The 66,194-nt window shown below is 53.9% G+C and overlaps 15 protein-coding genes across 15 annotated transcripts; 11 read left to right on the top strand and 4 right to left on the bottom strand.

Moving 5' to 3' along the window:
- Positions 1 to 863: 863 nt before the first annotated feature.
- Positions 864 to 2,552, top strand: BDP55DRAFT_645972 (uncharacterized protein). Its single transcript, XM_060573674.1, has one exon. It carries the CDS (start codon positions 1,177 to 1,179, stop codon positions 2,416 to 2,418), a length of 1,242 nt encoding a protein of 413 aa, XP_060435883.1. The 5' UTR covers positions 864 to 1,176; the 3' UTR covers positions 2,419 to 2,552.
- A 970-nt stretch (positions 2,553 to 3,522) lies between these two features.
- On the bottom strand, positions 3,523 to 7,044 carry BDP55DRAFT_540571 (ribosome biogenesis protein Urb1; the record flags this gene model as incomplete). The annotated part of the gene is made up of 2 exons (XM_060568135.1): positions 3,523 to 6,812; positions 6,885 to 7,044. The coding sequence occupies 2 exons, from the start codon at positions 7,042 to 7,044 to the stop codon at positions 3,523 to 3,525; spliced, it is 3,450 nt and encodes a 1,149-aa protein (XP_060435882.1).
- A 426-nt stretch (positions 7,045 to 7,470) lies between these two features.
- On the top strand, positions 7,471 to 8,260 carry BDP55DRAFT_540746 (mitosis protein DIM1; the record flags this gene model as incomplete). The annotated part of the gene is made up of 5 exons (XM_060568151.1): positions 7,471 to 7,554; positions 7,635 to 7,767; positions 7,871 to 7,959; positions 8,029 to 8,128; positions 8,235 to 8,260. The coding sequence occupies 5 exons, from the start codon at positions 7,471 to 7,473 to the stop codon at positions 8,258 to 8,260; spliced, it is 432 nt and encodes a 143-aa protein (XP_060435881.1).
- Positions 8,261 to 8,721: 461 nt separating this feature from the next.
- On the bottom strand, positions 8,722 to 16,082 carry BDP55DRAFT_540388 (cell morphogenesis protein PAG1; the record flags this gene model as incomplete). Its single annotated transcript, XM_060568118.1, has 3 exons — positions 8,722 to 9,193; positions 9,287 to 15,738; positions 15,807 to 16,082. The coding sequence occupies 3 exons, from the start codon at positions 16,080 to 16,082 to the stop codon at positions 8,722 to 8,724; spliced, it is 7,200 nt and encodes a 2,399-aa protein (XP_060435880.1).
- Positions 16,083 to 23,037: 6,955 nt separating this feature from the next.
- Positions 23,038 to 24,657, top strand: BDP55DRAFT_217190 (uncharacterized protein). Its single transcript, XM_060566046.1, has 3 exons — positions 23,038 to 23,966; positions 24,135 to 24,568; positions 24,619 to 24,657. Exons 1-2 carry the CDS (start codon positions 23,415 to 23,417, stop codon positions 24,510 to 24,512), a joined length of 930 nt encoding a protein of 309 aa, XP_060435879.1. The 5' UTR covers positions 23,038 to 23,414; the 3' UTR covers positions 24,513 to 24,568; positions 24,619 to 24,657.
- Positions 24,658 to 24,752: 95 nt separating this feature from the next.
- Positions 24,753 to 27,095, top strand: BDP55DRAFT_626775 (NADPH-cytochrome P450 reductase; the record flags this gene model as incomplete). Its single annotated transcript, XM_060571670.1, has 2 exons — positions 24,753 to 26,534; positions 26,598 to 27,095. 2 exons carry the CDS (start codon positions 24,753 to 24,755, stop codon positions 27,093 to 27,095), a joined length of 2,280 nt encoding a protein of 759 aa, XP_060435878.1.
- Positions 27,096 to 32,657: 5,562 nt separating this feature from the next.
- On the top strand, positions 32,658 to 33,852 carry BDP55DRAFT_541134 (uncharacterized protein; the record flags this gene model as incomplete). The annotated part of the gene is made up of 3 exons (XM_060568186.1): positions 32,658 to 33,544; positions 33,598 to 33,688; positions 33,748 to 33,852. The coding sequence occupies 3 exons, from the start codon at positions 32,658 to 32,660 to the stop codon at positions 33,850 to 33,852; spliced, it is 1,083 nt and encodes a 360-aa protein (XP_060435877.1).
- Positions 33,853 to 33,907: 55 nt separating this feature from the next.
- BDP55DRAFT_217044 (uncharacterized protein) lies at positions 33,908 to 34,411 on the top strand. The gene has a single exon (XM_060566045.1). The coding sequence runs from the start codon at positions 33,941 to 33,943 to the stop codon at positions 34,307 to 34,309; it is 369 nt and encodes a 122-aa protein (XP_060435876.1). The 5' UTR covers positions 33,908 to 33,940; the 3' UTR covers positions 34,310 to 34,411.
- Positions 34,412 to 35,042: 631 nt separating this feature from the next.
- BDP55DRAFT_541418 (RIO1 family protein) lies at positions 35,043 to 36,371 on the bottom strand (the record flags this gene model as incomplete). Its single annotated transcript, XM_060568215.1, has 2 exons — positions 35,043 to 36,245; positions 36,309 to 36,371. 2 exons carry the CDS (start codon positions 36,369 to 36,371, stop codon positions 35,043 to 35,045), a joined length of 1,266 nt encoding a protein of 421 aa, XP_060435875.1.
- Positions 36,372 to 36,714: 343 nt separating this feature from the next.
- On the top strand, positions 36,715 to 39,894 carry BDP55DRAFT_645937 (proteasome/cyclosome). Its single transcript, XM_060573673.1, has 4 exons — positions 36,715 to 36,977; positions 37,030 to 37,100; positions 37,159 to 39,636; positions 39,693 to 39,894. Exons 1-4 carry the CDS (start codon positions 36,857 to 36,859, stop codon positions 39,717 to 39,719), a joined length of 2,697 nt encoding a protein of 898 aa, XP_060435874.1. The 5' UTR covers positions 36,715 to 36,856; the 3' UTR covers positions 39,720 to 39,894.
- A 2,601-nt stretch (positions 39,895 to 42,495) lies between these two features.
- Positions 42,496 to 44,666, top strand: BDP55DRAFT_626771 (MATE efflux family protein; the record flags this gene model as incomplete). Its single annotated transcript, XM_060571669.1, has 3 exons — positions 42,496 to 44,025; positions 44,101 to 44,429; positions 44,579 to 44,666. 3 exons carry the CDS (start codon positions 42,496 to 42,498, stop codon positions 44,664 to 44,666), a joined length of 1,947 nt encoding a protein of 648 aa, XP_060435873.1.
- Positions 44,667 to 45,999: 1,333 nt separating this feature from the next.
- On the top strand, positions 46,000 to 47,396 carry BDP55DRAFT_216894 (isopentenyl-diphosphate delta-isomerase). The gene is made up of 3 exons (XM_060566044.1): positions 46,000 to 46,290; positions 46,495 to 46,836; positions 46,938 to 47,396. The coding sequence occupies exons 1-3, from the start codon at positions 46,092 to 46,094 to the stop codon at positions 47,168 to 47,170; spliced, it is 774 nt and encodes a 257-aa protein (XP_060435872.1). The 5' UTR covers positions 46,000 to 46,091; the 3' UTR covers positions 47,171 to 47,396.
- Positions 47,397 to 51,486: 4,090 nt separating this feature from the next.
- On the top strand, positions 51,487 to 53,389 carry BDP55DRAFT_216763 (acetyltransferase). Its single transcript, XM_060566043.1, has 4 exons — positions 51,487 to 51,850; positions 51,932 to 52,281; positions 52,433 to 52,685; positions 52,807 to 53,389. Exons 2-4 carry the CDS (start codon positions 51,977 to 51,979, stop codon positions 53,056 to 53,058), a joined length of 810 nt encoding a protein of 269 aa, XP_060435871.1. The 5' UTR covers positions 51,487 to 51,850; positions 51,932 to 51,976; the 3' UTR covers positions 53,059 to 53,389.
- A 330-nt stretch (positions 53,390 to 53,719) lies between these two features.
- On the bottom strand, positions 53,720 to 55,267 carry BDP55DRAFT_723713 (uncharacterized protein; the record flags this gene model as incomplete). The annotated part of the gene is made up of 2 exons (XM_060578784.1): positions 53,720 to 54,603; positions 55,261 to 55,267. The coding sequence occupies 2 exons, from the start codon at positions 55,265 to 55,267 to the stop codon at positions 53,720 to 53,722; spliced, it is 891 nt and encodes a 296-aa protein (XP_060435870.1).
- A 726-nt stretch (positions 55,268 to 55,993) lies between these two features.
- Positions 55,994 to 59,168, top strand: BDP55DRAFT_626767 (lon protease 2; the record flags this gene model as incomplete). The annotated part of the gene is made up of 4 exons (XM_060571668.1): positions 55,994 to 56,462; positions 56,528 to 58,626; positions 58,701 to 58,870; positions 59,081 to 59,168. 4 exons carry the CDS (start codon positions 55,994 to 55,996, stop codon positions 59,166 to 59,168), a joined length of 2,826 nt encoding a protein of 941 aa, XP_060435869.1.
- Positions 59,169 to 66,194: the final 7,026 nt, after the last annotated feature.

Genomic DNA, 66,194 nt, shown 5'->3' with positions numbered 1-66,194 from the left:
CCTTAAAAAAGCCCGGACCAGGAGACTGCCCAAGTTGCAGGTACGTACCTCTTCCTCGCTGAGGGATGGGGAAACAAATCGCACACTTCCGCCCCACCATCTCCTTCTTGGAGCTTAACCGAGATCTGAATGCTGCTTACCTTACCTCAACACTCAGCGTTACATCCTCCCTCTTGGAACTTGGAACACGTCCTTCATCTCATTGAAGCCATGGCCTGCTCTATATCAAGGCCGTCAATTCTGAAAATCTGCCTGTGGTATGCATTGGTCTCAGGAGATGGCAACTTACGACGATCAAGAGCCAAGCAAGATCCGACCTATCAGCATCTACACGATTGATTTCACAGGAAGTTGGGCCAGCAAAAAAAAAAATGGGACAACTGACATGGTTTCACGGCTGTCTGGAACTCATTCCCTCTCGATCCTTCTTTCCGAGCCTAGTCCCAATCTTATTTCATCCTTTTCATCTGGTTTCAAGCTTTTTACGAGAATCCCATCCTCGCCTGTCTGTTGTGGCATTAGTGGTTCTTGTAAGACACACATAATCTCGCAAGTTTGCGGCTGCTTTTTTTGTGTTCACTTACACTACAACAACTTCACCGCCTCTTGTGTTCCTCACTGTAGTTTGAACTTCATCCAAGCAAAACCCTCGAAAAAGGCAGGAGATTTGTTCTCCCCCGTCCGCATGCAACACGTTCTCGCTGTCATTCGCTTATCTTTAGATTAAATCGCCTCACACTAGTCCGAACTTGTCAATCTAGGGGTCTAAGGGTCGGGTCCACCCACGACATTTAAAAGCTTCACCCCTCTGCCACCTACCTCATGGTTTTTTCTTTGGTTGTTTTTTTTCTGTTTATTTTTTTCCGATCTCATAGTAAACCTCCTTGACATCGAAACTTACCTACTTCAGAAACCCAAACTACAGCATGGCTATTACTGAAAATCATAATTCCATCAGTAGTATACGCTCTTTACAAAGTTGAACACCGTCGTCCGGTTCAACAACCTGTTATCACTCCATAAACTCCTCCGAGGAGCCTTGATTGCTTACCACCACTCACTTTTCTAAGCTCAAAGCGACAGACGATTCTGAAAAGAGAACAAGAAGATCACCATACAGAGCTCATAGCCATAAACTGACCTCCACTACGATTCACACGAAGAACTCAGCTCACCATGAACATGCAACCGCTCACCATGAACCATGTCGACAGCGACACGGAAACTCTACTGACGAGTTATCCAGCATCGAGCCTCTCGAGACCGTCCTCCATCTCTTCTGCTCCCTCGTCCCTGGCAGTCAAGGCTTCTGACGCCGACAAGCCCTTCGTCTCAGGCTGCCCCGTCTCCTCCCTCTTTGAGATTCGTGACACGCCCACCGCGGGCCGCGCCGTCTTCGCGACCCGTGACGTTGCCGCTGGCTCCTTACTCTGGCGCTCCGACGACCTCACACTCTCAGTCCTCCTGCGGGAGTACAGGCGCGAGGTCTGCGGGCAGTGTTTTGCGTACGACTACGGCAGAGACCTGCCCATCCGTGACCAGACTGTCGGATTCGCCTTTTGCTCCGGTGACTGTCGGGAAACGTGGCGGCGGGAGACTGGCGAGGTAGGTGTCCAGGCTTGGACCGAGGTGAGTACGCTGGTCAACAAGAAGAAGGGCGGTAGCAACAACAACAACGCTGGCGGTGGTGGTAAGGCGAGGGACGAGATGGTGGACATCACCATACCAAAACCCGCGGCGGAGGAGATCACACAAGCGTGGCAGACGACCAAGGACCAGGCGGAGCTGATTCGCACACTCCGGACGGCCGAATCCTCGACAGACGACAGCAAGGGCGGCGTGCCAATCACAAAGCAACACCGCAAAGCCCTTCAAAAAGCCCTCCAGCAGCCCATCGAACCAGACGTCATGAACTTTTGCGTCGGCAGCCTCGTGGCGCTATATAACCACCCGAAAAGATGGGAACACGTCCTCTCCCTCGCCGTGGACTCGACGCCCTACATCAACACGGCCGACCTGCACGCCTTCACCGCCACTTACCTACAGCTGCTCGCGGTCCTGCCTCTGCCTCTGCTCTCCCTCGTCACGCCCGAGTCTTTGTTTCTCATCTCCTCGCGCGATAATCACAATGCTTTCGGGATCCGGTCCCTCGAGGACGAAGGGTCCGAGTTGTTTGGGTACGGGTGCTGGCCTGCGGCGAGTTACTGGAACCACTCGTGTGGGCCGAACATCGAGAAGAAGAGAGAGGGCAGGGTGTGGGAGTTTCGGGCGGGAAGAGACGTTGGTAGGGGAGAGGAGATGTGTATCACGTATTTGGGAGGAGAGGAGAAGAAGTGGTCGAGGGAGAAGAGGGTTTCCACGTTGAAGAGGAATTGGGGGTTCGAGTGTGGGTGTAGACGGTGTGAGGAGGAGTTGTAGTGAATCCAAGAAGAGTGGCTGGACTGCATGCCACCTGCAGCAGAATGATGGAATAGGTTCGTTCTGGTATTGCGTGAACGGGTATTCGCTAGAGACGAGGTTATAGATATAGAAAATAGACCTACGTATCCACATCAACTCCGTTTTATGTGTCTACTCGTATATTACATCTGATAAGCTCTACCAAGAGTTTCAGTCATGGAACATGTTGTTAAGACAATAGTCTCGGGCTAAGCACCTTGACACTCCATAGACCAAGGTAGTATTGTCTTCCTATTTTTCCAATCCAGTGGTTACATAATAACTGGGTGACTAGATCGACTAACACCTGTCTCTTAGATTGAGCCATGTAAGCACTACCTACTATTGGTTGTGACCCGACCCCAAGGACTACGGCGACTAAAGCATAAGCCAAGTAGAGTTGATGTTCCAGAAAGCCCGTTCATCAATAAGCCCTAGTCCTATATAAACTTGTATATCCAATGTACATATCAAGATCCAGCTTATTTAGAAGGAAGAACCCCGGCTGGATCCCACAAAGTCGCGACACAAATCAACTTCAGTTCTACTACTCCCAATTTCCAAACCTGGCCTCGTATTCAAATGTTATCTGACTCTCAACACATTCATTTCCTTGTGAGTCAGTACATCAAATCTGCCCAAGGTAGGTAGGCGATGGAACATGATCCCTCGCGATTTGCCTCTGAAGATATGCCATGTTCAACGGGTTGGTTTACGGTCATATCCCCCCCGTACGAATTATCAACAATCATTGCTTACCGTACTATGCTACACAGCTTTGTTTCCTGGACCTTATTCCCCTTTTCCTCGTGGTGCAGGACTGCTTGTCGTTCAATACGTAGCCGATTTCGGAAGATGAGCTCAACTTCATCCGAATCCCGATGTCAATCAAAATCCCATAATCGAGTATCACCATAATTCAGCTAGAAAGTCATTTGAAAATGCGTCGTAGTATGTACACATATTGAGGACGAGTATATTCTAAATGTCCCTGCCCTGGCTCCCATTTTCCCCTTTTTCGATTTGTACATTACGTGGTACTTACCAGCACCATACTTTTTACTTTTTCAATCCTCTTCATCTTCAACCCTCCAAACCCAAAGGGACGCCCTTCCGACTCCATTCCCCAACCCTCTCCTGATCACAAGTCTCCCAAACCCGCCTCCTCAGCGCACGATACAACCGTCTCGTCTCCCTCGTATCCGCATCAACCTTTTCAACACCACCACCACCGCTGCCACCACCACACCGGGCCTCCTGCACCTCCAACCAACTCACAATCCCAAACCTCGTCGCCAGCGTCGTGCTCCCGCCCTCAATACACGTCGCCCGCCACAAAACCCTCAAGATCCTCGTCCGCAGGTTCGCCCGCATATACGGGTTCCCCGCCAGCGCGAAGATCTTCTCGAACCACTTCTTCTGGTGATACACGGCCAAGTCCGCCGGCGTCCGCAGGCCGTCCAGCAGATACGCCAGCAGCCAGCTCACCTCGGTGTAATACCGATCGTCCTCGGACGGGGAACCATGCAAGATATCGTGCGCGAGAGGGACCTTGTCGTGTTGCCACACGGGGCCGCGAGTGAGGAAGCTGTTCACCTTTGCGTAGAGGCAGTGTAGCGGGTTCTTAAGGACCTCGAGGGAGGCGATGGCGAAGGCGACGAGGGGCGAGGCGACGGGGCCGCGGGTTACAAGGGGCCGGGACGATTCTGCTAGCTCCGAGAGGAGGAGCCAGATTTGGTCCTTTTCTTCGTAGTTTGACTCCTTGAACTTGGCTGCCATCTTCATGATGTTAGTGAGGGCTTCTTGGCGGATGCTGCCGTGCTCGGACCAGAGCAAGCGGATGAGCGCCGCGGCGTAGCCCTCGTCGACGAGGTCTTCTGCGGACTTGGAGTTCCATTTTAGGAGGGCAGAGTTGTCGTCGTCAAGTGCGTAGGGGACATCGAGGATAGCCTCTAGCGAAGCCACGTCCATTTCCTCGTCATTGACGCTCGAATTTGGTCTTTGTGATTTGGAAGCAGTGTCATCCGCTACGGTAGCCTCATCTCCAGGTTCACCGTTGAGCAAAGCCTTGTCAGTCTTGGGGATAATCGCTGAAGCACGATCTCCCAAGACCTCGGTCATCTTCTTGGCAAACGCGCCGATGACGGCCTTGGTCTCTCCCTTGGTCTGCGCGCAGCTCAGGAGCACCGTAATGAACTTGGACAGAAGCTCTAGGTCCTTCTTGTCGGTAGCCTTGTCGGCAACAAAAGACAGCTGCTCAACCATCGTAGCCAAGAGCAAGCTAGCTAAGACTTCATCCTCGCCCTGGGTCACGCTCTCCTGCATCAGGTCCACGTACTTCAGGGGCGAGGCGGCGCATCGTCCAGCACAGTTATCGACAAATTCCCAGATGAGGTCCAGGTTCCTCGACTTGCCGCTCTTCTTCAGCTCCCGCGCGGCGCAGAGAAGAGGGACGAGTCCAGTCTTTTGCAACACAAGCTGGTGCTGCACTGCAACGGACTCAAGCACCTCCTTCAACTTTGGTCGTCCCTGGGCAGCCTCGACGTAGAACTTCAGCAGCGCGACAAACGGCGACGCCGCGAGACCCTCCGTCTTGGCGAACCACCTCATACCGGGCGAATATCCGGCAATGGCAATCAAGTTCTCCAGCTCCATGAGGGCAAGCGCCTGGTTTTGCGGCTCGTCTGCACGGCTATCGAGGCGCGTAAGGGAGTTGACCAGGAACGGCGAGACGTCAAAGTTGGCACGCAGCGCGACCTGCGGGATGACTTCGTAATACAGCAGCAGCAACCTGCTGGCTGCCTCGCGCTGGAGGACATTCTCCTCCGCCATGGCCTTGTAGCACTTTGTCACCTCCTTCATATCGGGAATCTTTTGGCAAAACTCGTCAATGAGCTTGCGGCTCGCCGTCTCCCAGGTCGACTTTGACGACTCGGCCGCCTCGCGGTGCATCTTCAACGCAACCTCGAGCTTCTGCAGAGCGAGGACGAGGATCCGGACGGCAAAGAAGGAGACCAGAGTCGACTTTGACGAGAGACACCGCACCAGGTCACGCTGCTTGAGCGGGAGTGGCAGGATGTTATCGAGGAGGATAGACGTCGGCGGGGGCACACGGCGGTAGCCCGTCGTGGGGCCGTAGTGCGGCGGTAGCGGGAGGTTGACCGTGTTGAAGAGGAACGCGGCGTATCCAATCCACGTCATGGACAGCTTCGGCTCGAAAGTGAATGACTTGTTGTTGATAAAGTAACTGGCGACCAACTCGGGTGCCGACTGGAAGATGGCGACGATCAGCTCGCTGTGCTTCAGACTCGACCACGGACGCAGTTTCTGGATAAATTCGGAGAGCACAAAGTTTGCGACGGCGATGTCATCCTTGTACTTGTCCATCCACGCAACGCGCTCCAGGGCGTAGTCGTCCAAGCTCTTGACATCCTGCGCCGCCTCGTCCTCGAGCTCCTTGGGGTACAACCCCGTTCCGGAGTACAGCACGCCTGCTCCCGGAGTCGTGCAGGTGTAGAGCAGAAACTCATGAACGGATTCCCTGACCGAAGGCTGGTCATGTCCCTCGACATCGTGTCTGTACGTGTACAGTCCCGCCAGTCGATCCAGCGTCTTTGTGTTGAACGTCCTAAACTTGACCTCGCGAGGCAGCTTCTCGTCCAGCAGCACGCTCTTCTTCAGCGCGGCCAGCATCTCGACGATCAAGAACGGCGGATCATCCTTGATCAAGAAAGTCAGATGTGAAAACACCTCCTTGAGCATCAGCATCTCCTTCTTGGCCTCGGATGGCAAGAACTTGAGGCAGCTCAAGAACAGCTTAATCGCATTCGTTCGCACCGACGGCTTAGATGGGTCCTCCACCACGCCGCCCCCCCTCTCGCCGTCCGCGCCGAGGTGTCGGATCTCCAGGTTCCTCGCAAAGCTCGCAAACGTATGGTCTCGCGCACGAAAGACCCGCCTTGCGAGCGTGCCACCATCCAGCATCACGAGCTCGCGTACCAATCGCAGCGTTGGAGAAATGACGTAGCCGCTGCCCTTGGGTGCCGAGAGACACTTTGCGAGGAGCTTCAGCTGGCGCTCCTGCAACAAGGTACGCGCGATGTCGAGAGCGTGGGGCAGGAGCTGGAGGGACTGCGAGACGACCTGAAGGAGAAGGGCCAGGACGGCGGGTACGGCGGACATCATGGCCTCGTTGTTGACCTGCGCGCCGTAGGACCAGGTTTCCATCACGTCGGAGAGGTAGACGGCGTCGTCGCCGGTGCTGTCGCGCGGCCGGGAGGCTTCAAGGTACTCTCTGAGGAGGGCGAAGCGAGCTTCGTTGTCGCCATGGCCGGAATTGAAGCCGTCGAGGAAGACTTTGAGGGATTGGATACCTGGATGAGAGATATACAAGTCAGTCTTGGGCCCCAATTGACTAGTATGTCAGTCAATGAGAGTGCGCTTACCATGCCGCGCTCGCTTCTGGTCCTGCTCAAAGGTCAAAAGCTGCTGCAGGTGCCGCGCAGAAGCAACCTCTTCGAAAGTCGGCGCCTCATGCACGACCTTTTGCCTCTTTCGGGACGCATCTGCGCCCTCGAATCCTCCACGCGATGGACGTTTAGGCATTCTGGGTATCTTGTCTGAAAAAAGAATTTTGTCCTAAGTGAGCGGACTCGTCCACTGCATCGTTCCCAAGAAACCGTCCATAGGAACACAGCTGTGGATACCGTCCAAGAAATAAAAAGTTCTGCCGTTCAGACCGCTCTTGTCTTTTTTTCCCTTCAGGTTTAGCGCGGGGATCTGGAGGGGCGGATTTGGGGGTACCTTAGCATGGGGGGAGGGGGGGCCCGCAATGACATTTCGCCGGCCATTTGCTGGAAGTCCAAATCCAAATAAACCTCCCCGCCAGCCTCGAGAACACCAAACGATTCCATCACAAACCCATCTCACCACCGGTACCACCGAAGCATCCCATACCCACGCCGATCCCGCAACGTGCTCTCAAAACAATCGAATTATAACTTCCACGTACATATACCACACAAGATCACCATGGGTTCCATCGTCATCCCCCATCTCAACAGCGGCTGGCACGTCGACCAAGCAATCCTCTCCGAAGAAGAGCGCCTCGTCGTGGTACGTTCCTCCTCATCCATATACCGGCGCAACCTTCTGCGCATGCAATAGTCCGCCAACTAACAAGATCTACAACACAGATCCGCTTCGGAAGAGACGCAGATCGCGACTGCATGAAGCAAGACGAAGTCCTCTACCGCATCTCGGACCGCGTCAAGAACTTTGCCTCCATCTACGTCTGCGATATTGATCAGGTGCCTGATTTCAATCAGAGTACGTCCCCTCCACCTCTTCAACCGCCTTGATAAACCGTCAATCTCTCGGGAATATATACACAATCTAGACTCCTAGATGCTAATATTCGTCTTCTTGGCAGTGTACGAACTCTACGACCCCTGCACAATCATGTTCTTCTTCCGGAATAAACACATGATGGTTGATTTCGGAACGGGTAACAACAACAAGGTACCGTCGCAAATATGCTGTCCCTTAAACGCCGGCTACCTCAGTAATAACTAACGAGAGGTTCAATAGCTCAACTGGGTGTTGGAAGACAAACAAGAACTCATAGACATCATCGAAACAGTCTACCGCGGCGCCAAAAAGGGCCGTGGTCTCGTCGTCAGTCCAAAGGGTATGCTCATTCTCTCTCTTTTTCTAGTACCTTCCCCCCCGCTCCCTCTACCATGGCCAAACCCATCGTCCTCGTCTCTATTGCTAATCGTGTTTCTCCCTCGCAGATTACTCCACCAGACACCGATACTAGATACCCACCCCCTTACACAACCCGTATTCCGCGCTCACATCCAGCGGCGACTTCGTCTTTTGCTTTAGAGAGAGATATATCAGGCTCAGGAAACGATCTTAGGGTTGGTCTCACACAATCAAGAAAACTATCATATTGAACCAGAAGATGCTAATGCTGTGATTCCAAAGACACTTTCTTTCTCTTATGTGAATTTATAATTTCTTTTTTTTTTCATTATTAGGTGAGGTACGTTGCTCCCCCCTTCTCTTCTTCTTCGTCTTCGTCTTCTTCCTCTATCCATCTTGCGTCGTGATGCAATGATACGTAAGTTCGTTTTGCATGCGCCTCTCTACCCATGCTCTGTAAAAACTGCAAGCCTCCTCCTATCAAGTCAAGTAGACTAGTGCTCTTTATACATAATGTAGATAAATAGAACAACTATTTGACTTGAGAAAACCTTCAACGCCCCTTCCCAACCCCTAGAGCATCTCCCCCTGCTGCGGCATCTTGGTCAAAAAGTTGGTCGGCACCTTGGGAACCTGCTGCGCTGCAACAGCCCGCTCAGCTCGGAAAAGTTCCTGCTGTCGATCATTCTCGCGTGACCTGCCGCCCGTCAAACGGCGCATCCGAGACCGCGTGCTCTGCGCGAGCGGCTTAATCATGTTCTCCAGCGAAAAGGACCCCTCGCCGCCGTGGCCCGTGTTCGGTCGCTCGTCGTCCGCGTCGGAGAAGACGTCTTCGGGGAACTCGTCATCCGAGGTGAACTCGCTAATGTGCGGCTGGTAGGATGCCGGTGCCGACGGCGACGTGATGGACCTATAATGGAGACCGGGTCGCGAGGAGGAACCTCCCGGTCCTCCGACTCCTAGCCCTCCGCCCATTCCTATGCCGCCGCCGCCCGCTCCCGACGCGCTAAAAGCTCCAGGATTCATCGTGTTGGAGCTCGGATCCCTTGCCGTAGCTGGTGGCCTGTCAGTAAACCCATTCTGGAACGTGCTGTTGTTGGAAGCCTGATGCAGGATTGGCAGGATTTGCTCATCATACAGCTGCGCTCCGGACTCGAAGCTGTCCGGTGAGAACTCAGTGATGGTCCTCGACGAGCGGCCGTCGCTGGGTGGGCTCGAGCCGAGGTCGTCAAAGAAATCGTCGAGGCTGTCCAGCTTGGTCACGAGGTCGCCGAGGTGTCCGTCGCCGCGGCCTTCGTCCGACATCATCGTCTCGGTCCGGTCGGGCATCTGGAAGTAGCTATACGGGAAGTCGTCGGTGTGGAACTCGACATCGGGCGTGGGCGTTGCTTCCGTCAGGATTCCTTCCGCGGCCTGACACATGTAGAATGCTGCGTGGATATTCGCGCGAGTGAGATCTGTCTTCCTGGCAGGAATGGGGATGGCCCACCCAGAAGCCTCCGGAATACCAAACAGACTGACAGTCCGCTCGTATTCCTTGCGGATCGTCTTCGAGGTAGAGCGAGTCATGCTCATCCGCAGGTGCTGCTTATCCATGGCGCTGCCCGACATTGTCATGATGTTGTCTAAAACCTCTAGTGCCTCCATACAGAACTCGGTCTGCAACAAACGCAAAAGAGGAGAGATGAGATCAGAGCCATGGCCAGCTAGCTCAGGCTTCCGCATGTCAATCTCGGGAATGACGATGCTAAGGATGTTCATGGTCTTTAGCTTCACCCACGCCGTGGAATTTGTAAGGAGACCCATCAGGAAAATGACCATCTTGAAGTCCAGGTTGGGGAGGAAGTGATCCTGTAACGAGGCGAACAGACGGCTCTGGAACTCTCTATTGTTGCCCTGATACTTGAAGCTGACGTACTCCTGAAGCACTTCAGCGACGTTGCCATATCCATGGTCCTCGCATACAGTGCACAAGATCTCGGCGGACTGCAGAACTTGCTCACTGGGCTCATCCTCTTCCATCTCGTGCAAGAAGCGGGGGAAGTTGGCCAGGATCGCAAAGAATAGCCGACTGTCATCGCCAATGAGTCCGTCACTGGGCAGCTGCACCACCTTGTCGAGCGTGGTGAGCGTAGCCTCCATGCAGATGGACGATCTCAGCCCCTTGTAGAGCAAAGACTGGAGGCCCTCCCAGGCACCGTCCCACCTCGAAGGTTGGCCGTCGAGCAGCAACATGCGAACGTTGGGCGACCTAAAGTCTACCTTTGTCAGGAACTCGTTGAGCATCTCCACAGCCTCCAAGTACTCGCGCTCGTTGATGGACTCCAAGCAGGCACACGTTGTCCAGAACAATTGAGGGAATGTGAGCAGCTTGTCTGCGTCGAGCTTGAGGATGAGCGTCTTCAGAGTGGTAAGAATCTCCATGGCAAACGTTTGAATCTCGGTGTCTTCGTCCGCAACAGTGTTCGACAACCGGGCGAGCATATCGCCCAGCATGAACTGATCCAGTGACGTGAGGATGCAGCGGAAAATTTGAAATGAGCGACACGCGAGGTGCCTGACGGGACACGATGTTGCCCATGTAAGGGACAGCCTGCCCCATTGGTCCTTGATGCCGGGGTAGGTGATTTCAAACGTCTTGACAACCTCGGCCGTCAAGAATTCCATGCTTGGAGGGACCTTGTTGTCGTGGTCGTCGGCTTTGCCATTGCTGTCTTCGTAGCCCCAGACGACTGAGCGATCATGGCGGCGGATCAAGTCAATTAGGTCCTCGATTGACGCTCTAGCCGTCAGCTCCGTCTCGTCATCTAATTGAGAAATGACAAGCTCATGGATGAGATGGACCAGCATTTCTCTGGCTTGCTCTTGGACGAGAGGGGTGTAGTGATCCCAGAGAACGGTGACCACCTGAAGTAGCACCGGCACGTTCTCAGGTGTGAGATGCACAGGGGAAACCATGAGATCGACAAGCAGGATGAGCGAAAGCTGGCCGAGGGAGAACCCGGCTTGCTTTGTGCCCACGGGGAGTGCCTCACCCAGGTCTGCACAGTACGGGAGCAGGCCGATGTCGGGCGGCGGCGGCATGGCGTCTTTCTTTTCGTTTGGAACCATCGCCTTGGGAGTAATTTGCATCAGAAGGAACTCAACAACCTTCATGCCGGGGTTGCTCGTGGTGCTCGAGAGGAAGACCACAATCTGCTTGGCGTACTCGACAAAGTTTTGCTCGCGCCTCTCGAGGCAGAGAGATATTATGAAGTCGAGGATCAGCCGCACGTTTCCAGGATAGGGCCCGGTCGCGAGAGCTTGCCACAAGGCTTGAACCTCGTTGTGCAAAGCACCGCTCGACTTGATGGTGATTTCCAGCAAGTTGGCCAACAATACGTACGACTGAGCGATAGGACCACCATTAGGATCGACTCTCAGCTCAATCGACTGAATCCAGGGTAGTATGACGGCAACAACATTGCGCTGTGAGGCAGGCTGGAGATCCTTGAAGTACAAAGTGAACTCGGAGAAGATGTGGAACGCCAGCTCAGTATGCTGTTTAGCAAGTCGTTTTGAGATTTCGAACTGTGCCAGCTTGTAGACCGCCTTTGTCTTGTCGGAAATGCTAATGTCGTAGTCCTGGATCTTTGAAGTACGCCCTGGCTGCTGTCTCTCCTCGAGAGCCCTCATCAAACGGGCAGACTTTGATCTGATCTCACTTTCGTCGTTGCCGAGAGTGAACAGACATAGTCCGAGCAGCTTCCAGAATGGGCACGTGTAATCGAGGTGCTCGAGCAGAACCTTGGTAACGACGGCGAAATAGCTCTCCTGGACCTTGGAAACGTCGGACAGGTAGCAGCGAGCTATGCAGTGTTCCAGGAGATAGGGCAACTCCTGGTTGTGGATGATCAAGTTCTGCAAGGCTCGACGGCCGATCACGTTCATCCGATCGCTTCCCGAGTTGAAGATGGCCTCGATCCAAGCCAGCATTCTTCGGATATCGAACTGTAGCGTGGCGCCACTCTCAGTGGTGATGCTCATCGGTCCGCCGCAGAGGGCAGCCATGGCACTGAGAGCTGCGGTACGAAGGTTTCGCTTCTCAATCTCCATGGCCGCAGTGACCGTACCTCGTTCCCCGAGTGACTGCTGGTCAATGAGGGACTGCCGCATGGTGTCTTCTCGGACTCGGATCTGCGTCTGGTTAGGCGAGAAGCCACACCAGTCTTCCATCAAAGAAAATGCGGACTTTCGGGACTCGAACGTCATCCATCGAGAAGGATCCTTGGTTCTGTTGATCCCTTCAAAGAGTTCCTCCGTCAGGCCGCAGTAGTGCCGCCTGAGTTTCTGAAACTCCCAATCCATTTGAACTTCACCGTCCATGAGGAAGAGCTTGAGGTCCCTAGTGTAGGTGACGAGATTGGTGAGGACCCACTCGTCGTTGTAGACGTCTTCGATCTTGAGGAAATGGCAGGTAAGCTTATAAACGTGGGTAATCTCCGTCCTTAGCAGATCCATCTTGCGATTCCGTCTCGGGCTGCTGTTGGTACGTTGATGGATACGGGCGCGAGCTTCGTCGTTACAGCGTGAAACCTGTCCTGCCAGCTCTTCAAGGAGTGTGCGGTAGATGTGGATATTGATAGAGCCCATGGCTAGGACCACCGCGTCTCTGACCGATGCCGACGAGACGGACAAAAGGGGTATGAGGTATTTGAAGAGCACCCTGGCTGAGACAATCTTGTCCGCAGAGGCAGGTTTGGACGTCTTTCGGCTATGCTGTGCGGCTTGAGGATTGGCAGCCACGACGCTTCCTGGGTCAGCCAGAGTCGTACAAGCGAATATCAAGTAGAGTTTCCACTGTTCCACGAGGATTTCCGGCTGTGTTGTCGGTGTCCTACCAGCGACGCGGGCGCTCCCGGGATCTGATCCGTAGTACAAGCCCCTCGATGGCTCCGACAAGAGCACGATAGCTTTGTACATCTGCAGAATGCGGTTGCAGATCAGGTCCCGACCAATGGTGACTGTAAAGGGGCACTTCTCGTACGCGATACGGATGAGATTGGGGAAGAGCTTGAACCACAAGGTCGTGTCGTACGAGACATCACTGGTACACAACTCCACTAGGGCACCTCGAATGTTACTGTTTTGCATGCCTCTCTGGAGCCTGCTCCTTTCAGCAACGGAGAGGCCTTCATCCTTAAAGTTCATTACTTGCATCGAGTCATTCTCCAAGATGTCAATGACTCTCAGAGTATCCTTGTCTTGGTTCTGTAGCGCCTTGTCGAAATCGTTGATGAGCCGGAGGACGGTTATGGCAAAGTAGCGTACCCTCCGAGACTGTGAGCAGAGAAAAAACAAGCCGTGGGCCTCTGCTTGATCAACCTCTGCCCAGATGCCGGAGAGATCAAGTTTTGCGCCGCGTTTGTCACTCGCCTCGAGTTGGTCTAGAGAAGCATCTCGAGTCTTTCTTCTTATCTCCTCGATCCAAATTTGAAGCAGCTCAACGTACAGACGCAGAGTGCTCTCGATGTGACCAGGTCCGAGCATGCCACCGTCAGACATGGTCGAGTACCGGTCGTCAAAATTGAAGATGAAGCGAGCGAAGCCCATGGTGACTTGCTGCGCGTGGGCCTGCCGGGCTATGGCCTTGAGTGACTGAGCGGACGAGAAAGCGATATTATACTGCACGTGGGCGGTTCCCGTGCAAAGCAGGTTGATCAGAGAGTTAAAGGGTATATCGACAGAAAGACAACGAGGCAAAGCTTGGACGGCAACATGTAAAAGCTCGTAAAACGCCTGTTTGTGATCCGCAGGAGACTGATGGTCATCCCGCCGTGAGAAATTGAACGTATCGGCGATGGGGGTCTTGGGGCCTGGGCTGCTAAACTTCTCATCCAACACGGCTTGGCCTCCGAACGTGTTGTCGCAAATGATGGTGATCTTGCCGAGAATCTCGCAGAACTTATGATAGTATTCACGGACAATGTCACTCAGGGCACTTGTCCGGACGGGGCGGGAGAGCTGCTCACCCTCGCCAGGCGTCGCCGAAGTAGAACTTGCGGACGCGGTGTGGTGTGGTGAGGCCATCACGGGAGAGACAGGCCCGCGTTCAATCGCTGGTGGCGGTGGGAATGAGCTTGGGAAAGGCGGCCGGCCCTCATCAGCCTTTTCTAGGTCAGACATGATGGCAAGGAACGCTCTGATTCCAATGACCATGCGGTCTGGATCAAGTTGTTCCACCTTCAAGTCTTTGTTGGATACGAATAATTCCACATTGATCAAGGGGAAGATAACATGCTTGAAGCAGTATTCGGGCTGCTTGTATCCGATGATTCTGATGATTTGGATGACCGGCTCTGTCACAGCCGAGTCGGAGGCGATGAGACTGCGCTTCGTTGGTGGCAAAACTAATTTCATCACCTCGTCGAGCTTCCTGTTGGTATTAGGCAGGGTATCGTTGGTTCGGTACAGGTATGTCCACAGCAGCCTCGCAATGACCTGGAGGCACAATGGCCGTGTAAAACGGTCCTTGAGCTTCGGCTGGAGAGGGAGAATCAACTGGAGCCATTGGGATCCAAATGTGTCGGGAGGAGATACGCAGAGCAGCGTTGCTGTCAAGGGAAAGGCGAACCCCCAATGCCGAGGCTTGATGAACATTTGCGCAAGGCGGGGACCGATCGCGCCGAGAACCTCAATCCATTTCGGATGCGCCAGATCTTGATTTGTTGCTTTGGCGGCCACAGTGAGCAGAAGCGTCTCGAGCACCTGGCAGAAAGCCGTCTTCACTCGCTGGCCGTGGGAGCGATGGAATAGGCGCCCAACGGCTACCATGAAGTCGCACGAGTATTCCCAGGCCTCTGGATGTGACATGTTGACTTTGAGATGCTTCATTCCACCTAGGACGAGCTCAATCTTACCCTCGGCATCGCGGCCTGCTGGTGATGTGGGGCTTTTGGCCACCAGTTCCTGGAGTGATCGTTCGAGGTCTCCGAGAAACCTTTCTGTGACGCCCCTGAAGTTGATCTCGCTCATGACACCCAAGAGCTGGGAGAAGAGGTTCCAGTTTGCAAGTTTCAGCGGGCTGACCATGAGCTGCTCTGTGTCGGCGATCTTGAGTTGGCCAAAAATGATGCCCTCCAGCTTCTCCTCCATCTCCAACGTCAAGAAAGGGAGGCTCGTTTGACTGATGACCTCTAGAAGCACTCGGCAAAGGATATAGATGGAAACGGTAGAACGACGTTCGGCGTGTGCCACGAATTCTTGTTTAGCGGCCAATGAAGTCTGCGGACTGGCCAGACCATTGTCCATGGCTCCGGGTAGAGGCTGCAGAGGCTCGGTATTCCGGCGTTGGAGAGGCCCTGGTGCCGCACCCCTTGATTGCTGCAACTGACTTCGGGCTTCGTTGGCCGCATCGCTTTTGCTCTTCCTCCACAGCATCATGGAGTCTATAAGGGGTTTCGGTCGCGGCCGGGCAATGTGGCCCAAGGCGGTAATGATCTGGTCGAAGGATGGGTCGACTCCCGGGCCGCAGATCTGCTCGACCTGCGGCTCCGGTTCGAATGGCACTGTGATGCAGTCATTGAGTTTCTCCTCGGCTTGCGCAATGAACTAGAGAATTGGTTATTATCAGAGCTTGTTTTGGTCACGCGAGATGGAAGCGGGTTTGCCCAACATACGGAGGTGAAGAGCACATGCAAAGCGTATTCCCCCACAGTCTTTTGCTCATCCCTGTGGTGCTTGGAAGAGTGGGAGTGATGGTGTGCGTGTTCGCGCCTCGTCTTGCTATGCATTCGTTCCACCTTTCTCTGCGCGACAGAGGTATTGGAAAAGTCGGTAGCTGAAGATGTTCTCTCGGGGACAATGGGCCCAGAGTTGACGGTGGTGCCAGACATGGCGGTGCCTGGGCGCAAGCCCGGAGGCACGTCCGGGTCTAGACGGCCAACGGCGTGCATATCGGGACGTTCTGGGGTAAGACCCGCGCCGGCGGCAGCAATTATCTGCGGGCTGAGAGGACTCGAAGACGAGCTGGCGTGACTTCCATTTCTAGAGTGTTGAATGCCGTGTACTATGGAGGTCTGACGATGGTGACCGTATGACGCGCTCTTGGGATCGACGAGTCGTTCGATTACGCCGCCGAGGCCTCCTCCTCCTGTGCGGGACTGGGCGTGTGTGTGGGCGTGTGTGTGTGTTCGGGGAGAGATGTTGGAGCCGGAGATCGGAGGAAGCGGATGTGAGGAGAGCTTTTCGTAGGAGGAATCGCGCGAATGGGTGACGGAGCGAGGCAGGGGAAGATGAGGATGTGGTTCGAGGGCGGCGGGTCGCAGGGTTCGGTCCCAATCGGCGTCGTCCTCGTCTTCTTCGTCGAGGGTGGTGACGGATCGCGGAGAGAACTTTAACGGCGGGTCCTGTAAAAGATCGGGCAGCGTCGCCTGGGACGGAGCTAGACGAGACGACGTCTTATGGTTAGTGACAGGCCTTCCCCTCTCTTGTGAAACGACAGACTGCGCGTAGGGAGGCAGACGGGGTGGAGGTTTGTATGCGTTAGACGGTTTGAAGGTGCACAGATGTGTGGTCTAGCAACACCGGGAGCCCAGTGCAGACCAGAAGGAGAATAGATGCGACGAAGAGAGTACACTTTGGGACAGGAAGAGGGACGATTGGGGACCGCGATTAGGTAGGGAGGGCGCAACGCTAAAATCTCAAGGGTCGAAGAGCAATGGAGGGCAAGCCGCAAAGCTGCATAAGCAACCTGACGCCAACGGCCAGCGCGGAAGCCAGGAGAGCCGCACCCACAAGTTCGAACCTGATTCGACCTGGGCCTGGGGCGCGCGAGGCTGGGTTTACGGACCCAATGTCTGTGTGTTGCGTGCGAGCTGGCTATGTGTGCAGCGGATGGGTAGCGCGCGTGTGGTTTGCAAATAAGGTAAGGTGGTGTTGCCGGTGGACGTGGTAGCGTTGTTGGTGGTGGTGGTGGTGTAGCACGGGACGATGAGCAACCCTTGATAGCCGTCGGAGGAGGGCCGAGGCAGATTGGAGAAGAAAAGGCGAGAAAAAGGTCAGGCCAGACTATTCCGAACCTTGCCTTACCTCATGGCTGACCAGGTACGGAAGGGGGGAGAGAGAGAGAGAAGACGGGACGAAACGAGACGAAAAGAGACGAGCCAAGCGCGTTCGTCGGCGAGTCTCCGTCACGTTGTACGTAAGGCGAGGGCGGCGCCGCATGGCATGACACAAAAGGCAAAATAAAGGGCCAAGCGAGGGTAAACGGGCTGGGTGGGATGGAGACTCGGGAAGCAATGCAAGCCTCCAAAGCTTCCAGAAATGCTCCTCCGAGATGCTTCGGTGTGTGGTTGAAAGGCTTGACTTGACGCAGCTATGCGGGGAATTGGGAAAGGGAAGGGAGGGCCGAGGGAAGACGATACAGAGAGAAAACGCCAATTGTAAAACTCACCCATTGTTGCGTCGGATCGAGTCCCATGATCCGGGTCTTACGGCATTCGAAGGGTTGTACACCGTTGCTGGTGGCCGCCACAAAGTATCGACGGATGGACGTGGAATCGAATCAGGTGTTGTGGGTGAGTGGGTGGATGGACGATGGTGGATGACGAATGAACAATTGGATATCAAAAATGCGGCAGCGGAGGAGAAGGAGAAGAAGAAGAAGGAGGAGGAGGAGGATCAAATCAACGTCCGGACCAGACCAGGACAGCAATGATCAAATCAGGGTTGGGATTGGGGTCTCCGTCGGGTATATTCTGATTTGCGAATTTCGATGGCGGCGCGGCACGGCGGTGGTGCTGGCAAGTTCAATCCGGTGGGTAATTAATGATGAAAGAGCATGATAATCATCATGATTGGGGAAGTTGGGGCCTTGTGAGCCTTTTGCTTTTGGGAGGGGTGAGGTGGGAAAGGAGGCCGAGCAGCAAGACCAGCCCGTTCTAATCCCAATCCCAAAATCCAATATAATAATCTTGTTCAATAAAGCAACCCAAGAAGAGAAAGTCGGACATGCCCATCCAGTCAATCAATCAATCAATCACCTAGCCAGTCACTCCAGTCTCCAGTCTCCAGCCAGTTAATACCAACCGAGTGGGAATAGAACCCGGACCAAGCTGCAAGCACCAGCCTCTTCTCTTCTCCAGAACTCCTCTTTCGTCTTTCATACGAACATGTCATTTCATTGCCATTGGGCAACACGGTACTCCGTAAACACAGCCTTTTCTCCTCTTGCTGGGGTTTGTATGGCTGACTACGAGTCTACGGCTCTTTTGGGTTGCTGTCACCGAGCCTATAATAATCCCGCCGGACCAGCCCAGAAAAGAAGCAGAAGAAGCAAAAGAAGAAGAAAAGGGCACCATTGGCCGTTGGAACCACCGAATACCGTCCCATGGCCAGGGGCCCAGGGGTGCGAAGCAGCGAAGCAGCGAAAAGAAGCATAAGGCAAGGTATTGCCTGGGTGCCTTGCTCGCCGCAATTACACGCAGCCTCCACACATCCGAACTCCGTACGGTACCGTCCGACTACTTTTGTATTTTCTCCTAATTACCTACGTAGGTATGGAACTGACTTCAACTGAGATCATGATGGTTTCTTTCTCATGCTCGTCAGCGATGACCATCTTACCCAATTAACCCCCAACATGCAAATCCAACATGCCATCAATGCGTTGCCTCGCGGCTTGCCTTGCACCAGACTGTCTTTCCTCTCAAGTCTCACAAGACCAGCAGAAAAGAAAGTCGGCAGGGTCTCATGCCGGTCCATATCATGCCTTTCCCCTCCTTCCCCTGATCCTGAGCCATCTGCTGCCCAAGGCACAGCGAGCTATGAGATCACACAAAGCTGCTCGAGTCCCTCTCCGAATTGAGACCTGCACCTCTCATTCGGCATCTCCCTGCCAGTCCCTGAACTTGCAAGGCCCTCGTGGTCCTTTTGCCCAGCTGTAGGCTGTTGATGATGATGTCGGTGTTCGTCTCTTAGATGCACATTGATGTTGCCTCGCTTGATTCACCGACTGGGGCGTCACCGTCTTTGCCGTAGTCCAACATTCGGCACCAATCATCGTCTTTCTGTCAGACACTAACAGAGTGACCCGAGATGTGGCTTCTCTAGCCCGGAAGCCTTCGCTCGCGGGCCAAATCGCCAGAGTCCGTCACATTTTTCCTCCATACCACCAGCCACGCGACAAGGGGAGGATGCATGCAAGGGCCACGCCCAATCAGCATCTCCCACAGACCACTCGACGAAGGGGGGGGGCACAGGAGGGAAGCATTGGTCCACCGTCCAATAGCTGAATACCTAGCCCCGGGCACACAGGCACAGGCACGATAGGCTGAAATGTCCTTGAGACGGAGAGGGCCAAGCCTCGACGGGCTCGATTCGAGGGCATAACAATGGACGACTCTCCGTAAAACCCCTGGACGCGCTGGAGCTTGCGGGGAATGGCCCGCGGACAGAAACATTGGCCGAGCTGTGAATCTGTAAGGCGGGCGGCGACGGGAGCGCGGGTAGGCAGGCATTGATTGTCACGGTCCCATCCAGCTGAACACTTCGACCATTGCCATGGCCCCTGAGTTCCATCACTACTGAGATTTTGGCTTGCACTCTATAAGACGAGGATCACTCTCGACCAACCCAGCGGTCCGTCCGTGCATCGCAATCTGGCCTCTGGATCTCCAGTCGGTCCTAATTCCTGAGGTAAATGATTAGTCTGTCATCTTGTAAGGCAACCCACAAACTTGCACAGTCTTTCGCCTAGCAAAATGCCGCATCATCTTTGAGCGTACAAACTTCGTTGGGTTTTGGACAGGTCATATTCATGCTCATGCAGACGCAAGAGCGGGCTGCCGTGCGGTCCCCGATGGCAATTCCTGACTCCGCTGTCCGATCAAAAGAAAGGAGTGATGTGTCACGTCGCTGTCGAGTAACCCAAGTATCCGTACATAAAATGTTACCGTGAACATGTGTCGACGATCAACAGCAATTGAAGTCGGAATGAGCGAGACTTGCAGCGCGGGAAAGAGTTCCTCTCCCCCAATGCTAATGCTCGCAGGTTGCGGCACATGCAAGATGATTGCCGTGAGGATTGTCCGCTGCACGTGTGGCCTGGAAAATATCCGAACAATATCAATCCCAGCATCGAATGCCGTCGATCAGCAGTTCTAGACTCGACGCTGTCATATCTTGCAACCGTCGCAACGACTTCTTGTCTTCGTCTGCAAGTAGCCAGTGGCGAAGAGCATATGTGGTTGATTTCTCGACTATGAAATGACTGGCATTGAGGACGCTCTCTGGCCCTGTCGGCACTGACCGCATAACAGCATCACGATCAATGGGCCGGTTCAATGGCAGGCGCCCCGACTTGCCAAGTTGAGATCATGGAAGTTGAGAAAAGAAAAGACGGTAGTTTCCGTCACTCGTGGCGAAGGCAGGTGATGTGAAGGCAACTTGTCTAGGAAGTTTACCCTGCCTTGCTTGCGACAAGAAACGGGGTATGACGAAGTAATCAAGAGGACTCCAGGTCTTAAGCTGATGGCAGAGACTGACTCCCTTTTGAGCGAGGCGAGCTTTGCACACTGTTCGATGGAATTTGCATTCTGCACAGATTTCCATTCTCACGAGTTGTACATGAGCCTCCCTAGAGCCTGGGCTCTGGCGGCGGCTCGGTGCTGCTAATCGATTGAAGGCCTTATTTCGCTTCTATTTCCATCAGCAAACGCGGGCGTGGGGGTGGAGCGCCGCTTGCAGACAAAGAAACGGCCCAGGTAGGATCAGAGTGGGTATCCGCCGGTGGTGGAGAGCCAGGACTGGCGTGAAGGTCCGAGACCGAAGCTGCGGTGAAACCCTCCAAACCGCCCGGAGAGGCCAGCTGGCCCGTAATCTAGGCCCGGTGCCTATACTGAATTTGCAGCAAAGAGCTCCGATGATTGTTTCGGATGCTGATCCGGTCTCACTACGGCAGTGGCGGCGTGGCTCACCACCCTGGCTAGATGAGAGAGCTGAGGCAGACAGTGGCGATCTCTCTCCTTCATGTTATCGCCGGCCGGCATCATGGAAGCAGCGGACTTTGGGACGGGCCCGGCGCACCGTGATGCCGTCGACTCTTCGGCTCCACTCTGCGGACAGTGTGCAGACAGGGACGGCCGGGAGAGTTAGGGTGGTGAGTGATTGAGACGGGCCTACTGGGGCACACGGATTCCGCGTATTCGTGTTCGGTTTGAAATCTGTACCAGTCCGATATCCCAGTAGACAGTAAAACGCCTCGCCGTCGATGATCATCATACGCGAACACATCGGCTCCCGATATGAGAAGGCATTCTAGAAACCGTCTTCGAGAAGCATCGAGGTACGGCCCGCGTGGATCACCGCTGCGCCCTGGCGCTTGTCGGAGTGATCTGAGATTATTAGGCCGAGTCGCCGTGTCATTAAGCAAAAGCTTGGATCGTCGGAGGCTCCGGCCGAAAAAAATGTGGCTGTCATTGATGAAGACGTGGCCTGAAATGGAATGCGTCAGTTTCCTTGCGATGGAACCCGAGGCATCAGGCAGCCGCGGAAGGCACCAACGTTTAAGGTAATTCGTAGACTGGTGACTTGGTGGCTAGTGGGAGGTCACAGGTGTAACGACTGAGACAGATGGTGCAGAGAGAGGACTGTGTAGAGTACAGATGCCAAGGATCTACCGTATCCATATTGTATCCGTAGACCGTTGTACAGGAAGAGCGTATTCGTTCTTGTAGACGGCTGGGTAGGTATCCTCGCGCCAGAAATCAGAGTAAGGTAGCGTGGGTAGGTAGGTGGTTGAAGCCTTGGGGAACATGACACAACAACTGCCGTGGTGCCGTGGCGAGGCGGTATGAAGTGTGGGTTGGGCTCGTTATCGGTCTCGCGGGGTTCCCTTGCGCAGGCTTGGGCTTGTGGCAGTGGCCGTGTGGGCTACCATCGTCACTCGCTGGCTGGTTGTCGTCCTTCTCGGCTCGGCATGCATCTGCTACTGCGGTGTCATCAAAGATGAATGATTCAACGAACCGTTCGAGTCAGACGCACCGTCCCCTTGTTGGCATGCATAGTGTGGGATGTATCCGTTGTAGTCCACTACCTGGAGTTAGAGTCAGGCTGTTCGGATTCCTGAATTCTTATTATGGACGTAGGAGCCGTCCGTCGACGCCTCATCAGACCACCCTTCAGCCTTCCAGGAGCTTGGAGAGAGGGACGGTCTGTTCTCTACTTGATTCCCGCCTAAGGTTTTGTATTCGTACAGAGAGGTAGGCAGTTGGTCGTGATAGTGCAGGGCCATGTGGTGTGGCTGGCGGCAAAAGAGAGTTTCTTGCTTCGATGGTGAGCTTCTGCCGGTTTCCAGTCAACGAATGCCGCACAAAGCCAAAAAGGACTGCCGTCAGTGGAAGCAGTCACGCAGTGAAGCAGTGAAAGTAAACCATAAAGTTTCCGCGGTGGAACCCAGGCGTGGAGATATCTCGGCGCCGACCCCTCGGGATCCGCTGGTCGAAGCTCTCAAGACCACCATCGCCATTCTGAGTGGTCCACTTGAGGCATGACTAAGCGTATGGCCGAGAAAGACCGTGCGTCTGGTGTGTACGTATCGAGTGTTTGGCGGGGGGACGGTACATGGAAGCGGCAAGATTGGGCAGTACCTACCTTAAGGTACCTAGAGGGAGAACTGTGGAAGGTGCGGACTAATACCTGCCAACCTCAGGAATTGACCCGTACTTTCCTCAGTCTTGGGCCGGAACATCAAGACCTGAAGTGTAGAAATGGAAGGAAGGAAAGGCTGACTGTCCGCGCCGAAGCGGTGCGGTAGGTACCTACCTAGACCATTCACAGCTTGGAAGCAACTGGAATAGGTACGTAGAGGAATTCTTGGACAGAGGAAGGCACAGGGGAAGGCACAAAAGGTACGTAGAGCCGGCGGAGGGAAATTGGGCAACGGCTTTCCGCTGGGAGTGGGACAGAGAGTAGAAAGGAAGGAACCTCGCTTTCGATTCGGAACGGCCCTGCCAAATCCTGGAACGAGAGCATGCCAAAACCGACCCGACTGGAAGGTGGAGAGGCACAGACCGATACTCGTACCTGCCTTCCATTAGGTCGTCCCTTGCCTTGGGCTTCCATGCTTCCATCTGAGGCGCGGAATACATCCAAGTGTCCGTACCTTACTTTGCCTCATTACGAATATTCGCACAATATTACACAGTTACATGGTAGATAGATCATACTGCGTAGGTTACTAGGTAATTAACAAGGAACAAGTTCAAGTCAGCCCAGTCCAATGTCCAATGTCCACTGTCCACTGTCCCCAGACCAGGCCGTCGAATGCAACTCTGCCCGCCGGTCCCTTATCGCACTTCCGATTCAAAGTTCCGTCCGTTTCCTCCTGTGCTGCGGCCTGCCCGCCCCGGCCTTGCTTGTCCTCATCAACTCCCGTCAAACGAGACGAGACTTCTGCAGCGCACGAACAAACCCCGTCGACTCTTCCTATTTTCTCCCGACCTTGCCCTCTCTTGCTCTTATTCTTTACTCTCACTCCCTCCTTCTCAGTCCTCTCCTCCTCAAAATTCCTCCATCCTCCGTCTTTCCTATTTCTCCCCGCTGACTGTTCACTCCGGGTCCGCTTACAATTCACTATCCTTCTTTCTTTCCTCGACTCCGTACCCGACCCGAAGCCCATCTACCAAACAACTCTCCCCGGTGTACTCTCTCACGCACACATACGCACTTCACTTACTATCCCTCTTTCTCACTCTCACTGCTCACACGCTCACTCTTACGTTGTGTGCTTCCGCCCGTACCTTTCCCAACTGGGGTCTCGGCGTCCTTTGCACAGACCGGTAAGTCCAATCTTCTCTTTGCCCATGGACCCTAAACCCCCGTACTCCCACCCTCCCCCATCCCAGTGCTTTGGTCTGGCTACCTTGCCTTGGGTGTCAGCCTTTGGTCCCGCGCTCTACACTACCAAAACTGTGCTACGCTGCAACGCAACTAGACGGGACAAATAGTGTACTGTGCAAGGTAGAAAGGGTGGTTGCTGGCTGCCCACAGGTCTGGCCGTCATTGGCGGCGCCGGGACTGCTGGTACTGGTGCGTGTCCGAAACTCGGCATCACACTGTTTCCACTCTCCCCGACCGACGGGCTAAATGCTGGGTCTGACGGTCTGACCAGACCTTCCTGGTTTTACCCACATCCTCCTCCACCACAACCACCAGAGTCCACCACCACCTCTTCCTCCCGGCCAATTGTCGAATCACCCCCGCTGATCTCATGTGAACACGATTGCAGAATCCTGCTCCATACTTCGTACCTCACGGGCTCACACACGAGGCTTGAATTTCTCCAACAACCGCCTATTCCCGCGGCTGTTAGATCGCCCCCCTAAATAGTCGCCTATTTACGGCTGTCAAATCCGGCAATCCCACTCGCATTCCTGGGCTGGTAATTCTTCATCTCTCCATCGCTCGCTGCGACTTCTTACCTCCTTGCAGCAACCCCGCCAAACTTCACTCTTACAATAAACACCACCCTCTCTGCCCTGTCGCTGTCGCGCATCACCTCGGAATTGTCAGTGCTTCCGAGCCGCAACCCTTCCGAGCAGCCCAGTTGAGTCCGACGGCCCAACATGGCGGAACTCGATACGCTGGACATCGTCGTCTTGGCCGTCATCCTCTTGGGTACGGCCGCCTACTTCACCAAGGGCAAATACTGGGGAGTAGTCAAGGACCCCTACGCCAACGCCTTCGCCAACGCCAACGGCGCCAAGGCAGGCAAGACAAGAAACATCCTCGAGAAGATGGATGAGTCGGGAAAGAACTGCATCGTCTTCTACGGATCCCAGACTGGTACCGCCGAGGACTACGCCTCGAGACTCGCAAAGGAAGGCAAGAGCCGCTTCGGTCTCGAGACCATGGTCGCCGACTTGGAGGACTACGATTACGATAACCTCGACTCCATTCCCAGCGACAAGGTCGTTATGTTCGTTCTCGCCACCTACGGCGAGGGCGAACCCACCGATAACGCCGTCGATTTCTACGAGTTCATCACTGGCGAGGACGTCTCCTTCTCCGAGGGCAACGACCCCGCCCTGAGCAACCTCAACTTTGTCGCCTTCGGTCTCGGCAACAACACCTACGAGCACTATAACTCCATGGTTCGCAACGTCACAAAGGCTCTCGTGAAGCTCGGCGCATCCAAGATCGGCGAGGCTGGCGAGGGTGACGATGGCGCCGGTACCATGGAAGAGGACTTTTTGGCCTGGAAGGACCCCATGTGGGCTGCTCTCGCTGAGAAGATGGGTCTGGAGGAGCGCGAGGCCGTCTACGAGCCCACCTTCAGCATTCTTGAGCGCGAGGGCCTCGACGCCTCGTCCTCCGAGGTCTACGTCGGAGAGCCGAACAAGATGCATCTCGAGGGTACCGCAAAGGGTCCCTTCAACGCCCACAACCCCTACATCGCCCCCATCGCCGAGTCCAAGGAGCTCTTCAGCGTCAAGGACAGAAACTGCCTGCATTTGGAAGTCGACATCAGCGGATCCAACTTGTCCTACCAGACCGGTGACCACATTGCCATCTGGCCCACGAACCCTGGTGAAGAGGTTGACCGCTTCCTCGACCTCGTCGGACTTACAGAGCAGAGACACTCGGTCGTCAGCGTCAAGGCCCTCGAGCCTACCGCCAAGGTTCCCTTCCCTACGCCCACCACCTACGATGCCATTGTTCGCTACCACCTCGAGATCTGCGCACCCGTTTCCCGTCAGTTCATTTCCACCCTCGCCGCTTTCGCTCCCAGCGAAGACATCAAGGCCGAGATGGTCAAGCTCGGTGGCGACAAGGACCTTTTCCACGAGAAGACCGGTGCTCACTTCTACAACATTGTTCGTTTCTTGGATTCTGTCAGCGGTGGACAAAAGTGGACCAACATCCCCTTCTCCGCCTGGATTGAAGGCCTCACCAAGCTCCAGCCTCGTTACTACTCCATCTCCTCCTCGTCCCTGGTCCAGCCCAAGAAGATCTCCATCACCGCCGTTGTCGAGAACCAGACGATCCCTGGCCGCAGCGATCCGTTCCGTGGTGTCGCTACGAACTACCTCTTGGCCCTGAAGCAGAAGCAGAACAACGACCCCGAGTCCACCGCCTTTGGATTGACCTACGAGATTACTGGCCCCAGAAACAAGTACGACGGCATCCACGTCCCCGTCCACGTCCGTCACTCCAACTTCAAGCTGCCTTCCGATCCCTCCAAGCCCGTCATCTGCATCGGTCCCGGTACCGGCACGGCCCCCTTCCGTGGTTTCATTCAGGAGAGAGCCAAGTTGGCTCGCGATGGCGCCGATGTTGGTCAGACGATCCTCTTCTTCGGATGCCGCAAGTCGACTGAGGACTTTTTGTACAAGGATGAGTGGGAGGTAAGCAAAGCCATTCTTTAACCCCTTGCATGTTCTATGACGCAAGACTGATACTTGTAATAGCAATACAAGAAGGATCTCGGCGACAAGTTCGAGCTCATCACCGCATTCTCCCGCGAGGGCCCCAAGAAGGTTTACGTCCAGCACCGCCTCAAGGAGCGCTCCAAGGAGATCAACGAGCTTCTGGAGAAGAAGGCCTACTTCTACGTCTGTGGTGACGCCGCCAATATGGCCCGCGAGGTCAACACTGTTCTGGGCCAGATCCTGGCGGAGCAGCGTGGCATCTCCGAGGCCAAGGCCGAGGAGATTGTCAAGAACATGAGAGCAGCCAACCAATACCAGGTACGTCGGATCGCATTCTCCCACAACAGTTTCGAGACCGATGCTAATCAATGCTACAGGAGGATGTTTGGTCATAGAGTCGGTCTGCGTAATGTGACATGGAGTACGGAATCTAGACAGGAAAACGGAGAAGGCATCTACGCCCTCTTTATAGAGGTGCGAAATTTGTGCGTGCGTGGGATGTGTGTGGATGTGCGCACGTCTTCTATATCAGCATAGGGCGGCGTATGTTGTGCATATTGGATCGGGATGAACGGAGTAATGTTTTGGGGAAACCTACACCTACCTTAAACCCATCCCACCGACCTCTTTGCAGGCAGATCGCGCAGACGGGGTTCGTCCCTTTTTAACTATTTTACATTAAAGCAACGTTGGGCAGGCAGGCGGGCATGGTGACGAGCAGGCAAGGGGTTTGTTGGCTTGGTTGCTTGACTTTGGTTTTCCAACTTGGCATACAACCTCTGTTTTTCTTGTGTTTATGCTGTCATTGTCCTGTCGCGCGTGCCACTGGATTGTCGGTTGGTTTTTTGGAGTTTGTACTGCAGATAATGATTCGTTCAGAGTATAGACAGTTCATCTTCCAAAGCCCCTCATTCATGATGTGCCAGTTGTGATTTATCGTCCCCATCTTGATGAAAGTATCCATCATACATACCTTGACGGCCTGGCCATCTGGCTGTCTCTCTGGAACCATTCATAGGTAAGATAAGTACCCAACGGACCTACCTCAACCGAGGCAACATGGTGCGGCCCCCAAGGCAAGATGCTGGGTGATACCGTTAGTTGCAGCAACTTGGGCTTCGACATGGCGTGATTGACCTTTTGGTGGTTGCTACTTGACACTTCCCATTCGAGGGGAGAAATGTATATAACTATCCTTGACACAATCCGGGACGCCGTCACTTTCGTCAGTAATCAATAATTGAATCGGAAAAGGCTGAACAGATCGGGAAGCACCAAGCCCGTCCGTCCCTCTTCCCGTGCAGCAAAGACAATCCTTACGGATGCCTTGCAATTAATCAGTCAGCATAACTCAGCAACACCCCGTTTCCCTAGAGGTACAAGAATAGCCGGTTAAAAAAGGCGAATCCCGGAATGGAGGAAAGAGACCACTGGTGAACGTGAACCGGGAGCGGGTAGGGACGTGATGCGATCATCCATCTCTCCCCTCCATCCCCCCACCCCGCAAACATTCCAACATACTTACGAATGGCACTGCCTGCCGAGCGGAGGATCGGCTCGGTGACCGGGGTTAGACGATGGCACTAAGCCAGAAATTGCCCTCCGGGTGCGAGCTGCTCCCCTTTCCGTCCTTGCTTCCCGTGGCCTTATTCTACGGATACCGTCAACAACGAGCTTGTCCAAAGTCCACGGCCTGGCGCGATGACAACCAACACAGGCTGCCAATGCTCCTCGAAGACTTCTCGATCCGAGCGGCGGCAGCGGCGCCTCGGGTATCTCACACTACCAAGAAACAAACAATGAGCAAACATTCGAGCTCGGAGAATCATCCCTAGCAGAACGCTGAAAGAGGGTGTGATAAGACGTCAAGGCCGAGTCCCTCTCCTCATAAGGAAACGTGGTATCGTATCCCTCCCAATCTGTCCTCTCAGTCCCAGCGTCTTGCAGTGCGTGTGCAACCGAATTTCATCATCATTGCTTTCCCCGTTCTAAGAGGTCCGGCAGAAGCCGCGATTTTGTCTTGGTGTTGGAGGAAAGAATCGAGACATGACAAGCCGGCATGACCTGCATGACGGCCGAAGCAAGGCGCAAAAAAGCACTTTCAAGTCGGCGTAAATGACTGGTTTGCGCTCCTCCGGATCATCGCCTATGTCTGAGCCCAATTTGCCGTCTCTTACGAAATGAGTATCAGTCGCCAATCGGTCTCATTGCATGGGCTGAAACAGGCACCAAGGGAGTTTACTTTTTGATGAAGCTGCGCAGTCAAAATCATTGATTCGTGAGATAGAAGGCTGGCGCAAAATGGGGAACAACTTTCGAGAATCAAGACGCTTGTGACGCCTTGCTTGCTGCAGCCTGCAGCAACAAGCCGATGTTTGCCTTTTGGTCCTGGTCTGCCGCTGCAAGATCCGATCTCCGCCCCAGCCAACCTGCAACCTTTGCACTTGACAGCCCGGACTTTGCTTACCGCCACTTTAGACGACGGAGATCCAAACAAGACCAGTCATATCGTCTGTCCTTTTGTAGGACAGATGGCTGCTCGATCCTCGACTCCAGAGTCCAGACACCGCTCGACGGTCAGAGAATGGCGATTCGCTCTGGACTTCAAAGTCACACTGCCCGCCCGGGTCCAGGCTTGACTTGCTGAAGCGGCTGCTCTATGCAAGTCCGAAAGTTCGGGCCAGCCGACGCGGATGAAATTATCAGGAGACCCGGGGAGATGAGTAGGCCGGCGGAAATGTGGAGGCTTTCATCACCACGGCTTCAGCCTCAACTCTTTTGCGACCTCACAGGAGGCGTGCTCCTCGCCACGGTCATGAACCACCAAGAGCCCGCAAAAGAAACCAGAGAAGGGTCCCTTGCGAATCTCAGAGTCGAGTTCGTCTCGTCATGTGCGTGAAAAAGCGGCACGGTCTTATCCCACCCACCCCACGACATTGCTTTTTCCTCGTCGGCACTAGCAGGGAACGAGCATGTTAGTCCTCGGATCTGGGCCAAACACGCTTCGCCTTCTGGATGTGATTTCCATGTTCTTCTTCTCGTTTTGTGGGTGTCGATTGTGAACGCCAGTACCAAGGCATGGTGGCTCAACCGGGTTGTGATCTCTCAAAATACCGTCAACGGACCACGGCAGACAGCCTCCCTGGTCGGTCGTTCGTCAGCACTGTTGAAAAAAAGACCAAGAAAGACACCCCTGGGGAGAGCATGAGAAACTCGCACAACCTCGGAGACAGCAACAACAGTATGCCATGCGTATCAAATTTGGTCTCAGGTACCCGCCACGCCACGTTGGGTTGCTTGACACTGCTGCCCACGCCAACACTCCAGATCACGCCAGCCACAGACTATCGTGAGATGCAGGTCGCACACTTTCTAATCCGAACCCGGCTAGGTTCTGTTTCGTCTCCAAGTGAGTGATTCTCAACAAAAAAAGGAAAGCCAGGTTCCGCATCGCTGTAGACGAACCGCCGTCTTCCGTTCTCCAAACTGCAGATGATCCTTCTGCTTCGTACCCAACACCTCGTTTGACAAGTTGGCTCGAATGCTACGTCTCAGAAGTGCTCTGAATCCTTGATCCTGGGGCACCGAGACTTCCAGAAGTCAGCCGGCCAGTCAACGCTCAGAATACACCTCCGACGGGGTGGGTGGTCGGCATCGGGATGTCTGCCAAAGTGAGTGCTGAGTGCGTTACGGTTGCCGGCAGCTATTGGCCCCCGTCGAACACACACCTACATGATGAGGATCGATCTCAGACTCAGGCACATCAGGTCACCCGCTAGGCCTCAGAGTGGCCGCTTCAAAAAGAGAGACACCAGGCAGCCCGACCATTTCTGAACCCTCGGCCGGACGGCCTCTCCTTCTCGACGCTAACCCTGTCTCAGAGATCAGTGGGAAGAAAAGCAACAAGTTGAGTGGATCAGCACTCTATGACAACCATGCTTGGCTGCAGGGCAAGGATAGTGGACTGCACAGAAACCGAAAGAGCAGCCTCCATAAAGACGAGCAGAGATCCCTCTTAGCCGCCGGAGAATGGCCCCTATTTTACTGCGAAATGGCATTCAGATAGATCTTCTCCTCTTATCCGACGAATTTTTCGTGGTTGAATCGTTACCCTGGTATTCTTAGGACAAACGGACGGTGCATCAAGGTTGCATTTTGATATCGGAGTTTCCTTGTCGGTTTGGGTACTTGCAGCGTCGTCTTTGGAGGCATCCGTTGAGGAACCGGTTCGACGCAGCCGCTTCGTTGCGTATTCCCCGCAGACATCGATATTGCCGGCCAGTGGCAGCTTGACGGCGTTGGTCCTGGAAAATCCAAAGGACAGCTTGAGCTGGAGTTCTGGATACACGGTTCGATCAGTCCTATAAAACTCGCACTGCTGAGAGATACTAATACGACTTGCAGACTCTCTCGAATATTGACGACATTCTTGGTACCGAATCGCTCAACCGTATCAGCATCTTTGCTTGAGCGAGACGAAGTGCAGCGAACCAGGCAGCCGAAGGAAGAATCGCAGATCTAAAGAAGGGGTCGACTCGCCATCTTCGCTGGCAGCAAGTCGTTCAGCAGCTACCAAGCATCATCTTCCGCAAGAAGACAGATTCGACTACTTTTGGAAGAGCAGGTGCATCATTCACGATCGAGTGGTGCTTTTGGTTGACGCAGGAGAAGGAAGTTGACATCGCCTGACTGCCGCTACTACGGCTTGCTCAAGGTGATCGTTCCATTGAAGATCATCGTCGACTGTTTCCTCCGATTTTGACATTTCTCTCCTCAATTCGGGGAAGAACATCGTTAGGTCAACAGATTCAGGAATCCTTGAGACATCGAGCAGAAGGAAGAAGCAGTGAGAAGTAGAAGGAAAGAAAGCTTGTCTCCACGGCCCATCTCCCATTCCAATCACACTTCTAGGTACGTCCCCTTTCTCCTGTCCCTAGGATACACGATCCCCCTCAACCCTTATCGACAACATGTTTCAAGCTGAAAGGAAGGAATGAGGTTTAACTCTATGCTACGGGGAAGTTGCTAACATTGGGAAAGTAGCACGGCACAGCCATTGGTGCTGGCAGCTGACACCCACCGGGCCTTTCCCCCGGTCCGAACTGACGGGGCCACCTCTTTGCCCCCCGGGTGCCCTCACCTTCTCTGCTTACATCGTCACTTGTCTTGTTCTGCCTCTCAAGCAAAATCTTCTCTTTCCCACACACCCAGACGCTTTTCAACCTCTCCTTCCAGCTTCAACTAATCCAACAAACTTGGGCTGCAGAGGAAGGCAAAGGAAAGCAAAGCATCCTTACCTTAGGTACGTCCCGTCATCTACTTGCTCGCCCTTTATCTTCTGCCAATGCCCCAAGTCCGGCTTCGTTTCCTCCATCTTCTCTCTTTTCTCCTGACCACAGCATCACCACCACACTTCTTCAACCCACCACACAGTCTCTTTGACCCCGACTGCTCCCGATAGCTTGTTCCATCTTTTTACTGACCACTCGCTTCTTCACAGAGTCTTTGGTAACAACATTTCCCATTGTTGACGTTGTTCGAGTCTACGTTCGATTCCAAGCCTCTGTTCATATCCAGACGACAAAGGTAAGTTTTGGCTTTACCGCCACACTGCACGTAAAATTCCCCATGCCCTGTTTGTCTTTGATAGCATCACATTCTTCCCCATCCAATAGTGTCACCTGTTGGCGGTGTGACCATTTTGTTGCAAGCGCCCAATTTGTTGGAGATCGTATCGATCTTGCAGATTTCCTTGCCATTCCCCTCTGCTCCACCAGCTTGTCCATCCTCTGGAATCTTCTCACTACTACTCATCGCATGTCATCAAGTACTGCAACTTCATTCGCTGACCCTTACTAGTCCCAATTCGCAGAAAGGCCGACTCAACGCCTCTTTTCAACCCTTGGAACCCATTGAAATCGTTCCTGTAAGTGCAACATCGCGTCCGTCCAAACCCCGGACTTCGTGTCAACCTTCCAGAATAGCACTCGCCCCAGTGCCTTGCGGCTTCTGTTTGACACGGGAGAAAGCTTCTGGAACGCTGCTAAGTGATCGATGTTCAGGACCGCAGGCTTGACTATGTCTTATCAGACTCACAGCATGGACCCCAAACACTCTGTCGCCTATGCTGGACCTGGCAATCACGCCAGTCAGTTCCCCGAGAACCAGATGCCCAACATGATGGGTAGCGTCGACGCCTTAAATGGTGCTATCGGTCAGTTCCAAAACATGACCTTGGGTAACGGCATGCCCCACAACGTTGGTGGTATGGGACAGATAGCTACAGGCCATCCGTACATGATTCCCCAGGATTATATCCTGGCTCCTCATCTGCCCTCTGCCTTGGGGATGGATCACCTCTCTCAGGGCCCGTACGGACCAAGTGGCTACTTGGCTGCGCCTGGACAGTTCAGCCCTTACGTCCCCTACCCCATGATGCCCTTTACCCCCGGTCGCGCCGTCAGTGGCAACTCGGCTCTCCAGGACCGTACCAACCGCGGCCACAACGACGTGCCCGGTCTTGAGAATCGTCGTCACAGTGGAGGTTCTTACACCACCACCGAGTCTGCTCCTACGACTCCTTTCTACAGTGGCGCCGGCAAGAATGACAAGGGCCCCCGCGTTGCTGCGCTTGATCGTTCAACCTACACCACGCCGTCTCCCCAGCAGCTTGTCGGCGGCAATATCTTCGTTGAACCTGCTGCCAAGCACGGCGTCATCACTATTCCGGTCGACCGCAACTTGGAGGAGATCCTCAAGCAGGATCCTCCTATCCCCAAGGCCGTTCCTGCAGTCTTCACCCCTGCCACCCAAATGAAGACCTTGGATCAGAGTTTGGAGAATAGGATCCCGGGCAACCGCAATGTTTACATTCGCGGTCTTCATCCGACCACTGATGATGAGCTCTTGTACCGCTTCACTTCCCGCTTTGGCGAGGTGGAGACTTCCAAAGCCATCATTGACACGTCCACTGGTGCCTGCAAAGGGTAAGTTGGGTCGAGCCTGGTTTTCCATGCACCCTTCGCTAACGACTAAATAGTTTTGGCTTTGCCAAGTTCTTCGACGCCCGCGACTCGGAGATGTGCATTCGAGGCTTCCATCGTCTCGGATATGAGGTCGGCTTTGCTCGCGTATGTTCTGATCTGCAACTATCCAGTGTCCAGCACCCATTGTCTAACGTATATTGCAGGAATCTTTCAACTCTCGCCTCAAGGCCGAGGGTGACGAGGGCTCTACCAACCTCTATATCTCCAACCTCCCCAAGAGCCTGACGGAGAATGTGAGTTTGCGCTGACCTTTTTTTATTTTGTTTTTGGGGCTTTCGCTATGCTGAATACTGACACCTCCAGGACCTCGGCGATATCTTCAGAGGCTACCACATTATGTCGTCCAAGATCCTGCGTGATAGCATGGGCAACAGTCGTGGTGTTGGCTTCGCTCGGTATGTGACTCCTGACCACTCTCGAGGGCCGTATGTTAATTGGCCCAGTTTCGAATCCCGCGATGTTTGTGATGTCGTCATTAAGCAGTTCAACGGCATTCCCATCGGCGAGGAGGGCATGGTGATGAACATTCGCTATGCTGACACTGCTGGTCAGAAGGAACTGAAGCGGGTCACTGCTGAGCGTCGCCAGTTCCGTACCAATGAGTACAACATCGGCGCCTACGGCACTCCTCTTGTTGGCATTCAGCCCAACATGTACAACCAGCCGGCTTGGAAGCGTGCTCTGCACTCCACGGCGAACAGGTGAGCACCCGTCACCCAATCCATTTCTGACTTCAATTGCTGACCACTTGCCACAGCTACGCCCCTCGTTCCATGACTGGAGGTCTCGATCGGATGGGTAAGGGGGTCAAGGCTGATGACTACCAGGCGGGCACTGTTCAGGGAAATACCCAGTACGGTGACCATTCTCGCCATTGGAGCATTCTTCTTGACTAACCTGCTTGTTCAGATCACCCGCGGAGACTACCGTTGTCGAGATTTCGTCCACCGAGAGCGACGAAGGCGTGACTATTCATGCCGACTCGGCCACGCCCATCATTGTCAGCACCCAGTCGTCCCCTATTTGCAAGAAGGAGAAAAAGTGACTTCGAGTTGTGAGGGAATAGGAGTGTCAGCGTATTTTCCGGGTGCATCATTCCTCGTCTTGTTCCGCAGATTTCGGAGTTTCTGCGTTTCAGCACACATGGCAGTATGGTTTTGATCAGGGAACATATTATGCTCTGAGGTAGCTCATACTCTTGATGCATTCTGTATGAATGGCGCCAGCTTTTAGTTCTTGTACCTTAGTTTTTGGGAGGCAGATCAAAATCGGGACGGCGTAACGCTTTTTTTGCCACAGACTCATGAAGTCGGAAATTGTAACATGAAAAATTTCCAGCCACAGATGATCCGTATTCATGAGAAGCAATTGTGCACCAGCAAGCAAGACAAGGGGTTCTGGAACTAGTGAAGGATCTATTCTTTGATTCTTCGACGGCTCAGGTCTCGTCTGCCACCGTCAACTTTGAGAATTTTTGGGTATCAACTCCATCCTCTGCTCTTCCACCTATCTGTACTTCTTTTCCATCCCCCTTTTCGGTTGAGACGCTTGCATCTTCAGCGTCTGGCGCCTCATCGCCTGACTCCTCCTCCTCCTCCTCCTCATCGTCTTCCTCGGAACCGTACTCCCCGTCGTCATCGCCCACGAAGTCACCCTCGTCGTTCTTAGAAGCGGCCTGTTCCTGAATAGCCTTCTCCAGATCCTTGGCCATCTTCTTCGTGAAACCAGATGCCGTCAAAGTCGCATCTATTCTTGTGGCGCCGCCCTTGCCAACCAACTTCTTTGCATCCTTGTAGAATGGTCCTGGTGTCGTGGCGGTAAATTTAAATCTCTTTTCGAAAAAGCGCTTGATGCAGTTGACATCTCTGTCAAAGTACATTTCTGCGTTCTCATGATCCATAGACACCATTTGGGGGAAGTCGATGACGATTGGTACCAATGTAATCGTCTCCTCATCCCCTTCTTCCGTTGTGGCGACGGAAACCTCCTCCTTGATAAGAATGTTGAACTCGTTGTAATCTCCGTGAATAAGTCCATGCTTAGCCAAGCGGAGTAGCAGATCGATCAGCTCAGAGTAGAGAAGCGCAGGATCTGGGACATTGGCTATTTGGCGGAGAGGAAACGAATCGATAAAGGACATGACAATGGTGTGTCGGTTTTGAGCGATGGGTTCGGGCACGGGGAATCCCTCATCCTTCAGAGCCTTCATGAACGCAAACTCCTTCATCGCTGCGAGCCTTGAAAGGTACATCCAGGATCCTGACTGTTTGTTCTTGAGGTAGTCTCGGTTCGACTTGACTGTCCGGAAAGAGATACGACCGAGTCTGTGGATCTTGAGAATGCACTGCACGCCTCGGTCGTCGGCAACCATAACAATATCGCTTTCTTTTCCGACTCCGACTCTGCTGCCGACGCTGTAAACCTCCTTGCGTGTCGAGTACGTGTGCATCGCGAGATAGTCAAGACCACCGTAGGTGAGGCGGTATCCGTCATATTTGGCCTCCTTGACCTTGGCGATGAGGCCGACCTTGGCGAGGTTGGAGATGGAACGGTGCACGCCGCTTGCACCGCCGCGGAGGCGCGATAACTTCTCGATCAGCGACGTCGGGACCAGCTCGTGGTTCTTGGTGCCTTGTTCAACCTTGGGATCCTGTGAGTGGGCTGCCTGGAGGGGTTATGGAGGGGTAGGGTGAGGGAGACGAACTGCTGCGAGGACCTTCCAGTCCTCGGCGGCCAAATGCCGCAGTGCTTTGGTATCCAAATGCATCTAAGTTATTCTGCGATCGCAGCAAAAAGCATCGGTGAAATAGGACTGAAGTTGAAATTCTTCCTTTAGTTCTCAAGGTGCTGGATTATGAGCCCAAGAACCCCTCCATTGGAAAAAAAGTAGCCAGGGTATGAATATGCGCTATCGATAACACGGATAAGATAAGCTTGGCCGGGACGGGGCCATCGACTCCCGGCGGTCACGTGGCAGGCTAAACACCCCAAGCCCAGGTGTGTCTGTGCGGCAGGCAGGCCAGGCTCGTACGCAACCGGGGAGCTTCGACTTGTTGCTTAGCTTTACAAAGCTACCATCACCTTCCATCTCCCTCACGAACCACAACCGCCCGCCACCCTATCCTTCTCTCAATCTCACACCATTGATCCGACATCTACTCCTCGAAGAACTACACAGAGAAACGCGCCGATTCTCGACCCAACTTCCGAGGACATACCCCACCCGTAAAGAGTCCACAAACACACGTCAAGATGGCGCAGGACAGCGAGAAGCCTACCGCTGCCGACAAGGGCAAGGGAAAGGCCGTAGAGGACAGCAAGAACGAGAAGTCTCAGGTCAACGGCAAGAAGGAGGATGAGAAGATTGTCGACTGTGAGCGATATGGGCTGTCTCGCGAGATTGATGAGGGGCTAACTGTTTGCAGCTGCGGAGGAGCTTAGCGAAGAGGACCAACAGCTGAAGAACGAGCTGGATATGCTCGTCGAGCGCCTGACGGTGCGTTGTAATGATTGCAGCGTTGGTGCAATTCGAAGTATGCTAACGTGGTTTCCAGGAATCCGATGCCTCTCTCTACAAGCCGGCCCTTGAGGCCATGAAGAACTTCATCAAGACGTCAACCTCGTCAATGACGGCCGTGCCTAAACCGCTGAAGTTCCTGAGACCACACTACGAGACGATGACAAAACTGTTCGAGGACTGGCCGAAGGGAGACAACAAGACGTCACTCGCAGATGTTTTGTCAGTGATTGGTATGACGTATTCCGACGAGGACCGACAAGACACCCTTAAGTACCGCCTGCTTGCACCGTCATCCGACATTGGATCATGGGGCCACGAGTACACCCGGCATCTGGCTTTGGAGATTGGCGAGGTGTACGGGAAGAGGATAAACGCCGACGAGCCGACGAAGGACCTGGTCGACCTTGCCTTGATTCTTATCCCGCTCTTCTTGCAAAGCAATGCCGAGGCAGACGCTGTGGACCTGATGAGCGAGCTCGAGATCATCGACCAGATCCCCAATCACCTCGACAAGGACACGTACGGCCGCGTCTGCCTTTACATGGTCAGCATGGTCAATCTACTGACTTACCCCGACAACGAGCTATTCCTCAAGACCGCTCACGACATCTACTTGACATACAAGGAGTACGCTCTGGCAATGACCCTTGCCATTCGCCTCAACGACGTCGACCTCATCAAGGCCGACTTCGAGAAGGCCGAAGACCCCGCCTTGAAGAAGCAGCTGGCTTTCCTCATCGCACGGCAACGCATTGTCTTGGACCTCCCCGCAGAGGACGCAGACGCCCAGGCAGTTGTGGAGTGTCTGTCGAACCTCAAGCTGTCCGACCACTTCAAGTCGCTGGGCAAGGAGCTCAACATTCTGGACCCCAAGTCCACAGAAGATATCTACAAGAGCCACCTCGAAAGCAGCCGCGTTGCTGGCATGACCAACCTCGATTCTGCCCGTCACAACCTGGCTGCCGCTTTCGTCAACGCCTTCGTGAACGCCGGCTTCGGCAACGACAAGATGATGCTGGTTGAGCAGGACAAGGAAAGCTGGGTGTGGAAGACCAAAGGCGACGGCATGATGTCGACTGTGGCCTCCCTGGGTACTCTGTTGTTGTGGGATGTCGAGGCTGGCTTGGACAAGATCGACAAGTACACCTACGCTGCTGAGCCCGAGATCTTGGCTGGCTCGATGCTTGCCATTGGTATCATGAACTCAGGAGCACGTGTTGACTCTGAGCCCGCTCTGGCATTGTTGGGTGACGAGGACAAGCTGCACCACAAGAACCCTCTTGTCCGGACCGCCAGCATCATGGGTCTGGGTCTCTCCTACGCAGGCTCAAACAACGAGCTCCTCCTCGAGCTCCTTTTGCCCATCATCACTGACTCGTCCCAGGAGATGCAAATTTCAGCCATGGCTGCCTTGTCCTGCGGTCTGATCTTTGTCGGCTCCTCCAACCCTGAAATCAGCGAGGCTATCGTTACGACATTGCTTGACGACGACCGCAAGAACCAGCTCACAGACAAGTGGACTCGTTTCCTGGCACTTGGTCTCGGACTGCTCTTCTTTGGCCGTCAAGAAGAGGTTGACGTCATCCTTGAGACCCTCAAGGCCGTTGACCACCCGATGGCGAAGCCGACGGCTGTGCTGGCCGAGATCTGCGCTTGGGCAGGCACCGGTGCCGTTCTGAAGATTCAAGAGTTGTTGCACATCTGCAATGAGCACATTGAGGATTCGGACGAGAAGAAGGGCGACGAGCTTCTCCAGTCATACGCAGTGATCGGTATCGCACTCGTTGCCATGGGCGAGGATGTAGGCCAGGAGATGGTTCTCCGGCAGTTCGGCCACCTCATGCACTACGGCGAGCCCAACATTAGGAGAGCAGTCCCTTTGGCCATGGGTCTGATCAGCCCCAGCAACCCTCAGATGAAGGTCTACGACACACTCTCCAGATACTCTCACGACAACGACAACGATGTGGCTATCAATGCCATTTTCGCCATGGGTCTCTTGGGTGCGGGTACGAACAATGCTAGACTGGCTCAGCTGCTCAGACAGCTGGCCAGCTTCTACCACCGCGACCAGGAGTCTCTCTTCATGGTGCGTATTGCCCAAGGCCTTTTGCACATGGGCAAGGGCACTATGTCGGTCAACCCTTTCCACACTGACCGCAACGTTCTCTCGCGCGTGTCCACTGGTGGCTTGCTCGCTGTTTTGGTCGCCATGATCGATGCCAAGTCTTTCATCACATCTAACTCACACTACCTGCTCTACTTCCTGGTAACGGCGATGCACCCCCGTTTCTTGGTGACGTTGGACGAGGACCTCAAGCCGTTGAAGGTCAACGTCCGCGTTGGTCAGGCAGTGGATGTCGTCGGCCAGGCGGGTCGGCCTAAGACTATCACCGGCTGGCAAACACAGAGCACGCCGGTCGTCTTGGCGTACGGCGAGCGTGCAGAGCTTGAGGACGAGCAGTACATCAGCTTGAACAGTACACTAGAGGGATTGGTGATTCTCAAGAAGGTACGTTTGAAGACACGATTTCCAAGGTGAAAGAGTGCACTGCTAACTGGTTACAGAACCCCGACTGGGTAGAGGAGAAATAGATGATTTCAGGGTGTTACGGGGACCTGGGGTCGTAGGTCCAGGCTTGGGACTGGGACACGATACACTGTATAGTAATCTTACGTCTGTGAGTGGCATTCGGAATGTCATCAGACAGATGAGATCCCACATGAATAGACGGATCAGCTACTGCAATGAAGAGGCGTTTTCACGTTTGCATATTTTCGAAAGTGATATGTTCTCGAATGCATGTACAATTCGTCGCGACTCCCAATTGGTATTTGATTATGTCTGCCCGTAGAGCTGCGACAGGGTGTTGACCAGGACCTCGATGCAACGAGGAGCGGTTGCGGCTGCGTGGTGGGTTTGTGTGGTCGTAGATGTAGATGCTGACCAAGCGACTCCGCTTGCCTCATGCAGCAATTTTTGCCGGCATGAGCCAATCGCCGTTGGTTCTGTAATATCGGGTGGTTTCCAGCGATCCGAAATACGATGAGATTATAACATCAAGTAATCGGCACTGATACAGCTCAATACCAACCTCTAAGACCTTGAGGAATCGAGACGTTGCGTATGCACATGGGATATCTTGTTTCCCCATGTGCTCCCTAGATGGGCGAGGACGAAAGAAAGGTCTCGCTTGTACGTAATACACGTCACGCTTGGTGCATGGGGGGATATTGCCTGTAAACCGATACGGGCACAGCGGACGGGCACGACGGGGAAGTGGACGGGACGGGATAGATAAGGGATAAGTTGCATGGGGTGGTGTTGAAGGTCCAGAAAAACTAAGCCAGGCTGAGGAGAGCTGACCGTGGTGCCGCGGTGTAGCCCTGTCCGATGCCTACCTTATGCGAAGGCGCTGGAGTCTGGGAGACTTCGGAGAGGAGGGGCCAAAAATTGCTAGCGTTGGGTGGAGGCTGGGGGATGTTGGAAGTGGAGAGGAGGGGATGGGAATTGTCCGGGCAGAAAAAAGGGATGTTCTGGGCTGGGGATATTGTGAGCCCGTGTTGTGACAATATAGGTGAATAGATATACTGATGGCACACGAGGCTTCGAGTTCAAGGTTGAGATTAGTAGCTTGCGAAGAGAGGGCGTTTCAAAATTCGAGTCTGTACTGTGTAAATGTGAGTGCGAGGGTGCGCCGGGATGTTACACGATGCGATTGCGTGTGATGATGATTGGGGTCCGTTGGTCGGATGTTATTGTTGGACGTGAACATTGAGCCTCTCTGGCCGATGGAGAGGATTCCGGGGTCCCGGTCGCGACGGCGGAGCCCGGGGAGGCGGCCGCCGCGCCCCCTTCGGCGGGATGCGTCGCATCTGGGCTTGTCTCTGTCTCGGCTTCCTTATCAGTTCTGGGCCTCTCTCTTTTGCGAGTTACAGCGATGAATCTTGGTGTGTGTGGTATACATGAGATGAAGGGACAAACATGGAAGTAGCTCCCATCCGCTGAACGGTTCCAAAGGGCGGGAAAGCTGCCAACCTGCCAAAAGGTAAAAGTTGGTTAGATCTGCAGGAGATGCAAGAAGGATGCGGGATGCCAAGCTTTGAAATGGAAGGCAAGATGCTACCTACGGGATTTAGATTCCCTGTTGTGTCATTGGCCGGATGAGTCAGGCGATTGGCGGGCGGCGGTTCGCTTGCAACGTGCCGTGGTGGGATGAAAGGAAGGCACGAGTTGTTAGTTGTATGCCATATTGTGCTTACCTACCTACACAGTAGGCTGCTAGTGAGATGGATGGCAAGTGACAACGGGATGTATCATGTCAGAGCTGCAAGGTAAGTGAAGCTAATGGAAGTCTACTAAGGTACGTACGGAGCACCTGCCTTCGGATATCAGTTAGGGAAAGTACGGATACAAGCTTGACAAGGTGCAAGCAAGTGCGAGAGAGGGCGCCACTGCCATGCGAGGCGGTGGATCGCGCAATTACTGGGTGGATACCCAGGCGAATCTAGCCGCATCGCGCTTCGCGGGCAACAACGGGGAGACCCTGGGAAAGCAAGAGCGAGACTGGATCACTGGACTGGGAATTCCTCCATCTTTTCCTCTCTCGGCGCTCTCCTTCTTTTCCATCCATGCTTGTTTTCCATGCGCTACTTCGTCAAGGTACTTCGTTACGTTGTACGCGTTCCCTGGCAGTGGCACCGTAGCCCAAAGATGGTCTTATTCCCAAGCTTTTGCCTCGGGAAATGCGCGCCCAGCCCACCTCGTCTACAGCAACTGGAAGGGCGCGCGGGTGACGCTTCCGACTTCCTATCTATAGACTAATAACTTCCTCGTCACCCCTCCACCGCCCACGTTCATGTCCTCCTCCTCCTCATCTTCTTCCTCCTTTCTTCTTGCCGAGCTTTCTCCTATCTGCAAGCTCTTTCTTCTTTGACTTTTAAAAGAACCTGCGACCAGGGAAAGGAAACCACATCATACGACAAGACCATCCGACCATTGGCAATCGTTCCCGCGTAAAAAGACTGCATTGGCGCTTGCTCGCTTCTCCAACATCTTTCTTGGAGAAGCGCAAATCGGACGTTGTAGTTTCGGAGGCGCGCGAAAGTCGTCCATTCTACACCGACACCGGCCTGAGCAATTCCTCCATTGCATTCGACCGCGCAACATCGTCTTACCTGAGATTCCCCGTTCGGAGCACCAATACGCGTGCAGTTTACCGGTTGGAGTCACCCAGCGGATTGCGCAACTCGGATTGGAAATCGAAGCGAGAGCACAACGTTCTATTCTAGTACGGCGGAAAAGGAGGTGTGACTGACACCCGCGTCTTTACATCTACACTCGAAAGTCGGTCAGCAACAACTACACACCATGGGGGATGACCGCAGTATTCCCATCAAGGCGGCTTCTTCGAGCCGCGACTTTGTCGCCCAGCTCAGCTCGTCTTTCATGACGGGAACGCCACCCGCACAAGAACTCCTGGCAAGAGATTTGGCGGAATGCTCAGAGGACGAATACGTCGACGAAAATGAGGATGCCATCGGCTCCGAGGACGAGGACGTGTCCGCGGAGGGCCCTCTCTTTTACCGCCGCCCGAGCGGTGTCGCATTCGGCACCTCCCGCCCCGTCATGAACCCGCAGCCGATATACGCAGCCGAGGAACCACCAGTTCTCACCAGAGTCGAGAAAAAGCAGTCGCGCGATGCCGAGCTGAGTTTGTTGCGTGATAATCATCTTTTGCCTCCCAAGCATGCCCGAGAGGAAAACGAGCCATTCTATCGCCGTGCCTACAGACGCCTCTTCAGCACAAAGGTCCCACTTGAGCCTCACGATGAGGAGGCACCGCAGGTCGTCGTTCGCCGACCGACTGAGTCGACTCCCTTATTGTCTGGCACTACCCCGGCTCCCGATGCCGACGGCCTCGAGAACCTCAACGAGCAATGGGAAGCGGCTGTCTCGACGGGCCAGCTTCGCACTACGTGGCAGCGTGAGGCCAAAACCATCATCCAATATGCCAGCCCGCTCATCGTCACATTCATGTTGCAGTACTCGATCAATGTCGTTTCCATCTTTGCCGTAGGACATATCGGTAAAATAGAACTTGGCGCTGTGAGCTTGGCAACCATGACGGCCACTATCACTGTCTACGCGCCTTTCCAGGGGCTGGCAACGAGTCTCGACACCCTATGTGCGCAGGCCTACGGCTCCGGACACCGCCATCTCGTCGGCCTACAATTTCAGCGCATGACTTATTTCTTGCTCATGTGCTTTGCTCCGCTCGCTGTCCTGTGGTTCTTCAGTGAATCGGTATTGCGGCTATTGATCCCGGAGCCCGAGTCGGCGCGGCTGGCCGGCCAATACCTGCGTGTGCTGATTCTGAGCGGACCGGCTTTCGTCTTCTTCGAGGGCGGGAAGCGGTTCGTGCAGGCGCAGGGTCTATTTCAGGCCACCACATGGGTTCTCTTGATCGCCGCGCCCATCAACATCCTGTTGAATTGGCTGTTTGTCTGGAGGTTGGGATGGGGTTTCATCGGAGCTCCTGCTGCGGTTGTCTGCACCCAGAACCTGCTTCCGCTGTTGCTGTTCCTTTACGTGCGCTTCATCGACGGATACCAGTGCTGGGGCGGTTTCAGCAAACGGGCTCTGTCAAATTGGGGCCCGATGCTTCGCTTGGCTTTGCCCGGCATGATCATGATTGAGGCCGAGTACATGGCTTTTGAGATCCTGACCCTTTTCTCGAGCCAGTTTGGTCCGGAGTACTTGGCGGCTCAGAGCGTCGTGGTCACGCTGTGTGCCATTACCTACCAGATCCCCTTCCCCGTCAGCATCGCGGCGTCCACCCGAATTGCTAACCTCATTGGTGCCGGGTTGGTGGATGCGGCAAAGATTACCGGCGGAGTGGTAAGTTTAGACCCCTCCATCACACGCTCAAGGAAGACCTGGTTTCAAAGAATGATGTTCTAACTGGTTTGACAGGCATTCGCGGCAGCTTTGATTGTGGGCGTATTCAACGTCATTCTGTTTGGTAGCTTGAGGTTCCACCTGCCACGACTCTTTACCAATGACGAAGAGGTCATTGCCATCGTGGCCAACGTGCTTCCACTGTGTGCGCTGATGCAGGTCTTTGACGGCCTATCCGCGGGAGCCCACGGTTTGCTGCGTGGCATTGGCCGTCCTTCCATCGGCGGCTATGCGAACTTGACAGTGTACTACCTCATTGCGATGCCCATCTCCTTTGGGACCGCGTTCGGTCTTGATTGGAAGCTCAAGGGGTTGTGGCTGGGCGTCACGATTGGACTTGCCTTGTAAGTCTTATGTTCCGTTGTTTAGTTTTCTCTTCCCTCTGTGCCCTCCGGTTTCTTGACAGGTTTCTGCTGGATTCCCCGAACATGGGATGAGGGACGAAGAGATTACGTGTGAGAGGAACTTGGCTGACTCATGCGCTATGGTACAGGGTGGCTATTATCGAGTATTCGTTCGTATACTTCACGGACTGGCACAAGGCGGCCAAAGAGGCGGAGTCGAGAAACCAGGCCGAGTGAAACGTCCTTGGCCAAGAGTTCGTTTACGACTTCTTACATGTTCCCTGGAACCGGTCAGCGGGGTCATGATAACTGTTTGGCTAAAAAATCGTGATTTAATGATCAACTATTGGAGATGTACGTCTGGGCATGTCTTGATTCGCATCTGATGGGCCTTGAATTTCTGGCTTCATCATGATTAGCTAGCAAGCGAGCGAGCAACGCAAAGCATAGCATAACATAGGTTTAAAAGTAATTGACGGGAGCGGGAGAAGAAGACAATGAATGATCCCAGGACGATACGGATGCGGGCTCGGCCGTTACAATGCCATGTCAAAGTGTCTGCGACTCTGCGTTGCTCTCGCTCGTTGAGACCAAGTCAGGCAAGTTGGTGCATCCGTTCGATACCTTGGCTTGGGTGTACCGTGGGTATGGTCCTGTGACGTCTGTGGGAAATGCACGCTCAGATACTGACGGACGTCCGTGATGGTTCGCGACAGAAACGTGGGCATTTGTGCCTGTCAAGCCGGGATTCTCGAAACATTCCATTGCCAGCAGAGAGAACATGGGCATGGAGTTGTATTATGTACCAGATTACTTCATCGTTGGAGGCTTGGGACGCATCACAAAGAGAGGCTCGTTGAGCATTAGGGGAACTTTCAGTCCCTCCCATCACTTCATTGATGAAGAAGGTTCAAAATGGGTATCCTAGCTTGTTTCCCCAGCTATGATTCGTTGCTCTTGAAGTTTGGAGGTATGGTGCCAGTGCAGAAGCTCTCTCGGACTCAAGGATCGTCTTCTGGCCTGGGCAGCGCAGAACCAACTCCAAAAGGCGAGCTAAGCCAACAGGACAGGGATACGGGAGATTGGCAAATTGGGACCCAAATTGGGGCCACAGCGAAACCAGTGACAAACATCGATAGTCGGGTCTGTGAATTGAATCGATTTTAGGTGTGCCATTGGGGGGGAACGAATGGCAGGTGCAGGGGTATGAGGGGCACTGTACATTTTTCGACAGTTTCCCGCCTTTGGAGGGTGGAGGGGAAGAGGAAGAAGGGGAAGGGGAAGGGGGACCCCTCCTTTTCTGCGAATCGCTACGGATACGTTGGTACCAATTTCTCGTCCTTGCGCAACCTCTCTCTACCTTTACTCTCCCACTCTCGCACATTCGCAACTTCGGACGGGGGAAGTTCCGAACGGTTAACTCTTTTTGCTCTCACAGAACTGTCCACGGTGTCTTTGCGCATCTTATAAGAAGAGTGGTATGTCTCCCTCGCCCCCCTTGTGCGCACGCGCGAAAGCTATTTCTCTAGCTATAGCTAGTTGTCAACAACATCAGAGAGGAGAAGAAAAAAGTTTCGAAATTGGGAAACTGACGCAACACGCGACACACAGAAAGGAACACACGCACCAGACTTTCACAAAGCCACGAGCACAGAAAGCACCATGTCTACTACCACGACGACCACGACGACGGCCAACGAGGCCATTACGGCCGAGTCGATCCTGCGCCTCTTCCCCGACATCGACACCAGCACCGAGGCCCTCTCCGGCCATGATGCCGAGCAGATTCGGCTCATGGACGAGGTGTGCATTGTGCTAGATGAGAATGACAAGCCTATTGGCAATGCTAGCAAGAAGGCCTGTGAGTAGTTTCTCCTGTGCTTCTTTGGCCGTTTGCTGGGTTTGTGTTGTAAAAAGCATCCTTGCACGAGTTGGTTGTTGCGGTGACTAGCCAAGCGCTGCAGCTGTTTTATCACAACAGAGAGAGGGGCCAGCAAGATGGCGCAAAGGGGAGGGGAAAGCAGCAAGACAAACAATCGACTGACACAAAACTCCAAAACAACAGGCCACCTCATGACCAACATCGACAAGGGCCTTCTCCACCGCGCCTTCTCCGTCTTCCTCTTCGACCCGGAAACCAACCGCCTGCTCCTCCAGCAGCGCGCCACGGAGAAGATTACGTTCCCCGACATGTGGACCAACACGTGCTGCTCCCACCCGCTGGGCATCCCCGGCGAGACGGGCGCGAACCTCGAGGATTCTGTCGCGGGCGTCAAGCGCGCTGCGCAGAGGAAGCTGGAGCACGAGCTGGGCATCGACCCGAAGCAGGTGCCCTTTGACGACTTTCACTTTCTGACGAGGATTCATTACAAGGCGCCTAGCGATGGCAAGTGGGGAGAACACGAGAGTATGTTTTTCTTTCTACCCACTGTTCCCTATCGTCGCCCCACCCCTGGAAGAAGAGCTAGGAACAAGGCAAACGCGTAGTTGTTACTAACTTGACAACAGTCGACTATATCCTCTTCATCAAGGCCAAGGTCGACCTGAAGCCCAACGAGAACGAGGTCCAGGCGACGCAGTACGTCAGCGCCGACGAGCTCAAGAAGCTGTTTGAGGACCCCCAGCTCAAGTTCACCCCCTGGTTCAAGCTCATTTGCAACTCGATGCTGTTCCAGTGGTGGGAGAGCCTCGACTCTGGGTTGGAGAAGTACACCAACGAGCAGGAGATTCGTCGTATGTGAGACGAGCCGCTTGGAGTCTTTCTTGGAGACAGTGCCATGGGTCTGGGTGGCGGTAGGGGAGCGGTAAGCCACAAGGTGTCGGTCGTGCGTGAGCATTAGACGTGGAGTTTGTTATTTCCAGTTTTCTGTTGTGCATGTGGTGGCAAACAAAAGAGACACTGTTGAAGTGCTCCCCCTTTTTTTCTATTTCTGAAATTTCCATAATCCTAGATATCCCCCTTTTTTGATCACATGAATACGACTTGGGGCGCTGGCTGCTGGCCACGTTGAAAGAAGTACTCGCACCAATGGGAAATATGGAGTGAACGATGATGTTGAGAGGGATTGGGTTACGCTTCTCTCATCGACGTAGGGTTTGATGAGAGACTGGCGATGTTCATCCAGCCCTTCTTTGAGACACCATGGGCATGGTAGAGGATATCTCAGAAGCAACGTTCAACCTCTGGGACTTTTTAAGTCTGGGGCTCCGAGTCATTTTTTATGAGCTGGTTGTTTGCTCTGTGTACACAGCTGAAAGGGTTGTTTTGGCTTTGGAAAAGGCCTATACACTTCTCTTGCGCTGCGCGTTCAATACCGGAGCTTGCCCAGTGACGGCAGCACAAAGCTTTAATCGCCAGTGTATTAGAGTCTGAATTGACCACCCTGGTGGAAAATGACAGGCTATCTTTCGTTTTCCCCGAGAAGTGCTCCGTCAGAAGGAGGCTGGATCTTGTGTTGTAGTATGATTTATTACTTGGGTTGACATTGCCCTCACGCCAGAGGGTGGGTAGATGTCTATGATTGGAGCTCAGAGTGCTTCGCATTGACTCATTGAATGCAGTCTAAATAGAAGCACCTCTTTGAAGTCAACTTCACCGAAATACGACGGAACGCGGGTCCAGACTCACAAGGTTGGGGGTTCTCTGCCAAATTTTGACACCTGTAAGGTGACAATGAAGGGCGATGTCTCTAAGTGGTGGCACCTTTATTTCTAACTGGGGTTTCCAATAATCTGAACGCAATTCAGATCATTTGGTGCTTTGATGATGACACTGAGGAGGAGCATGACATAAGTGCCTAACTGCTCACGATTTTGGTATACTCGTATGCGATGATTCTTCGCGAACTCATTTTGAATACTAGGCTGTTAGTCGAGACGCTTTCAAGCCGTAGAGGACTTGATTGCCTTCGGCCAAATTAGAGGAAGCCCTGGCAAGTATTCACCTAATAGTTTGAGATGAAGTCATTTGCAAGATAAAGAACCCCTGTTATAGTGAGCCACAGGGTCCGCCGGTGGATCCGAATGCACTTGTTGGACGTACAACTCGCTATGGGACTTGGTCCTTCGATAGTGTATCCGCAATCGTTATGGCTGCACGACCAGTGAACAAAATGCTCGATCGAGGACACTTTAATAAAATGACACATGTGGGCTTCGATATCACTCACTTAAAGGCGTCGACGAGTATCAATGGGCTTTGCAATAGGAGACTGGTCGACAGTAAACCGGAGCGATATCAAAGCTCGTCAGCAACGGATCGGAAAGATGAGAGGCAGTGTTGACAGACTCGGAGTGTTAGGAGTGTTATTGATGGAGACATTACTATTATCAATAAAAAGACACATTCATACACGCCCGAATACCATTTCATATCCACGTCGATTCTTGAGACAAGTAAAACTGGAAACCTACAGTCACGAGAAGAATGACAATCGTTTCCTATCAAAATTGCTTTACGAGGAAGATGAATGCAGCAGTGGAGTTTCTACCCGCGTCTGGTATGGCAAGTTGCATGCAGAGTCACGTCTCACCTCCACCAAACTTTCACCAGGGACAAGCAGAGTGGCCTAAGAAGGCGCTGTCTCGACACGTTGTCAGTTTCAATGCTGGACCAATGTCAATCAAGTCGATATGGGTGACTGAGCTCTCTTGAGTGTCATATTGTGTGCAAATTGATCTCCAGGGCAGCCTGCTGACATGATCTGAAGGGCTCACGGTCTTGAAAGTCACCTTGTTTCTGACAACAAAATACCCAGGTACCCAAGGTACGTCTCAAGTAAAGCCTTTAACGTGTGCATGTTTTCAGACCTGCCCGAGATACGACTTGCACTTCTTGCACGTTCTTACCCTCTCATCGTTGCTTCAAGACTGGGTTGGTTAGGCACGATGTGGTAATGGAGACGGGTAAGATCAATCCGCCCTTCCGCTCCAAACTGTCAAGTGCTATCTGAAGACATCTTGACACCAACAAGTCCGTTCAATGACAAACTCAACTCTACAACACCTCCTCTCGACTCCTCACGGATACCCACAAGAACAGCGTTGAAGATGGTCAACTCATTTCCATCAGCCTTCTTCAAACTTTGTATGTATCTCACAGCCTTCCGCCACAACTTTGTTCTTCAAAGCTAACTCGAATAAGGACTGCAAATAATCCAACAACTGATCTGAGTTTCCCATCGGTGAGAAACCCTCAGCCCCATCAACGAAAACCAGTCTCGCGGCACGTGAACTCCGAGAACAAGAGACACACGCGATCTGCCAACGATGGGCGCCGAGTGATACGAAGCAGTGCCCGACCAACGAAGCAACGGTTCAGCGATGCTCATTCCTCATACTTGGCAGAGCACTGCATATGCACCCCACGTGCGAAGGATGGCGCGGTAGTCAAGCTTGCTTATCGCATTACTCGTCACTGCATCTTCACCTCTTATCTCAGCAACATTCCTCGCCACTACCCACACAGCGCGAACGAGCAGAGCCTCCAAGACGCCAAGACTCTCCGCCTGACACTCACTGCAACTCATCCCACGCAGGTGTTTGTTGGGCCAAGCCTGGGAATGCCAGCTGATTCCAACCTTCCCAATGCTTCCCCTTTCCCAGGCTGGACCGGCCGTGGGACACGGAACCCGCCACAGGGTGCGGTGCATCCGGACACCGAGCCCCGGGAACGCCGTGGACCCTGGACGGAGCTGATAGGGATCAGTGGGACGCCTTGGCCGCATGAAGTACCACAACGTACTATGCCGTTATTGGCATGTCCAGCCGCCATCATTGGTCAGGTCTGGAAGTTATGTGACGGTTGATCCAAAGATACAGGCCACAGGCCACACTCAACTGACGATCTCTAGGATACCTGACCCAACGGCAGGATCTCACCAACCAGCCTTTTTCCCCCGCACACCGGCTGCCTTCCTCCATCTCCTTCGCGTGTCCCGTCACCAAGACATGCTCCAGTGAGGATAGGTCCCTCGCGCTGCGGCATCCGCTGATGCTCCTCAACCATTCAACCACGCTCTTATTAATTAGGCCGCTTCTACTCCGTACTCCATACAAAGATCATCCTCTGCGCTAGGTGGAGGCGAGCGGCGTTGGCTAGGACTGCATACCCGTACATACCTGGTTGGGATAGCCACCACCAGTCTCGATGCGGTACACGAACACATGCCCAAATCCCCACGACCAACGGCCGGACGTGATGCTTGAAAGCTGCAGCCCAGGTCACCCCAGCCCGCCTCCCCCTCATCAACGTTTACGCCGCCGTCCTCGTGCCACCCTCTATTACGGCATATCCTGATAGTTTGGATCCCATCAGCATGGTTCTGGTTAGTGTTGAGGCAAGCCAAGCCGGGTATCAAAGGTAAATTGCCCGCATACTGTCGGTGCAAGCAGCATGGCACGCCTTACTTTCCCCATCTGCTCCGTGTTGTGCGGGCATCGTTGATGGCCGATCCGCTGTTCTCGTCGTCTTCAGCTACTCGCCGTGCTCGCCCGTGTCTGAATCAACAAACATTGGAGAGAATCAAGTACCGCCACCGCAGAGTCTCACAGCTGCGTGTTGATCCAATGCCCTGTGCTTATCTTTCCGTACCTCCCCTCAACGTCCTACATCCCACAATTGCTACAGTCTCAAGGTCTCTCAGCTAGGTATCTGCAGTCCTTCCCGTGCAGGTGTTCCTTGACTCTCTCCACAGCCTCCACTCCCCCCATCATCCCGGCTTGTGGTCTCACTCTCACTCTCCCTCGCGCTCACTATCTCTCAGACTCCTACCTACCCCTAGTGTGTCTAGTGACACTCCCCCAGCTACATAACCCCCCAGCTCCTCTCCGCTCCTCACCTGGCCTATCTTCCGCTCCTCTCCTCTCCTCATCTTATCGTAACACGCTTTGGATAGGCTCTCACCAACAACACTGTTTGGCTTCCTACCAAGACAAAGATAAGGATCAAAGTCCTTTCTGCATCGAGCGTTCCTCGTCTCGAAGGCCCCAAGAATAGGGGGGCAGATCTCTGTACAAGATCACAGCCGCGAGCTGTGCTTTGCTGCTAGACTGCTACTCACTGGTCTCGACCAATATTCAATATCAGCACCCATTCAAATCGTCTCTCTCTCCACACGAAACTCTTTCAATCAGTCATCTGAGAATCTGCCTGACAGCATCCGCCCACCAAATCTTTTTGCCCGTTCATCGCATATCGTAAAGACATTGTTTTCTCCCGCGTCTTGCTGACGACGCCCATTCCTCCAACGTCGAACTTCAACAAGCCTACCTAGCCAAAGGACGTAACCCGTCAAAATCATTATTGATGTCGGTTGACCTTCGTACAAGCCTCAATTGCCTTCGCCATCCATCAAGGTTTATGCCCGTCTCGAGAACACAACTCTCGAGAGACCATACGGGTGATAGTATACAGAATTTAAGTACGTCGGGCTCACGCTCATCACTGACAATTGCAGCCAGAATGACAAAGCTATAATGGCGCTAACAAGCAAACCAAACAGATTCGTGAATAAGACAGGTTCTCCTGTCGAAAATTGAAGCCCGTCATGGAGCACGTAAGCAAAAGCGCCACCCTTGTCGAGCTCAAACGTTCTCTCGTGCCCCCGAAATGGGAAGATACCGTGCGTGTCATTGGCATGTCGGAGTGCAAGGAGGCCGGCCTCTCGCTGGCCCACGCCTTTGCTGCTGATGATCTTAGCCAGTATCTCCTCGACGCCGACGATATGGCAAGCCTATCGGCCGAGTCGAAGTGGAAGCTGCACGTCGACATCATGACCTACATCGCAGCCGCCCACTGTCTCAACGGTATTGTCACCACTATTGGCTCGGACTACGATGCTGTTGCTCTGTGGTGAGTTTTGTGTCTCAGTGTTTTCTGCTTCTCCCATTGGGGGGTCACGCTGCTAGGAGCCCACGACAACCCCAACCCCTCTTCTCCCGGGCCTTTCGTAGTCAAAAAAAGAAAAAGCAATGCTGGACTAACACTATACGGATCATAATAGGATGCCTCCTGGAAAGGACACTGACGGATGGTTGACCATCCTCCGCAGTGGGTTGTGGCGACTCTATTTCCAGCTATCCGTGGAAGCTAGACGTCGGTACTACGACGAGCTATTGCCTCTGCTGCATGACACCAAGCTGGAGGTCATGGGCGAGCGGGACAATGATTGCTACTACCTGGTCTACCTAGGGACCAAGCCCAACGCCCGGGGCAAGGGGTATGCGAGAAAGCTGCTCAACGACATGATTGAGAGGGTACGTTGAAGACCGTCACCTGTGTTCTCTTCACGCCCGTTGCGTCTGAGACTGAAAGACAAGATTTGGCCGTGAAACACCACTGTGTCGTGAAATAATCCGAAACTAACTCATGGAACAGGCCGACGCGGAAAACCGCGCCGTTTATCTCGAGTCCAGCTCTCTGTCCAACAACGAGTACTATCTCAAGTTTGGCTTCGAGTTCAAGCGCGAGATCCGGATGACGCGTGGAGACACACCCGTCAGCCTCTTCATCATGGTCCGCGAACCATGCGCGCACAAGATTGGGGGAGGCCAGACATACTCAACCGTGGTCTCCAGCAACGTCAAGCTACAAATCAATGCCGTGATAAAGGAGACGGTGCGGGTCTGAGTTGGCGGGTGCGCTGTCGAAGTTGTGAGCAACCCATATCCTTCCTTTCGACCTGGAAATGGCGATGTGATGTGTGTTTTGTCCGTTCTGTTTACCGTATCCGGAGGTGGTGTAGTGTTACTTGCCTCTCATGTGTTGACGATCCCTTCATCTATGGCGGCGGTCCTTGTGGGCATTGCTTGCCACTTGTGTCTCATGCTGACTACAGCTCGAGTTTCAACATTGACCTGAATGGGCGCGTCTGGTTCAACACCGGCGCTGATGCATGCGAAGCTTACTGTCCCTACCGCAGCGGCGATGGAACGGTGCCTTTGTCATTTTCTTTTTACGAATGTTTTTGGATTTCCTCCTTTTAGTTTGCTTGTAACTGCCGACTAGCTCTAGCCATTCATTAGAATACTGAACGGTTCACTCATTTCAATCATATCAATGGTTTGCGGTTCTTCCGCTAGTCCCACTTCCTTTTTCAGGCCTCAAATCGTGGCAGCATACTGACGTAGTTGCTGACAATTCGTTACTCAAACACCCCGATGAAATCTACCCTTGAGACTTTCCCCCTGCCCCCGGAACTTGTTCTCCCTGCCCAGCAAATACGCCAATTCTCTAACACTGGTCCGATCCGCATCCATTCTGGTTTCCGCACACTTTTCAACTTCCGCATCTAGTAGTCGAGGATAGCCCAAGTCTCGTCGTCGATGGTGGTGTAAATCAGACCCTGCGAGAGCAGCTCGTCCGCCGCCTCTAGCGTGGCCCGCATGGCTAGTCCCGCACCGCTTGAAATCTGGTTCAGGTGAACGCCCTCGTTGCCGCCGGGGGCATTGTTGATAAAGTTGAACATCTTTTGCGCGTTCGCCGAGACGCCCCTGAGCTTGGAAGCCTGCGCGGGGTTGCCGCCGCCCGCAGCCGCACCGCCGCCGGCGCCGTATCCGTCCCCTCCGTCGACGAACATGCCGTCCTCGCCTCCGCCTCCTCCTCCGGCACCGCCGTTCGCTGCGGGGCCGCTGCCGTCAGCGTTGAGGGGTCCCTTTGTGAAGTGCAGGTGGACGTAGGTGGCCTCGAGGAGGTGGTAATTGACCTCGTTGAAATCCGTCACCGGACGAATAAAGTGCGCGCCGACGTGCCGTTTTCCATTAAACGACTTCAACCGGCCCCAGACGCGGACGTGGCCCTCGATCTCGAGCTTCTCGTCGGCGTCGTCCTTTTTATCCGTGTCGACCCACTTCTTGACCTCGATGAGCCCCGTGCCGTCGTCGAGCTTGAGGGTGATGTTTGTGGGCTGGGGCGAGATTTGGCGGATCTGGGCGACAAAGGTGACCTGGGTGACGGTGGCGCCGTCGATTTTGAAGTCGGCGCCCGGGTAGGCTTCTTCGGCGTCGATGACTTGTTTGATTGTGACGGGGCGGAGGGATTCTTCGCTGTAGGCTTTTCCTCCGCCCCCGCCCTGGGAGTTGCCGGCACCGCCTTGGGAGCCGCCGTAGACGAAGCCGCCTGCGTCGTCACCGCCGCCTGCGCCGTAGGAGGTTTTTGTGAAGCCGCCGTATGAAGCTATTTGCGGGGGTGGGTGGTGGTCAGTTTGAGTAGCTTTTGAGGGAAGGGGGAATTGGGTTGGATGTACTCATTGTGTCTGTGGTATCGCTGACAAGGAAGTTTGTGTCGTTTTGTGTCGTAGGGATTCGCAGGTAGGCGGGGGTGAGGTTTTCTTGAGTAGAGGATGACGGGATGGTGGTGGTGGTAGGATATGTTGGGTGGTTTTGAACGGGAACGCGTCTTTTTGCCTGGCGACGCGACTGGGGGTTTAATTGATGTGCACGACGTGCAAAATGCCACCCGCTGCCCGCTGTGGAACGCTGGTGCCCCGCGTTGGGATGACTGGACGAAAGCTGAGGGTGGGGGGCTTTCACCTTGATGATGACATAAGCTTGCTCTGGTGGTCTATACTGGAGGGTACGTACCGGTTATCGGGAGCCGACTGACATCAGCTGTGGTTCTGTGGATTCGAGGTGCTCCAGTCGAGGTACCTTAGGTAAGTTTATACGGTGAGTGAATGAATGCCTTGCGTTACTTGGAAATTGGTGAGTAATCAATGAATATTGCGTACTAGGAGTTTGCGTGTTAATAAGTCTATGTGAGATGGGATGTATTGACATAAGTGAGTTGCAAGTGCACTGATGACATATCATTGAATAGTATGCAGGTATCAACATGTCATGATGTCCAAGTCTGCTAAACAATCTTCCCGACACAGGGCATGTCTCTACCTCCCACTCCCCATGTAGTAGGAGACAATACAACCCCTGCAGTGACTCTCCGAAGCTGCAAATCTGCGTCTAGGATGCACGGTAAAAAAAAATGCGAATCACATGGATCTCGAATGTCATAACACCTCAGGCCAACTGAGGTTCCATGAGATTCTCTCAGCGTTGGGTGACCGGTGTGGCGGTTGTCACTGCTCCGATTAGCCTCGGCTGACGGCGATTGCGGAGGGTCCCGCACCAACAGCGCCCCCACAACGGCTTCAACAGCGACTGGATCACTGGAGCTGGACCACCTGGAGGAAGTGACCCGACGCCTGGAGTGCCGCGACCAGGGAGCTTCTCCTCCTCTTTCTCGGGACTTTGGGGGTGGGCGAACGTTGACGCCGGCCGTTGCTTCTGACATCAACCATCCCAGCACCTCCAAACCCAAATTCCCCTTTCGCCTTCTAGTCTTCCATCTCCATTGTGACAACATCCCACCCACCAGAGCCACGCCATTGAACTAGCATTTTCTTTTGACTTCCACCGTATTTCCATTTCTTGAACTTGTCACTTGAAGCACCCATCTCACTATCCGATATACCCCCCCCATCGCCATCTTCACCGTCACCAGGCAAGGTGTACGTTAATCAACAAATCACCTCGCACATCACACGACATCACCAGAAACCGACGCCCACATGGCGCGATCTCAAACGAAAACCCTCCCGGTCATCCCCCTCGCCCGCGGCACCATCCTCCTGCCGGGCGTCGCACAGCGCATTCCTGTCACTGCCGCCCGTCCCGATATCCCCGCCCTCCTCGCCAACGTCTACACCCGCGCCGCCTCCGCCGCCCCGAACGAGCGCATCGATTCCGTCCCCATCGCCTGCATCCCCGTCTCCTCCCCCTTCGTCGGCCCCAATGGCCAACTCCTCATCCAGGATGCCGACCAGATGGACGAATCCCTCATCAAGGAGGTTGACCCGGGCACCGCTCGCAAGTCCGATCTCTACAATTATGGCGTAGCCGCCCGCATCACAGGCATCGAGGGCAGGGGGACTGCCGAGTTTGCTCTGCGTGTGGAGGGCGTTGCAAGAGTTCGGGTTGAGAAGGTCACGCAGGAGAGGCCGCACTTTGAGGCCAAGGTCAAGTACTTCTACGATGAAGGTCAGCCCGTCCCCTCTCTCCCCGAAACGCAATAAACCGCGCGCAATCGCTAACGCTTTGCGCAGTCACGACGGATGCTCAGATGCAGGAACTCTTTTCCCTCCTCAAACTTCGATCCCGAGAACTCGTAACGATTCTTCGCATATCCGCACTCCTCCCCAGAAGCCCAGACAGTCCCGGCGGCCTGTCTCCTCTGTTGACGAGGAGACTCGAAATGTTCATCAACAAGAAGGAGCTCAAGGACGCCGGTCAACTAGCCGACTTCATGGCCAACATTGTTGAGGCTTCATACGAGGAGAAACTGGAAGTGCTAGCGGCCCTCGACGTTAAGGTTCGCCTTGCAAAGGTCATTGAGCTCCTTGACCGACAGGTCAGCGGGATCAAGAACAACTTTAAAATCACCACCTTCACCAGCGTGCCCGTGCAGTTCCTTGACAAGATCAACGATAAGACATCACGCCGTGTCGGCCCCAACGGTGCTCCGCTGCCGCCCAACACCATGTTTCCTCCAGGCCCGAACGGCGTCATGGGCCCAGGCCAAGATGACGACCAGGAGCCCAATGAGCTGGAAGAACTCAAGAAGAAACTGGACAAGGCCCAGCTCCCGCCCGAACCCGCGAAGATGGCGCAACGGGAGTTGAGGAGGCTGAAGAAGATGATGCCGGGTAACCAAGAATACCAGGTCACTCGCACTTGGCTGGATGTGCTCTCAGAAATTCCGTGGACTGCTACCACGGATGACAGACTGGGTCCCGACACGCTCGCGAGAGCTCGCAAGCAGTTGGATGAGGACCATTACGGCCTTGACAAGGTCAAGAAGCGATTGGTTGAGTACCTGGCCGTGCTGAGGCTCAAGCAGTCAATCAACGACGATGTCGAGGAGCAGATCAAGCAAGCGGAGGCGGAAGCGGCTCCTCCGGCGGAACCTGAGAAGGCTGAGAAGGAAGAGGACGCTGAGAAAGCGAAGAAGGAGGAGGCCAATGCCGAGTTGGAGGAGCGCGCGAAGATGGCCAACACCAAGATTGAGGTTCTACGGTCGAAGCGGATGGTGGACCGGTCGCCCATCATGCTTCTGGCTGGCCCTCCTGGTGTTGGCAAGACTAGTTTGGCAAGATCTGTCGCCATGGCACTGGGCAGGAAATTCCACCGAATTTCGCTTGGTGGTGTTAGAGACGAAGCTGAGATTCGTGGTCACCGACGAACGTACGTGGCGGCCATGCCTGGTCTGATTGTTCAGGGGTTGAGAAAGGTCGGCGTGGCAAACCCTGTCTTCCTTCTCGATGAGATTGACAAGTTGGGCATGTCCAATGTCCACGGTGACCCGTCCGCAGCTATGCTCGAGGTCTTGGACCCCGAGCAGAACAACTCATTCACGGATCACTACGTCGGCCTGCCCATCGACTTGAGCAAGGTGCTGTTCATCGCCACAGCCAACAGCCTGGACACCATTCCAGCCCCTCTCCTTGACAGAATGGAAACAATCTATCTGCCGGGATACACAACCCTTGAGAAACGCCACATTGCCATGCAGCACCTCGTGCCCAAGCAAATCCGGGTCAACGGACTTTCGGACGACCAGGTCAACTTTGACAAGGAAGTCGTGTCCAAGATCATCGAGTCATACACCCGTGAATCAGGAGTTCGCAACCTGGAGCGCGAGATTGGCTCTGTCTGTCGTGCCAAGGCTGTCGAATTCGCCGAGGCCAAGGACGGAGGACAGCTCGGGACTTACAAGTCACAACTCACAGTAGACGATATCGAAGAAATCTTGGGCATCGAGAAGTTCGAGGAGGAAATTGCCGAGAAAACAAGCAAGCCGGGTATCGTCACCGGGCTGGTGGCGTACAGTTCGGGCGGCAACGGTAGCATTCTCTTTATTGAGGTTGCTGACATGCCTGGAAACGGCAGCTTGCAGCTTACCGGTAAGCTGGGAGACGTGTTGAAGGAGAGTGTTGAGGTCGCTCTGTCCTGGGTCAAGGCGCACGCGTACGAGCTGGGTCTGACGTCGGAACCGGCCGCGAACATTATGAAGGAGCGGAGCATCCATGTCCATTGCCCTTCGGGCTCGATCCCCAAAGACGGTCCCAGCAGTGGTATGGCGCAGGCCATTGCTCTCATTTCTCTATTCTCCGGCAAGCCTGTGCCTCCTACAATGGCCATGACGGTATGTCTTTCCTGAGTGACGATGTGTATGACCAGCGGAAAACCGGTACACTAACACAACATTTCGTACTACAGGGCGAGATATCCTTGCGGGGCCGTGTGACTGCCGTCGGAGGCATCAAGGAGAAGCTCATTGGCGCCCTCCGAGCTGGTGTCAAGACGGTGCTACTTCCCGCGCAGAATCGCAAGGATGTGAAAGATCTCCCCCAGGAGGTCAAGGACGGCTTGGAGATCCTCCACGTCAAGTAAGTCTCCTCCGACCCCCTCTCCCAAGTGTCTTGCGTTTCTGTGTTTCTCTCGCTTCCTGAAGTCGTACCACCCTCTCACCGACCGCCCCTTTTCCTACTGGCGCCGTGCTCCCGACGCCGTGATACCTTTGCCTGCCGCTTTGACCCCTGGTCCTGGAACCGTTCTTCACAATGTGCCGTGTGACTGACCTTTTTGTCCTACTCTAGTCATGTCTGGGAGGCCATCCGACTCGTCTGGCCTGATTCCCAGTGGCCTGGCGCGGAGCCCTACCCTCCCATCGAGAGCCGATTGTAGATCGGTAAAAAGAAAAGGGACGGAGGGGTGTATGCGATGCTTCATGAAGACCATGCACACTGCCAACACTCCCTTGTTTTGTATTACTCAACATCATCACCACTACTATCATTTCGGACCGAGCCAACCTCTTCTGCCAACAACTGAGACTGTATGTAACGAAAGGGAAGGGAAGCGGCATTGCGCACATTGGGGGAGGGGGAGTAGTAATATGGCCATCCGGTTTCGTTTCGGCGTTTTTAAAGGTGTCTCGGGTCGTCGCGGGACGGGCGTCCAAGACATGTGATTTTGTCATCCGCCCGCGACGTGTGTTGTGTTTGTTTATAATGCGTGTTGCAAAAGGAGAATGCTACGTGTACATGTTTCTTCTTGGATCGGTTCATAGGCTTTTACAATGGCATTCATTTTCAGAGACTTGAGTAATTCGTTGGTACTTCTTTGCAGCGCGTCACGTTGTAGTTGAACTAGCTCCACGAAACCGTATGCCAATGTTCGGGTGAAGTCCTTTTGCTCCTTTTGCCCCTTTTGCTCTTCCACGATGCTTAGTGACGGGGTGTGAGTATGTTTCTGAACGGGTTACTAGACTGATTTATGCCAGGTCTGCCTATCTATGGAAAGTTGGAGTAGAGACATGTACCTCGGGCAGAGATGAAATGAACTCTTCACTTCTCTCTCCAGAGCCTGCAGCATCGACGAAACACCCATTTGAGGCCATGTTCCAGATACAGTGCTCGTCCGCTATAGCTATTGCAGTGTAATGTGTTTCCCGTTTTATGGTCCTTTCGAGGTTTGGGTGAGAATTGAGAAATATGTTCATTTCGGAAGAGATGGTGGCAGAGAAAAGAGAAAGTACAGCTCGACTTTACATTTTTAGCGATGCTGGCTATTTGTGAGAAGGACGATGTCGCGAGGTGTGTCTTCGACAACTCATGATATTCACGTTCGAAGTTTGGCGTTGCTACAAACATAATAAAATATGTCATTCAGGTACGTTAAGGCAGATGAAACTTGCAAAAATAAAGGGGAATGTGGGAAAAGAAAAGATTTCAAGCCTTATGTTTTCCCACTTTCTAGACTTCCAAATTGTTTGGTAAACTATCCATATAGATAGATATGTAGTCCCTCACGTTCCAGGCAGGGACAGAACAAATAGTCTTCTTATCCTACGTCTCCCGCGTCCCACTTCCCGCTTCCATTCGGAGGAAAGTATGGTTTTCCCAAGTAGCGTTCGAGATTGAATTTGCATGCCGGGCCCCGTCTGGGTTTGGGATGGGTTCCTCTCCCCCTTTCCCCTTTCTTTTACCGCGTAAACAGGACGCGGCTGCGGCTGCCCGCATATTTCGAAATGCTGCCGGTCGGGACTTTGGGTACTCCAGGCAAAGCCAATGAGGAAGGGGTATGGATCGCAACAGGCCAGTCTCCTTGGGTATTCTTCCCAGAGATACTCCGTCACCCCCCCCCCCCCCCCCCCCCCCCCCATCTCCCGTAAAAGACTGCGGCCAAGCTTTGCTGCTGAAGAAGTTTGGAGCGGACGGCGGGGGGGTAAGGCAAGTGAAAGGGGGTGAGAGGATATCACGCAGAAGAGGCTGCTGAGAGATGAGCAGGTGAGGATACCAGTGAGCGGCCTCGAGACAGACGCCAACAGTAGACGACTACATCTTTACTCTTTTTCTCGTTCCATCACTTTAGACGATCCTGTCAAACATTTTCCAACACCACTGGTGAGGCCTCTTTCGACAGAAACCACGCCCCTGACGACGTAGTGTTGAGGAATGACGGCCACCATCACGGGTGGCCTGATCCGTGTAAGCCCCGACGGACAAGTCCAGCTGTCACGAACAGAAGCCAAGGTAGAGCAAAGGGGAAATAGCCGGCCGGCTGGTTGTTATTCGTGACAGCGCCCGTTTACTCCCTCAACTTAGAACTGCGAGTACACACAAGCGTATACAGCGTACCGGGCCCCCGCTTCTCCCTTCTTCACTCTTTCACTCCCCTCTCGCTCTGTACTCTGTACTTTACATTGTCTGTACCCTCGTTCGTGTGCCACAGCATGACGGAGAATCTACTGGGACTCGATTAGCGAAATCTACTTGTTCCACGGTAGCATTATCACCCTTCGTTGCACGAAGAGAAAAGAAAAAAGCAAGGCGGGGTGGGAGCGATTGGGGGGGACTATGTGCTACGGAGATTTTCCACTTTCCTCCTTGGCCGCCTCCCCCCCTCGCTCGGCCTTCCCCGTTTCTTTCCCATGTGTAGAATCTGCCCTTTGCATTGTCGTGCTACCCATGCCGTCGTAGAGGTGTATTGACGATAGTATGGGGAGTGGAGAGGCCCGAGAGAGAGAGGGAGGGAGTTGAGAAAACTCTCCGGCACGGTGGCTTCCCGGTAGAAAGGGTGTGAAGACAAGAGCAATCTGAGGGCAGACTTAAAAAGTTCCATTTCAATACTTCCAGGCTTTGAGACCATCGCCATACCTGTATGGTCCGAAATCTGCATGGTGGTTGTTAGCGGAGGAAAGGAAGCTCGTATTAGCATGGACTCTTGGGGATGTCAATGTGTAAGAAACCCACATCTTGCGTTCAGCTAAGTCGACTACAGGCGTCAATAAGCTTAGCCGTCATCGCAAACCTAGAGGAGTGATTGTCAAGAGCGTGCGTGTTGGGTATGTGCATTATACTCCGAGCCGTGAGGCCGTACCAGTAGACGCCAGTCGTGCACCTGAGCTGGGTTCGCATCGCTAGGTCTGGAACTATTGGAGATAATCAACGGGTCCGGGTGACGGCCGGGAGCAGCCTCGCGCCGTTGCAGTCGGAATTTTTGATCACAAAATATTCCACCCCTCCAGTCTCCTATTCTCCGAAGACTTTCGGATTCCGGGAAAAGAATGATCTAGGTCAGATCGCGCGGCACACGGGCCCTCGGAGACACTGGAATTCTATCATCAAAACGGCTCTCTCTCGGGTTCTATGACGAGGCTTCAACATTCAGGAACAGCTCGAGCACTCGGGCGTTTCTTGATATCCAGCCGGGCGGCTCAATAGTTCTGCCATCGCCCCGCCACCCGCTCGGGCTAGCAGGAAAGTCTTTCGTCGTGGCTGAAGTATGTAATTTTGACGACCAGTTGAGCTGGCTGAGCCATCTTGACTAATCAAGGTAGTGTCATGCTTTGGCTCGACGGCTGCCATCTGCCATTGCGCGTCTGCTCGGACACTAACAGGAACGGTGGCGGCAGATCTTGAGGCGGTTATATCAAACTCCCGGAGCCATGTGGTAGCGAGCAACTAAACAGGTCGTTTTTTGGTACCGCACTTCTCTACTTTGCGCTCTTCTTTTTCCAACTCTGACATCGTCTTTAACCATGGAATTTACGGGTCATTTAGAAGTAATTCACAGTCAGTTAGTTTGGCTATCGTGCGGAACCTCAGCCTCGTCGGCAGGTACCGATGCGATGACGTCGAAGCCGGGCGCCGGTGCACCGAGGCTGCACAGCGATTGTCTCCTAATTTATCGGTCATGGACTCTTGGGGGTGGGTTCGATGGAGAGGCCGTTGGTTGGCACGGTTGGGTATCAAGCAATGCCAGATGAAGATGACCTGATGTATCCAGCCACCGTGGCCACGTTGCCAAAATGCCTCGAATCGTCAAAATCATTGCTCAGTTGAGATCTTGTCCGATGCGGTTCGCCGACAGGGTTTGCCAATGAGATCAACACGGAGCCCAGCCGGCTTCCACTCAGCATCTCCGTTACCAAGACCCTTGCAAACTAAGGCGTAATTCAGCGCAGACCGACTCGAGGCCACTACAATCGCGAGGATCCAAGGAAATGATCAGGATCGTTCCGGACGCCCTCGACAGTCCATCCGTCTCAGAGAAACTGCCATATGCGTGCGTATTGCGTGGTGATTTGGTCTCGATAGCTTGCCTACGTCGCATTGACCGCCCGGTATGGGAAATCGTCTTCGCGACAGATGGTGCTTCAAGATGTTGGCAGCTAGGTTTCCGACTGCCGTGCAGCCGCGAGACCCACGAGTCTTCGTATATCCGTGGCAGCTCAAGATCCTTTGGCAATCCATCCACTCCCCATTTTGGTCCGATGTGGTAACCTTGCGAACGATCATGAGGGGATCGCTCGACCGAATGGGGCGCGTCATTTTGTTCTGCCAGGGAATGGGATGAACCTGAAGAGGGGTAAGCATGGTAGCAGGGCGCCAATGCCAACCAGCCGGGTTGTAAATATCTACTTGCTCTGTATGGATACAAGCAGCCCAAGTGCAGAGAACTCAAGAGCTTTCCTTGCAGCGGGCGGGCGCTATTGCCAGTTGAGCATGCATGTTGTACGGAGTACAGGTACTCTGAGAGCCAGGGTGGCCCCGAGTAAGTCTCGTCTGCAAGCACATCCAACGCGGCTCGGGTGAATCTGCGGCGTCAGACAAGGGTTTAAAGGTTCGTCTGATGTCTGTCAGGACTGGATATTTCCTTCCCGCTGGTCCCTTGGCCGGCCACAATTGTAACCAGCTCATCAGAATTCAGATGCGCATGTCAGGTCGGTGGAGCCGTCACAAGCATTCGTAACATCCCCACCGCCAATGCGCGCGCGCGGGGGATGATAATCACCGACTAGACAGTGCTGAGCGCAGAGACTGAGAGGGGGATTCTTGCCAGTGGCATTCGAGCCATAGTCATGCTAGCTCGTACGGTCCACGGATAGGAACTGTATTGGTATGGTGACTCGGCGAGCCGTTCGTGGCCGGGTATGGATAGTGTAGGACCACGAAAAACTAGTCTGCGAAGCAAAGGCTTCCTGGCCCAGTCTAGACGCTGGTGAAGTCGGATGTGCGTCATGTTCCTCTCCGGACCCCAGCATCATGTTGCGATTTGCCCACCCTCATTGGCAAAATGGATATTCCTGGTCTCTCGCTCGGTCTGTGCAGTATCTCATCTCCCAAAATAAAAAAAATAAAAACAATAGGCGTCAGGCTCAACAGGCCTCGAAGCACATCAATTGCTTGTCTCCACGAAGGCGACGTATCCGTAGAAAATCTGGCGATGCGGGAGCTCGTGGCAGGCCGCAGTCCTGGGATTTCGGCGCAACCGTTTTCGATGCAACATCAACTGACACAGATGAGGTGCTTTGGCGTCTGATAAGCGCGCTTTTGGTCCGAACCCCACGAGTCCATCAATCTGAAGTTTTCGGAGAGTTCGTCGTGGATAGGCCTTAGTGCAGGCAATTAACGGTCTCCCCGAGCATCCATGACGACGTGGGGCCCGTTCCGAACGCACCACCGCCTCTGAGCCTCAGTCCACAACCTTGAAGCAATAGCTTGACATCAGGGATATCGTGTCCTTTGGAGCTTTAGGAACTATCGCACTGTAATCACCTGCGCGTAGGATGAACGATTCGGCCTTGTAGCTCCAAGATAACTCACTCTCCTTGGCCGCGAGCCATCATGTGACGTGCGTTCCATGAGAAGTCAGTTGACCGCCTCCCGCAGACAGTCCCGGGTATTATCACCAGGGTGAGATCAGATATAGGGGCCCGGGTCTGAGGATTCCGCTGCAGGACAGCAAGCATGAAGATCGGCCCAAACCTCCCTGTGTGCTGTAGCGACACGGGGCCATTCGGTATCAACCTCCCCTACGCAGTCCTTGTCACTCAATTTTAAATTCGTCCCATCTTCTCAGCCAACCAAGATGACAGGGATGTCACCGCAAACCTAAATGAGGCTCACCCCCCAAGCATTCCGAAGTAGGTACTAGGCACACCTGCCAGTGGGTAAGTACGAATACCTAGAGCTTCAAGTCGCCAATCATGGTATTTGTACTAAGGCGACTAGCGCCTTCGAGTTCTCTCGAGTCCCGTATCGTCAGGACGGATGGTGATTTCGCAACTGATATTGGCGTCTCCGTCAGAACTAGTGCATCTCGTCTTCGGCGCTCGCAATGGGGCGGCGGGGCAGCTTCGGGCGATCTGCATGGTGATACGGCAGGCAAGCTGGGCCTTACGGAGTAGTGTAGGTATGAACCTGTCCCTATTCCCAGCTGGCCGGTACTGGTAGCTGATTAGGCGAAGGCCCTTTTCGGTAGCGTCGCCCGCAAGTGTGGTTGTATTGGCTTCTGTATCCATAATACAACAACCTCAGGGTCGCTGCATGGACCCTCTTGTTGAGCCTTTTGAGAGCGAGACCGTAACAAATAATGTTACAGCGACCGCCACCAGGTCGTTGAAGGTTCCATTGTCGAATATATCCCATACTCTTATTGTACGGACACGGATCTTGTGTAGCACTCCATTGCTGGTAGTCCTGCGTCCACTATTGAACCGCCCTGGAACCGTGGCGCTAGGAACGTCTGATCTGAATAATAGGATGACCAGGTATTTCATCGTTTTCCAGGTTCAGACGGTCCATGGGACGCGAAAAATTCTCCGGCTGGTGCGTCAAGGCTGCGCATGAATCTTACTCATATGACGCTTTCCCTGATCGCGTGGAGAGGTAGGGACTCTTAGCTGCGAGGGATCACAGAGAGGTCCGTGATGAGAAGAAGATATTCCCCGTGTGAGCGTCGCGCCTCCATCATGCATGAGGTCGGGCCTACCCACTACGGTGCATTGTTTTCTGTCAGGTTTGAGCTGTACGGATATCGGAATGGGTTAATGAAGTAAGCTTCAACTGGGCGGTACGGGTACATAGGGAAGGGGAGTGTACAAGAAGGTCAAAACAAGAGGGGAAAAAACAACGCAGGTCACGCTGGAGAACAAAACCTGACAAGGCGACAGCCCTGGTCAATTGCTTGACTCGAGCGAATGGCGGTCAACCGAGGAGACAGTATCTTCAAGACGGCAACATCGCTGGCGATGTTGCCATTTCTCGGACGCGTTGCATCAAGTTTTGCAACTCAAGTTGCCGGTCTTGAGCACCACCGACCTCAATCTTCGCAGAAATGACCTCAACGCTGATTGCATATCAAAGAGCATGAAAGTAGCTAGAATTTGATGCATTCCTAGCATCCCTGACGCTGGTGGGGTTT

Source organism: Colletotrichum godetiae (assembly GCF_030913485.1).
Source record: "Colletotrichum godetiae strain CBS 193.32 chromosome Unknown BDP55scaffold_3, whole genome shotgun sequence".
NCBI lineage: Eukaryota > Fungi > Ascomycota > Sordariomycetes > Glomerellales > Glomerellaceae > Colletotrichum > Colletotrichum godetiae.
This window is presented reverse-complemented; position numbering and strand designations above follow the sequence as displayed.

Bases quoted from the DNA above. Each gene is read 5' to 3' on its own strand.
- BDP55DRAFT_645972 (XM_060573674.1), top strand. From the start codon at position 1,177: ATGAACATGCAACCGCTCACCATGAACCATGTCGACAGCGACACGGAA.
- BDP55DRAFT_217190 (XM_060566046.1), top strand. From the start codon at position 23,415: ATGTCCACTGTCCACTGTCCCCAGACCAGGCCGTCGAATGCAACTCTG. The intron at 23,967-24,134 runs GTAAGTCCAATC...CGGGACAAATAG, and splicing joins GGCGTCCTTTGCACAGACCG to TGTACTGTGCAAGGTAGAAA.
- BDP55DRAFT_217044 (XM_060566045.1), top strand. From the start codon at position 33,941: ATGTCGTCCAAGATCCTGCGTGATAGCATGGGCAACAGTCGTGGTGTT.
- BDP55DRAFT_645937 (XM_060573673.1), top strand. From the start codon at position 36,857: ATGGCGCAGGACAGCGAGAAGCCTACCGCTGCCGACAAGGGCAAGGGA. The intron at 36,978-37,029 runs GTGAGCGATATG...AACTGTTTGCAG, and splicing joins GGATGAGAAGATTGTCGACT to CTGCGGAGGAGCTTAGCGAA. The intron at 37,101-37,158 runs GTGCGTTGTAAT...CGTGGTTTCCAG, and splicing joins TGCTCGTCGAGCGCCTGACG to GAATCCGATGCCTCTCTCTA.
- BDP55DRAFT_216894 (XM_060566044.1), top strand. From the start codon at position 46,092: ATGTCTACTACCACGACGACCACGACGACGGCCAACGAGGCCATTACG. The intron at 46,291-46,494 runs GTGAGTAGTTTC...CCAAAACAACAG, and splicing joins CAATGCTAGCAAGAAGGCCT to GCCACCTCATGACCAACATC. The intron at 46,837-46,937 runs GTATGTTTTTCT...ACTTGACAACAG, and splicing joins CAAGTGGGGAGAACACGAGA to TCGACTATATCCTCTTCATC.
- BDP55DRAFT_216763 (XM_060566043.1), top strand. From the start codon at position 51,977: ATGGAGCACGTAAGCAAAAGCGCCACCCTTGTCGAGCTCAAACGTTCT. The intron at 52,282-52,432 runs GTGAGTTTTGTG...GGATCATAATAG, and splicing joins TACGATGCTGTTGCTCTGTG to GATGCCTCCTGGAAAGGACA. The intron at 52,686-52,806 runs GTACGTTGAAGA...CTCATGGAACAG, and splicing joins TCAACGACATGATTGAGAGG to GCCGACGCGGAAAACCGCGC.